Genomic DNA, 72,089 nt, shown 5'->3' with positions numbered 1-72,089 from the left:
CTTCTCCATGAAATTGTAGGTGTGTGAGCAGTGTGTCTGGTGTCAGAGTTGGAAGAAGGTGCTGGGAAATTTCTCTCCGGATCCTCTGCGGATCCTAAAGGACTTTTGCAGAAGTGCCATGGACAAAGCTAGTCCTCTTTCTGTTTTGCTGAATTGACTGCTCCCAGACTACATCTACAACGCGCACGCGCGGTGTGTGAGCAGTGTGTCTGGTGTCAGAGTCGGAAGAAGGTCCTGGGAAATTTCTCTCCGGATCCTCTCCGGAATCCTAAAGGACTTTTGCAGAAAGTCACCGCTAGTCCTCTTTTTGTTTTGCTGAATTGACTGCTCCCAGACTACATCTACACTGTACATGCACGGAGCGCTGCACCGTGTGTGAGCAGTGTGTCTGGTGTCAGAGTCGGAAAAATGTGCTGGGAATTTTCTCACTGGATCCTCTCAGGATCCTAAAGGACTTTTGCAGAAGTGCCGCGGACAACGCTAGTCCTCTATTTGTTTTGCTGAATTGACTGCTCCCAGACTACATCTATACCGCGCATGCGTGGAGCGCTGCTCTGTGTGTGAGCAGTGTCTGATGTCCGGTGTTCGGCGGGAGGCTAGGGCCTGTTCTTGACTTCGTTCTGTGCAGTAAGAGTTGCAGACCCTTACACTCTGTCATTGAATGACTGTCACGTGTGCCACACTAATGATTTAGTCATTTGGCTTTAGTCTTATTGGCAATACGGCAAAAATTAAATGGCCTTGGTTCAGGACATTGTAGGCCCCTGCTATGCTCACTAAGATTTTCCTCTGTTCGCAATCACACATCCACGCTGTTCGACTGTAACTGTGGGGCTTGACCCATTGAACAGTCATTGGTGGTGTTTTGAAACAAGCACTTCGGTGTCAGATAAAGAAAGTAGACTCTGACATTCTACGTTGCAGGTCATTCAGACACCTTTGCTTGACTAAACACGCACGTGACAAAATAAAATAAATAAAAAGGCAGTCTGTGCAACCTGTGTGGCGAACGTGGATTGGCAGCAACTGCGGGGTAGTCCCTTTGAGCTGCATTCCGTTTATCAGGTCCTTTATCTGTTACAAGAAGTAGTGTGTGTAACGTGTGTGGTGAACGCAAATTTGCAGCAACTACGGGGCTAGTCCCTTTGAGCTGCCTTCTGAAATTCAGGCGTTGTGGCTGTTATCACCTGCATTTCATCTTGCTTGCTGCTTAATTAACAAGTACCTATGGCATTTCGAGGATATTTACTCACAACAGATATGCCGAAGACTTTGAAAACCTCAAGCACCTCATTGGTCCTTAAATCCACTCCACGTCGTCACTCTTTGGCCTCTCTTCGAAAACGTAAACTTTCTGACAATTTGCTGACTACTGATGGAAAAAGTTATTCGGGACTTTTATAGACCGGCATCAGTGTGTACCACTTGACTGTCTTCTCTCAATGCTGACCAAGCAGCTTCGGCCCCAAGTGAGGTACTTGTTCCGCTGGGCCACATCTCCATCACGGACACACAATTATTGGCGGTGGAAGGACTGCCTATCACCTCTACAATGAATTGTGTGGACATGATTCCCTCGAAAATGGTGCTTGCCACTAAGGATGGTGTGGGCAAGCCAAATCTTTCCATTACTTCAGGAAATCATGTTTTGTCTCCACTTGTTGTTCCACTGAAAGATGTATGTGATCTAAAGTATCCTCCATTCGCATGTAACTCTAATGACCAGAGAGAGGAGGACACTAGTTTTAATGTGGAAAATATTTCTTTGATTGCTTCCTCGTCTTCAATATATTCAGTTAGGAACAGTCTCTATCAATATCCCAGTCTATTTGATGATTCTATTCATACTCTTCACACGTCTTTAGCTGGTTTGGTAGCAGATGGCCAATCTTCTCAGAGGTGTAGTGAGATTCCCAATAACAGTTTGCTGGTTTCACCTCAATTCAAACTATTAGGAATTACTTTAAACGCAATGAATACAACCATATCCACGTTATCTAAGCTGTTTGAAACTTTAGATCTGAAACTCATGGGCCAAACTAAGCAAATGGATCAATTAATGGTATTGATGAATGAAATGTTACCAGAAAAATTGTCTCTGAATGAATATGGTAAATGGGTGAAACAGGGTACACGCAGTGTTACTTCACAACTTCACGTCCCCAGTGAGGTGGATAGGTCACCCCTTATTACAGAGGCAGTTTTGCCCGCATTTACTCATGTGATTGAGTCGGATCGGACGCTCAATATGGACTCTGTCAATCTTTTAATTCTAATGACTTGGACAAGCAGCCTCATAGAATTCTCACTAGTCCCAATTCTCAGCTGACTAATACAGGAAAGTGTGTGCAACCTCCTAAACAGGCTCCACCATCGAAGGGTGAAGTTCTAAATATTGATGCTACTCTGATGGACGACCTTGTGCCAGCAAAGATTTCCTACAATCTTTTTCGAGCAAAAGAGGTAAAGCAAGGAGGCGAGCCATCTGGTATGCTCAAAAAAACTAAAAATCAAAAAGCTCTTCCATTGAGAGCTAGAGCAAACATAAAACAATTAATAAAACGTTTGGCGCCTCAAATGAAAACAGGGGGAAAAACAAGGGTGCAGAAATAAAAAAAAATCCCTCTTTCAATAACAAACATTGAGCAGAAAGGGGTTGAGAAGTCAAATGAGGTCAAAGATTACTCTCCGCTCAATGACCTAATAGATTCGATGTCTGCTATACAATTGACTCCTTCTGAGTCGAAATCCTCTCATTTGAATACAATTGATGTGCAGGGACATATTGGGGTGTTGAACGGGATGAATGCCAAGCTTCTATTCTGGCTGATATTCGAATGTAGATTGAGAACTCTATACAAAAATATCTTGATCTAAAGAAAAACATGTGTTGATTTAACAATAAGGCAGCCTCCATTAACAATGTTAATACCTGAGGTTGAGCCAAAGCCCCAGGCTCAGTTAATATGTGCACCTGTTGTATCAAGGGTGATTGACACAATTCGTCATGTTCAGGATTCCATATGTTTACAGGTGGCGTCCTACAACCAGGAAGTGGGCAAGCTTATTCCAAACACATTGATACCGGCTGCTCACTTGGTTGTACAGCAAGACAATTCACCACAGGGTTCCTTGACGGTTGAAGTTGATGCACGTCAGAATGACACGAGTAGTAAGGACCAGATGAATGGTAATAACTTTCGGGACCTTCTGAATGCAACAAAACCTTCTAATCTTAAGACCTACGTAGAAAAGCAAGTTGACGAACAAAATACTATGGTGCAGATTGAAGATCAAATTGCAAGAGCTGTTCGAAACTATTTTAGTCAGAACTCAACCATCCAGAAACCGTGGAGTGAACTTGTTGAGTCACCGTTACATACTGAAATGCAACAAGTGGGCCAGGGAAAAATATCCACAGCTTCTAACCCAAGCACTTGAGTTAAACAAAAAGAAACTGAGTTACAAAATGTGACTACTAGGCAATCAGATAAAATTGGCGCTGATCACAAGAAATGAACCAAACTTCATTGGTTAATACTTAAATGTCGCCCAGCTCCGTTTGTTTCTTATATTATGAACAGAACTAATCTACTTGCAATATTTGAGGATTTTAGTACACTCCAGGACATAACATCTGCAGACATTGAACAGGTCGAGTTTGTCCAACACGATATCTCCATCGCTAGAGTGTGGTTACACTCAAATCTAGTCAGAAATGTCTTATAGCAAGCACGGATGGACATTTTTGCTCTGGGCTTTGTTCTGGCAAGAGATCCCTTTGTCTTTGACTTTGAGGGGAATTTAACCTTCGAAAATAGTCTGAATAAGTCAGGGATGCCTCAATTACAAAAGAGTGCATTTGGTGAAGAAAACTCCACTAATAGCAAGCTACAAAATCCGACTCTGGAACAAGCAGCAATGCATAATCCTGACTTATAACCAACAAATGACAAAGCAAGGGTTCTAATTTCATAAATTAATTGGAACACCTGTGGTCATTCCCATTTACTTTGGAGTAGTGCAGGATTTCTAGCCTCACATGATATAATAATTTTACAAGAAACGTCGCTAGTAGAAAAACCTACCTCGGAAGGCCGTACTATTGTTTTCCAGGCTGCCAAAACTGCCTCTCGTGGTCGTCTTCTGGTCTGCTAGTAGCGATTAAGAATCATAAAAACTGGCTGTTGTATTGGTGGACCGCCCCAAATATTTTCCTTTTGTTGACAAAGCCCACTTGTCCTGTTGCGACTGTGGCAATTTTGAACATCTATCGCAAGCCAAAAGGGCTATCGGATGAGGCTTTTTTTAGCGACCTAGAATATTTGCTCAATGTCATTTCTGAATTTGTTGAAGTAAATAATATTATTGTAACGGGTGATTTGAATTTACAACTACTACCCATCAATATTCCTAAATACAATCTATCCTGTCTAAGATGGCACATACTTATGAAGGATCAGGGGCTCCTCATGTGCAATGGGTCTCTTGTGGGAGATATTCCTCAACAGATGACCTGGAAAAGAGGGAATATTGCTTCAATCATTGATTACACTTTTGTAGATGGCAGTATGTTTAATGCGAATATGAGTTTCAAGATAATACCACAAACGTATAGTGACCACAATATGTTGAACCTAATATGGTTGACTGAAGTTCAAGCAAGTGATGATCGATGTGAATCCTTCCCCCAAACCATGATGGTTAATAATGCAAGAACGCGCCTAATATGGAATCTCCGGTCTTTGACAGCATTTCACCAAAACGTGGAGAGTACCTGTCATGATGGCAAGGCCGCCTCTGGCGATTACACTTGCTTTTTACATAGTTATCAACAAAAATTACAGTCATCCACCAATGTACAATTCAAACCCCGGCATGAATACGATGCAATGGTTCAATCAAAAAAATCCATTCTGCGTAAAAACAAAAAGTTGGTAGCACTATCTAACTGTGGAAACAAAGACGAACAAATTCACGCTCTTTCTTGCCAGTATAAAAACTAGTTACGTTCACACCAAATCCAACTGCTTCAAACAGATGGCGAATCCATGTTGGTCAGCATTCTGCATAAAAACACCGCACAAATTTGGACTATGGTTAACTTTGCTAATATGTCACAAAAACCTCTCCAACTCAATGGTGTCAATGAGACAGAGTGGGTGGCACACTTTTCTAACATGTACCAAAAACCGATGGAGGTTAATTCATATACCACCCTTGATTACTCCAACTATGTGGGACTATCCATTGAGGAGGAAGATGTCTTAGTTAATATACTAAAACTTAACAACTCCCGAGCGCCTGGCCCGGATGGGCTAAGTAATTATGTCTTCAAACAACATCCAGTACTCTGGTCTAACATTTTATACACCATCTTTAACCAAATTATTTCTAGCCATCAATTACCGTCCTCTTAGCAATCTGCTGTAACAGTTCCAATTCCAAGAGGGGCGACAGGTCTGTGGCGAGTAATTATAGACCTATCTCCTTACTAGATGCACCTAGAAAATTGTTCTCAAAATTTATACTCAGGGACTTTAACAGGTGGACTTTAGAAGCCAGGCTAAGAGATCCTCTGCAAACAGGCTTTATGGCCGGTACAGGCACTGTTGTGAACCTCATGACACTCACATCAATAATCACACTCCATCAGTCCAGAAAGCAAGCCCTATATATGACCTTTGTGGATTAACGCGTGGCTTTAAATTCTATCTCGGGAGAATTACTGATTTTAGTTAATTCACCAGGGTTGCCCACCTTACTTAATTTCTCTAATTAAAGATCTGCATACGAACAACTCTATACAAGTAAGACTCTCGGTGGATGGTAGATTATCAACTCTGATATTAACCCCTAGAGGGGTGAGACAAGGGTGCACCTTGGCCTCTGCCATATTTAACTTATTTATTTCTGATGCGGGGAGTGCATTTATTAACATCTTAACTGATCCGCCCTAAATTGGCAAACAAACCAATACCCTTTCAAGTGTATGCCGGCGATGTGGTCTTAATGTCTAAGACTCCAAAAGGGATTCAGAGAGCCTTGGATGCTCTTGCAGATTATACCCAGGTGAATTACTTGTCTATTAATCTTGAGAAGACTAAGGTCATGCTGTTTAACTCATCTCGAAAACACGGCTATAAGTTTGGCGTCTGGACTCTCATAGGGAGCAGATTGCAAGTAGTCCAAACCTATACTTACTTAGGAGTGCAAATAGTAAGTTATCGAGGTGTGCTTCTGTATGGTCAACTGTTATCTCATAAAGTTACAATGGCCATACAACAGACCAAGATCATCCTACGCAAATATGGCAAGTTTACAGTTGCCCCTGCTTTGACCTATTATCACCAAAAAACAACACCAATATTGCTTTATGCAGCTGAAATCAGACCCATATTGATGAAAACATTTTGGTCCACTTTTGAGGACAAATATTGACGCGGTGTACTTAATCTTCCTACCTGTACTCCTCTTCCCTTCATACAAAATGAACTTGGGTTAATATCTCTATACATGAGATACGTCTGGCAAATGGTGGCACTTTTTAGAAAATGCCTTTTGGCGTATCAAACATGTTCTGTTCTGGGTATTCTGGCTGATCATGTCTTCACATCGACCAACGCCTTTATCACCAAATGGTGGTCTCAGGTGGTTCAGGCGTTGACATGGGTGGACGTTTCATTAACGATTCTTCTGCAAAACCCGACACAGGTCAAAACTAGATTGTTTGCCTTTGATTGGGCAAGCACTAGTGAAGATTGTTCAAAATATTGTGATTTTGATGCACATCTATTTTCTAGGAAAAAACATAGCATCCCAGAAACATATTTGATCAAAGCACCATCTGTAGCCCACATACATGACTTCTTGCGTTTGACGTTAAAACTTTGGCCTACCAGACAGATTGTGGTGCGGCAGAAGATTCTCAAGAAACCTATGAAGTTTTGTCGATTTTGCCAGCACAAAAGTATTGAAGAAAACTTGAGGCATCTTCTAACTGAATGTGTGGCACTGGTCAATCAATTTAGGGTTCACTTTGAGTCAATAGTGGAGCTGTATGGAGTTCGTACTTCAGAAATCCTGTGGAAAATGATTTATTTCGGTTATTCTATGGTCTTAAGACTAAGAGCCCTGGCCTTCTTACATGAGCTAAAATTCCATGAGATCAATGCTAACATGTTCCAGGATAACCACAGCGAATCTTGTGCTGATTCTTTTATATTCTTTTCTCTTCCAGTCTATTTTATTTGATAATGTTGATTCTATCTCTCTTTTGTTTTCCTGTTTTTTTTTTTTTTTTAATTTACGTTCAAGCGCAGTCTATTGATATTGGACAGGGCTGTTGATGTTTATGTTGATGTTGATTTGATTTTCACCGTGTTCAATTCAATTTATATGAAATTGGCTATTGGTTAATTTCTAAATGTGTAATATTATATATTTCATAAGTTTTATGTGTTTTAATTAATTATTTATATTTTAAAGTTGATTTATCAGCTATATCAATAAAATAAAAAAATAAAAAATAAATTGTAGGATCTCAGTTCACTAATGTCCACATTCCATTGATTTTGCCTTTGACTGAACATTTCTCCGTCCCCTAATCACTGCTAAGAAAGCTAAAAGAAGCACCATCCAAGCATTCTAATGCCATCATTTCATCAATCCAACTGCGGTAGTGGAAGGGATATCGCTAAACCTGGGCCGGTTCCGTGGCACCACAGGAAGTGACTTCATGCAATTTACGAGACTAGTATTGGGCATTGTACTAATTTATAAACATCTATAATCAAATGACGAGGTTGGAGCTTGTTAACAAACGGAACACCCACTTACAAAGACTAGCAAAATACTAATGGCATATTTGCCTTGAAATTATTAGCCGTAAACTTGGTTAAAGCAGAAGGTGTGCAAGCTACAATTGTGGCTATGCCTAAATGGAACATTCCTAGTATATACACCCTCCCAAAGACTCTGAAATCGCTTCTTCCTCTTCTGTTGTATTTACAAATCAGCACCAATCAGGAAATGCAAGATCACGTTTTGAAATGTATAGAAAGAAATCACCTAAAGGAATAAAGAGGGTGGGCGCAATAGAATAAAACCTAACCCCTGGCATTGCAAGGGTTTGTTTTCCTCTGTAATGGTGCATCCAGGATAAAAACTATGTAATAGACAATTCCATCACAATGCAAGTGGTTCTGATTAATTCTAATCTTTAACTTTATCACTTTTAGTGTCCAGAGTAGATCTGCCTAATTGTGGGAGTGCATGTCCAGACGAAGGTCCTTAGAGAATCAAACTGCACCTAACCGACATGGGCATGCCAGGCTGAAACATGTCTTTGGTTTTTGGAACACTTTGCAGAGGGCATATGATCTATCAGTTTGGTCTGGACTATTCCAGATAATTCCCATTCTGTAAAGAGACTAAAATCAATGCAATCAAAGCTGCCCATATCAACGCCAGTGATTATGATGAATTCAGTGCTCTCCATACATCTCTGTTTTGGTATCTATTCCAAATGAAATTTGAACATGAATCACCATTTCAAGGACAGCATTGCAACATTACTACACAATCAGCACTGTAGAATTACAGGGAGGGCCACAAGTTTATTGTGTTTACAATACTCCTCCATCACAGGGCACATTGTTGGCAAGGGCGCCATGTGGAATCATTGGTGGGCCTGGAAGAGATGTGACCTTGATCTTTGGTTCGCAGCATAAGGTCACATGATAAATAGCATTGACCCATCCAAAGCAAATGCGGACATACATGGGCAGTTGTCCTTCTTCCATTTTACTGTTAAGAATAGAGGACTTCTGTTGAAAGCTGAACAATCATTGGGGTTTGTGGCCCCCATATCAGTGCCAGCTTTAACTAAGCAGCTGGCAATGCCACTCAGTAACACGTTAGGTAAGCCAAAGGGCAGGAAAGGTCCCTTGGCGATGGACAGTTGGACAAGTGGACATGGTGCGGATTACATGACTGTCAACGCTCACTATGTGACCTTCCCATCTGTCAGTGCTGCGACCAGCAGTCAAGCACCACAACAAGCGAAGACTTTCCGTTGGCAAGCGGCATTCTGAATCCAGGGCTTTGAGAGAAAAGTCCAGAAAGATGCTGATCAGTCAGAGAAACAGCAGTATGTGATAGCCCAGCACTTTATACCAGGATCATTACACGCTGACTCTAATGTCACATCTGCGAAATGACGCATTTGCCCTGTTTACAAACATAATCTGTTAGGAACCACTTCCTGTCTGGGTGCAGCTGATAAATGCTGGCTCTGAACATCTCAATAGAAGACCCCCATGCCAACCGCTCCTAGGTTTCCCGCGCGTGGCCCCACCGTGATTTGAAGTTGACAGTTCAACAGGGTTGAATTTCAATGTAATTGGTGTTTGCAATGCCTACTTCTATGAGAAGTACACAAAGTTGCTAAATGTGTACACAATGAGATACACAAATACTTTGATGGTGTTATTGTCATCCGTTTAAAGTCAGATAATGTGAGAGTTTTGTGAAGTAGTTTGAACAAATGAATATACAGCATTTCCTATTGATTGCTTATTGGGAAAAAGAATATTCAAATAGATCATTATTTTGAAGTGGACCAAAAGAATACAAGAACACCGAGGGTCCAGTACCCAGCGGTTCTGGCCTTAGGTTTCTGGTTTCGGGGGTCCTTCTTTTTGGATGATGGCTCTTTTGGTACTCTACCTACATGAGGGCATTCTTTGAACAGGATCCCCTCATGACCTGTCCATTTCTGATTTCACATTTATGTCACAGTTTATAAGCAATGATGTTTTAGTCATGGAGTTTTACATGGGTGAATGTGAAGTGTGTTATAGCTGTTTGTTTGGGGATGCCTGCTTTCCGCTGAAGTTTGAGTATCGTGGGGTTTTATACATATCACTATGGGAGGAGTTTGTGATGTGTGCCAGGACTTTGCATATAAGTGGTTCCTGGTATAGTTATGCCTGTTTGTGACATACTCTGTACACCATGCTCTTGGTAATGGATTGTATGATGGAGCTCAGGTGCATGTCAATGATGATGTGCAGCCATATTGTATCTTTCGGGGATGTGTTTATCGAGACTCGTTGGTAAGGTTATTTCATTAATTGTGTTTGATCACCTTCTCTGCTTCCAACTATGTTTTTTAGTTCGGTAGTTTCAGTGTCTATCTAAGGTTGGTCTATTTGGCAACCTTTCATCGTGGTCACCGCATCCTAAGTGGTTGGTGCTGAGTATTTCGGGTGGTTCTCAAATTGCCTGGCCAGATTTTTTGGTTTGGTGGAAGTGAGGTGTTAGTTGTTTTCTTGAAAGGGAGTATTACTAGCTGTGTTGCTGCCTGTGTGAGTCTGTTGTATGGTGAGTGACAGTTTTGTGTCTCTGAGTGATAGTTGTGCCATGTACGTGTTCACAGTGTGTCATGTTGGTATGGCCCTTGTTTCAGGTTGTGGATCGACGTGTGGTGTTTCAGTTGGATATTGTGGTTGCCTTTCAGATGTTAGCACGTATTTTAAAATGCACCAGCTGGTTCTCGTGCCAGCCCAAGGAGGGAACCTGTTTTGTGCTCAGGTGTAGCAGGCTTGAGGTTCCCAGTGGCGTTCAGGAGGTGCTTGGTGTCATTGATGGTTTATGGGGGTAGTTTGTTGCCCAGGTAGGGGCTGGAATGCGCTCAGGTGTGGCAAGCTTGATACCCACTGGTGTCAGCAGTGGGTAGGATGTGATGTGTAGGTTACGATGGTTTTGGGATGTAGAGTCGCTGTGTGCATTTTTGGTTGGATGTAAATTACGCCTTAGTGGGACAACCAGACTGTTTGTTTAATCAGGCGATGGTGGTACTAGATGGTGTGTAGTGGTGGTCAGTTTGCTGTGTGTGGGGTGCTCCATTTGTGTGTTTAATGGTGTGATGGTTCTGGTGTGTATCTGGTGCTTGTTGTGGTTGAATGTTGGCAGGAAGAGGTGTTGTGTTCTTAGTGTATTTGGGTGCGTGCGTGTGTGTGTGTGTGTGTGTGTGAAGGTGTGTTGTGTCTTGCCTCCTGATTATTTGTGTGTGTGTGTCATGTCTGGAAGTGCAAGGAAACAAGGTATGTTTTATCTTGTCTCCCTGCCTTTCTGTGTGAGCTGATGACATGAGAGGATGCTTGGAGTGTGTGTGGACTGTTTGTATTTGATTGGATGTTTCACACAGGCAGTTGGAACTATGTAGCTTTGGTTGTGGGAGCCAGTGAACTCATCTCCCTATTATTAGTTCATATTCTTAATGGATGTTTGCCTGATGTCACCTGATTATCGAAGGTGCTTAATAAATCCACTTATGGGGCTTACCAGCTGCCTCCTAGGTTTCCTCCTTAAAATATTCTGTCTTTGCTGCTGTCCCAAAAGACTGGCTCAACAAAACAACTGTGTCCTTCAAGTCTTTCTTATTCAGGTTCATGTTCCAAGTTACCATACCATTACATGCAGCGGACCGCTTACATTTGCACTTAAATTCAAGCAGGTCCCTTCATACAATTTTAGTGATTTGCACTACAAAATGCAAAAGTCAGGATTAAAAAAGCAGCCAAAATCGCCTTCCCTTTGCACTTCGCAGTTCAAACTGATTACACGCCACCTTCTCTTGACGCATTGCAGGCAGTGTTTACAATGGATTCCCTCGTAGTATGGATTCCTGTGCAAGCCACCTGCTTTTTGCTAATGTAAAAAGCATGCGCATTGCGTAGGAATCAACAGCGTTTACGGCATGAAAATATCCAGACACCACACGCTCAGTGCATGGAGCCCCAAATGATTCCATGTACTGAGCACATAGTACACTGTCAACCAAAGCACTGAATTTATTAGTGCTTAGAATGGCACTATATTTAAGCAAACAGTAACATCCCCGGCTCGGAGAGGTCCCTGCACCCTCTGAATGGGAGCTGCACTGAAGGAGCAGCGCTGAAACAGACGTGCCAAAATGGCTGCGCCGAAACACAACGTTGCACTCATTACATGCCTTCCTACAATGGTTAAATGACTGTTAGGGTTTTGTATAGGCAGGCATGTTACACGCTGCACATGTAATTCTTTTGCATTCAAACACAGTGAACAAAAGATTAGTAAAATACTGCAGTAGGCAGGGACGCATAGAATAGATAGGGAGGCTGTGTAGGCGAAGGCAACTGGGTAAGGCTGGCAAGAGGAGAAATATGGGCAATTGTGCAATAATATGTTTGTCAGAGTGCTATTGGTCAGCGAGCAATTCAAGTACTTCTGATACACGTCGATTGTCACGAATACCCAAATGTTATTTGAGTTAATTAATTTATGTTCCTGTTCTCATAAAAAGGAAAGAAAAATACTTTATACAAAATGCAAGTCTGTTTTAAAAAAAAAAAAAATCGGTTTTATTGGTTTTAACACAAGCAGAAAAGAAAAAGAAACAGAAAGATAAAGTACACATTATATGGTACACCATTGGTAACATTCGGTTGCATAACAAAGGCGAAGCACATTATATCATAACGAAGTTTGGAACATATGTCTCAGTTCACATTTTGGGGTGTATTTACCTTAACTAAAGAACTTCACCCACCCTCGCCCCTCCCTTCCTTGTTCTAGCACACATTCATTGATCGTTATTGAAACGTGGGAACATCGAAAGCACAGTAGTCGTATCTCCTCTGTCTGGTCGTGCGGTGACCACTCATTCTGAGAACTCTTCCATTGTTGTTGATTGGATTTTGCATTTTCATCAGGACCCTTCAGGCTCCTCCGATTGGGATTCGTGATCCATTGTTAAGTGTTTACTTTTAAAGTCCATCCATAGGGCCTCACATTGGGCGGCCTTGCCGTGTAGAGAGGCAGTTATGGTTTCCATTAAGTAGATATTTGTGGCTAAGGCGATCCAGTCATTCTTTCTGGGCACCTCTGCAGATTTCCATTTGATCACCAATAGCGCCCTGGCCGCTAGTAGTAAGTGGGGGGTCAAGCCCTTCACTCTGGTCCAGTCATCTTCATCCCTTTCTAAGCCGAATAGTACTAAGTAGGGGGCAGCGTCTCTTTGGATGCCTTCTATTTCCTTGATCCACGCCAGGACCTCGCTCCGTAATACTTTAATGCGCGGACAGCCCCACCACATGCTTCAGTAACTGGCTATTTGACCACATTTCCTCCAGCATGTTGGGTTCATTGTTTGGGACATTTTGGATAGCCTAAGGGCTATCATATTGCCACCTGTACAGGAGTTTGATGGCATGAAGCTTGTATTGACAGGATTTAGACGTTTTGGAGGCCGCTCTACACATTGTATCCCTTTGATCGGGGTGTATTCCCTGCCCAAAGTCTTTTTACCATCTCAACCTCAGGGGTTCCGTGGATCCGTCTCCCGCCGCTATTAATTCCTGGTACATTACTGATATAAGACTTTTCATCTCGGCTTTAGAGTCTAAGATTTTCTCAAATGGGGTCAGGTCTCTGTTCAATTTGTCTTTACATTCTGCCTTCGTTAGGACTCCTTTCAGTTGGATGTACTGGAATGTGGATAGGGTGCCTATACCCAATGCTTCAGTCAATTCTGGTAGAGTGATGAATGAGTCTTTCTTCTGAAGCTGTCCTACTCTTTCCAAGCCAGCCTCATACCATGATTGGAACCTAACCACGCCGGGTATGTGGTTTTTTATGCCGGGCGACCATAAGTGACTGAGCGGGGACGGCCAGGTAGTGATTTTGCGCATTTCTCTGCCTGTACGCCATATACTCCATATGGTAGTCAGTATGGGGTGGCCTTTGATTTTCCGTAGTACCTTTTTGTGCGGAGTCCATAGCCATTTTGATACTGTGGCCGGGGACAGGTAGTGGTTGTCCATTTGGACCCATTGGAGGTTTTGATGATCTCTAAGGTGTGGGATTAAGACGCGCAACTGAGCAGCTTTGTAATAAGTTCTCAGGTCGGGGAGCCCAATGCCTCCCTTATCCTTGGGGAGCGTCAGTGTAGTATATGGGATTTTTGGGTTCTTCCCCTGCCATATGAATCTCATCATGATCTTTTTAGCTTCAATAAAGAACCCTTTTGGTATCTCAACTGGCAGCATTTGGAAGGGGTACAGGAAGCGGGGAAGGCACACCATCTTGACCGCATTAATTCGGCCAAGCCAGGAGATCGTGAGTTTGTACCATTTCTTAAGGTCAGTTGCGAATCGCTGGAGGAGTGGCGGGAAGTTGGCTTCAAATAGGTCATTCAGGGTTTTGGTAATCTGTATGCCCAGATACTGGAGTGCGAGGTGTTCCAGTTTAAGGCCTAGTGGAAGAAACTTGGCGTCATTCCCTTCTGCGGTTCCTTGAAGGGGGAACAGAATGGACTTTGTCTTATTTACTTGGAAGCCGCAGAATTGGCCGTATTCGTCCATTGTTCTCAGGGCGTGGGGGATGGACTCTGAGGGGTTGGTTATGTGGAGGAGTATGTCGTCTGCATAGAGTGCTACTTTGTATTCTTTCGGGCCTAGCGGGATCCCCTCTATCGCAGGGTCGGCTCTCATTTTTTGTGCCAACGGTTCTAACGAAAGTGCAAATAGGATTTCAGAGAGGGGGCATTCCTGTCTAGTCCCTCATTTCAATTCGAACCATCGGGAGTATTCCCCATTTACGAATATCGATGCCGTGCGGGATGTATATATCGCTTGTATTCCCTTTCTAGCTTTTGGGCCTATTCCAACCTTCTGCAAGACTGCTCCCAGAAATTCCCACTCCACTCTATCAAAGGCCTTTTCTGCATCGATTGACAACAGGACAGGGTCATTGGGGAGGTCGTGGGCCACGTGGATAAGGTGTAGTGTTTTGCGCATGGAGTCAGCTCCCTGTCTCCCGAGTATAAACCCGACTTGATCTGGATGGACCAGGCGGAGCATTAGCGTTTCCAATCTGGCTGCTAGTACCCTGGCGTAAATGTTGGCGTCAAGGTTAAGAAGGGAAATATGACTGTATGATCCACAATTTTTAGGATCCCTCCCCTTTTTGGGGATCACTGTTATCAATGCTTTTTTAAAGGAGTCTGGGGCCACACCTGTCTCTAATATTTCGTTAAATAATTCCGATAGGAAAGGCGTTAATTGCTTAGTATAGAAACCGGCAGTGTAGCTACCCTCTCCCGGGGATTTGCCCAGTGTCAACCTTTTAATTGCATCTTGGATCTCCTGTTCAGTGATTGGGGAGTCGAGGAGCTCAGTTTCTGCATTTGTTATTGTGGGCATAGTGATTGATGATAGGTAAGAGTTTATATCTAGCTGGTCAGGGGTTATTTCAGAGGTGTAAAGCTTCTCATAGAAATTAGCGAAGGATTCTGGGATGGTGTGGGGGATAAGGGGAGAGGGGGTGGAGTCCTCAATGATTTCGTTCACCTTGCGTTCTGCTCTTTGTTCCCTAAGTCTAGCGGCCAATAAGGCGTCGGCTTTATCTCCTTTTTCATAGAATTTCTGTTTTAGAAACTGCAATGTGCGTACCACTTGGTTGTGTTCTAAGAACCGTAGTTCTTCCCTTTTTCGCTGGGCTGTTTTCATTTTTCCAGGGTCTACATTAGGGTCTTTCCTCATCTCTCCCTCTAATTGACCTATTTCAGCCTGTAACCTTTGCTCTATGATCTTCCACTCCCTCTTCTTGGAGGACCCTTCTCGTATTAAAACACCTCTCCATGTGGCCTTCTCAGCCTCCCAGACCATTTGTTTGGAAACTTCCCCGTCATTATTCATTTTAAAGTATTCATCTATTTCGGTCTCCATGCTCATTTTGAAGACCGAGTCTTTCCAGATGGTCTCGTTACATCGCCACTTCCCTCCCATGACAGGTAGATCGGCCCAGGAGATATTTACTAGTACCATGTCGTGGTCCGACCAGGTTATCGGGATGATATCTGAGTGTTGTGTGGTGGTTGTGAGGTCGCTTGTGAGGTATATGTAGTCAATACGTGTAAATGTGTGGTGGGGGTTTGAATAGAAGGTGTATCCAGTTGCGCCAGGGTGCATAATTCTCCACACGTCCTTCATGTCATACAGGTCCATTATCTCAGCCAGTTCGGTGCGCCCTCCTTTATTTTGGTTTCTTGTTTCGGGGTTACCTGGTTTCCAATCCATATCCGGGTCAGCCCATTGGTTGAAGTCTCCCCCCAGGATGACGTGCCTTATGGCCTCCAACATTATTTTAGGGATCGTTTTCTCAAGGAATGCAGTCTGTCCAGTATTTGGTGCATATACTGTGGCAATAGTCACTTTAACTCTAGCTATTTTTCCCGTTATCAGGAGAGTATGGCCCGCCACGTCAGACCATGTCTTCTCCACTTCAAATTGGATTCCCTTCCTGAGTAGGATACCGACTCCTCCCTTCCTAAGCGGGCCTGAACCCCAAAACTCCAGGCCTCCACGCTTCCCCAGGATGCTCCGTTCCTCCCCTTTGGCAAACTTGGTCTCCTGAAGGAGGAGTATGTCAATATTGGATCTGCGAAATTACCTGAGCACCAATGACCTCTTGGTCGGCGAGTTCAGGCCTTTCACATTGATGGTCCCAACTCTGAGCGAGTCTCTCACTTTGAGTTCATCAGGTGATGCCATCGTTGGGTGTCTTTGGGGTATCGCTCACTTCTGGTGACCAGACAATTGTTCGATCTCTCAGTTCCACACTAACGTTGATATTGCGGATTAGTTCAGATGGTGCTGTTACTGTTCCCAAGTTTCTCTTCTCCCTTCCCCCTCTTTCTCCCCCATTCCTGAGTCCCCGGCATTCAAATGAACCCAGGAGCTGAAGATGTGCCATTTTCAGCACTTTGACGGCGTCCGGCTCGGACATGATGGAAGTGTTCAGTCCAGTATCGGACCACCAGTGGGAACCGTTGCCTCACAGTCCTGTTCAAGTTTACCATCATAACATATAGTTGAGCCCCCTTCACCTGTCCCTCCCTCCCCCCCAACTTCATATATTTCAACAGTAACATCAAAAAAGAAACAAAGGTATAACGATACCTGAGTTCTCCGGCCTTTTCTTCGGATATTTGTTTCCCCCCTTACTTCAGGGGGGGTTGCTGCTGCCGGGCGCTGCCGTCTCTGCAGCGATCGCGTTGATCTGTGCCAATAAGTGCCTCGCTCCGAACAGTTCATTCGTGGAGTTCAGTCCGTTGCTTCACCCAGTTCAAGAGATCCATCTTCATTTCCCGTCTTTGGGCGTGTTATTCGGGCGTCTGTATTTTCTTGATCCTTTTACTCTCTTTCTTCTAGGGCCCTGGAGTACCCATTGCATTACGGGATGGTCAGTCTCACTTCTTTTGCCTCCTCTAGGGGCTGTCCCAAGAATGTCTGCAATGCAATCCTTGATCTCTTCCTCGGACCGAAGGACAATTTTCATGTTGCCGTGTTCAAATGTGAGGGAGAAGGGATATCCCCACCTATATCTCGTGCCCCTCTCTTTGAGCCATTTCGTCAAGGGGCTGCAGAGGCGCCTTAACGCCAAAGTGAGCGACGACAGGTCTTGGAAGATGGTAATGTGGGCGCCGCCCATTGTGAGTGAGTCTCTGGACCTGGCCTTCATCAGGATCCTATTTCTGTCCTGATATCGGTGGAATTTTGCGAGAACAGAACGCGGGCCACTGGGAAGTCCGCCAGCCCTGTGGATCCGTTCGGTTTTGGGCTCGTCTATCTCTTCATCTGCCATTAAGATTTTTATGATGTCATGTATTGTGGCTTTAAGTGAGTCTTCGGTTTCTCCCTCGGACTACGGGATACCAAAAATCGGAGGCTATTCCTTCTTTCCCTGTTTTCCAAATCATCGATTTTCAGGCCTATCTCCTCTTCCCTCTTTTCAATGTTGCATAACCTCGTGTCCATTTGGGCTTCAAGGGTATCAATCGACGCCTGATTGTTCTCGACACCTTCCAGTCTCTCCTCAAAGTTGTCCATTCTCTCGGTAATCCTGTCGATCTTACCGCCCAAGTTGGCTCCCAGGGTCTTCATCTCAGACAATAATGCCGCAATGTCCCCCTTGGTGGCAGCAGCCTCCGCTCCAGTGACATCTGTTGCCATTGTTGTTTTGTGGTCGGGGGCCAGGGCAGGGTGGGGTGTAGGTGTATTTGGCAAGCCTGCTTTGTGCATGCATGAAATGGTTCTTGGGTTAGAGGAGGCACACGCCCCTGAGTCGGGGGCCCTACCCTCTGTGTGGCAGCGTAGGTTTGTGGCAGCAAGGCAGGCCCAAATATTCAGGTCTCCGTGGAGCTCTTGAAGGGGCTGAGGAGGTGTCTGGGGGATTCACTTGATAATCCACACTCCAGTGAATGCTGTCGGTTCAGGTCTGGTGGTTGGGGGCCTCTCGGGTCTGGGGATGCACCCTCCACTGGTCCTACTGGTCTTCACTTCATTCTCACTCTCCGCCTCTTTTGGTGGGCTTAATCACCTTTCTTCTCCCTCCTCCCCCTGGTATTGTCGTCCAACTAAGTGCCCAGTAGCGTGTTGTGGCGTATGGATATCTTGGGTGCCCTCCGGGAGGGGGGGCAAACACGTGCGTGCGTGGGGAGACTTTCCTCTTCCTTATGAAGCGATCGCGGGCATCAGTGTCCGTGCTGAGGGAAGCAGTGTGTACTCCGCGCGTATCACGCAGTGTGCAGTGGAGCTGGAGATGAGGGAAGGGAGAAGTTCTCAGGCGTAGGTACGCAATATTTATAAGTCGCGGGTGGCCGTACTGCAATATGTTTTAGCCGCGCTCCAAGCGCCATCTTGCAGGCAGAGAGAGAGGGGTGAACACCTACCCTTTCCGTGATGTGAGGCCTGCCCAAAGTCTCCGCCAGTGCGGCCTCCAGCACGAGGGATGACCCCGGCCAGGGAGGTCCGGCGCTCTTGGGGGGGCCGGGTCTCCATATGGGTTTCTCCAGCGGGGCGTGACAGCCAGCGAGGGTAGGCACCTCTGTCCAGCCGGAGTCGGGCCCGCGCAGGGACCGCGAAGGGAGCCGGCAGCCTTGTCGAATCCACGTGTGCCTCGCGGGGTTTCACTTTGATCCGGCTGTTGGTCACGTCGTAGTCGCGATGGGCCAACGTATCCGCTGCTTTCTCATGGAAGGCAGCTCCAAATTTCCCCAAATTTTTCACAGGGTGGGGGGGTGGTATTCACACGGCTCTCGGGTGGGTCAGGAAGTGGGGGCTCAGAACCACTTTTCAGACCTCGGGCGCGGGGCTCACACGATGAGCGCGCTCATCCGCACGCCCCCTGGTGGCCAATCTCGCAAGCAAGTCTGTTTTTAACTTTATTTTTTTCAATTATATTAAGAAAACAAATATTACAGAATACAATGACAGTCTTACATCCATTTGTATACACCAAAAAAACTGTCTTTTTTTTAAAAAAACGATCTAAATAACTGTGACTAATTCAATGTTTCCATTGTCTCCATTTGGTGTCTCTGTGCAACCTGAAGCATGGACATGTAGAAACATTTATTCATCTTTAAATTAAAATGTGATAGTTGTAAGGCTTAGTTTAAAAGGGATATTTTATATCCTTTTGGATCTTGGTGAGGCTCACTTCTGGCCGACAGCTTTTTGTTGACTACCTCTAAAGGGTGAGCTGGGATCAGTGTACATTGAGGGCCCAAAAAATAGAGTAGGCCTTTTGTAGTCACAAACCGAGATGTCTCAAGGCTTGGTTAAATTGGCCCCATGCTTAGGGCCCAAGTCCTTAGGAGATGACGGTCTCTCAATGTAGTACTGGATGCGGCTTGGATGGGTTTCTGTGCACTGACTCACACTGAATTATAACATTGTAAAATTATGTAAGGTCATTGATGTCTCTTTAACACCCACTTCCTCACCAACAATCATCAAGAATTTCTTATACCCGCCAACATTTCACATTTGATCTGCCCCCATCGAATGCAGCCAAACTGCAAATCAACCAGAACAAGGCTGGTACGCCAATGATCAGCCTCAAGACATGCAACCAATCCACTTATCACTGACGCCTCTTCACCAGCCTACGGCCATTTAATCTTGAAGACCTTATGTCTTACTGTCCACACATGCCAACGCAGTGTAATATCATAATATCACTGTCTCCCTTCAGTCACACATTTTGGAACATCATCTTTCAAGAACCCCCTGTTACTCTGCCCCACATCTCTTCGATATACCAAGGCTGCCTATTGAACTTAGCGATGGTCAGTATTCTTAATGGAAGTGTACAAAATGTGGAAGTATCTCCCCTGTCATCTACAGGATGACTACCTTTATACCGATCTGAAAAGAAACTTAAAGAGCCATCACTTCTGGTTTGTCTTCTGAATTGTATATACCATACCCAACCTGTATTTCTGCTTCCATCTTCACCCTCCAGATGGATTCTTAGACAGCCCACCATTTGTCTCGAAGGCTTTGAAGTGATTGAATTACAACCTGACACTAAATCAAGTTTTTTCAAAATGCTCCTAACACACACTGGGCCTCATTACACGGACAGCGGTAACCATGGCGCTATTGGCGCCATGGTTGCCGCCGGTATTTTACCGACTCCACCTTGGTGAATGGGGGGGCGGTAATTCCCCATTCACCAAGGCCCTTCCCCATTCCCATTAGGGCTCAATGGGAATGGGGAATGAGCAAATAACGGTACCGCTAATAGCGGTACCGTTATTTACCCTGAAGTCCCTCAGCGGGTCCCTTCCTTAACGTGTGGTCTGGCGACACGTTAAGGACGGGACCCGCTGAGGGACCTCGTAGTATGGCGCTAAGGGATTACCGGCATCGGTGCCCTTACCGGTGCCGGTAATCCCTTAGCGCCATCCGTGTAATGAGGCCCACAGACTGGGGGCCTCATTACGACCCTTGCAGTCCCGTAATGAAGGGTGCCGGTACGGGACCAGCACCCTTCATTACGGGAGCGCTGATTTTCCGGGTCCCGCGAAGGGAAGAGGGAGGTAATAACGGGCCATTTGTAATGTGCCCGTTATTACCTCCCTTCCCATTCCCATTGAGCCCTATGGGGGCTCAAATGGGAATGGGGAATGGTTTCTTCAAGGAGGAATTACCGGGTCCTCCAATGTTGGAATGACCTGGTTATTCCTCATTGAAGGAACACGGTAATGGAGCCCAGTTTGGAGGCAGCCATGGTGCTAGTAGCACCATGGCTACCGCCAAACTCGTAATGAGGCCCTGGGAGTGTGTTTGGTGGCATATTTAGAACACGGATAAGATTGTGTTGGGCATTGTAGTGCGTCATACCAAGGTGCTGATGCACATCAAATCTTAATCACAGAGGAACATGTGCTAACAAACATCTGCGATTAGCCAATGGGAAGCATTACAAGGGAGTCATTACGAGTTTGGAGGTAGCTATGGTGCTATTAGCACCATGGCTGTCTCCATGTCCGGGTTCTCTGAATGGGGACTTAACGGGTCATTCCAACCTTAGAGGACCCGGTAAGTCCCCATTCAAAAAACCCTTCCCCATTCCCATTCGAGCCGCCATACAGCTCAATGGGAATGGGAAGGGAGCTAATAATGGGCCGGTAAATTACAGGCCCGTTATTATCTCCCTGGTCCCTTAGTGGCTCCCGCTAAGGACGGCTGGTTTTACCGGGATCCGCTAAGGGACCTTGAATGCGGCGGTAAGGAGTTAACGGCACCAGCATCCTTACCGGTGCCGTTAACACCTTACTGCCGCACTCGTAATGAGGCCCAAAGGGTAAACAGGTACCAACTCACAGAGCCCAAGCAAGCTGCAGAGAGAAAATAATACTATACTGTGGCTATTCCTCTCCTTCATCACCCAGACTCATTTTCCTTCCCTCTCTACTCTCCCTCAATTTCACCATCTACACAATGTAGAAGCCCTATTGGGGTTCAAGTGCTACATACACAACCACAGGATTGTCGGAACTCCCAGGTAACAAACTATAGCAGGTGTACAAATCTGCAGAGTGCTAGAGGCAGACAGGAATACTTTTCTGTTTGTATTTGCAGGTAATGTGGGTATCCCTAAGTATTGCCATGTGTTGTAACATGAAAGTGCTCTGAAGAAAGAAAGAAGGGCTGAACGATTTGTAGGTTTGTAGTGCAGCAGCAGAAAAAGCGTCTGCAGAGCACAGGGAGTGTTTGAAGAGAAGATGGCCAATCACGACTCAGGGTGGAGATGCATAACTTTGCCACAAGATATGCAGGATGGCCTAAAACCACTGTCGTATGCAAAATGCAGTAGATCTTGAAAAGTGCATGAAAGTACATTGGTAGCAGTAAAAGAGAAATCAACATTGGGTTAATGTGCTCACATTTTCAGGGGGCAGATATTTATTGGACAGCAAAATGAAGCACCGGTTTCATGGGAGGCAACGATGAAGGTAGTAAGCTTGAGAATATGGCATTACCACCGTCCAAGTATTATAGAACAAGGGCCTGGACAGTGGTATGAAATATGAAGCAAGCAACTGAAAATATCCGGACTGAGATAAAAATGAAAAGTATATCTTTAAAGTTAAGTTTGAAGCAAGAGTAAAACAAATAGACTCTGCAGGTCACAAGGGTTTGCATCAATTCCAAAAGAAGAAAGGGGTGTAAGACATCCTTGATTAAGTGTGTAGGAAGAATACGAATAGAAATTTAGTTTTGGTAGGGTTAGGAGTTAAAAGGAAAGAGGACATCCAATCCTCAATTGCCATTGTGCCAGAGATACTGAGATTGCAACTCATATCTTTAGGATCAATAGTCTAAGACAGAGAGTTGTTTGGGAGAAATATCTCTGGACAGACAAGCACATTAGTAGCTCTACTACCTCCTCTATGAGGACCCGCATTCTTGCATGATGCAGCCAGGTTGTACAAATTGTCAATTCCCCCTTTGTGCTGTAGGGGTGGCATGGTATCACAAGTATGACACGGACACAATAAGAACAATTTGTAAAACCTTTATTACAGTTTCTGGGGTTGGGAAAACTCCTACTCTGCCCTATAACTAAGATAGGGGTAGTCTCAAACATCAAACAATAAACAAAACAGTCCAAGTAGAGTCTGTCAAATCAAAATGGCCTCTGCTAACAAAATTTTGTGTCTGCCCTATCTCTTGTACAAAAAGTGTATAAAGGAGAAATGTATACACAGGAAAAATCAGTGTTCAAATTAATAAAGGTGGCTGAATGAGCTCTCCTCACCACGTTAGACCCCACAGAGTAAGGCAGTCCATGTCGGCAGGATGACACACTCTGGTTTGGATTCTAAGTTCAATAAAGAGTTCGAAAACTTGGATCAAGGCCCGCCTGGCCTTCCACGTCAAAGTCTCTCTTTCAGCCCTTCAAATAATATTTCAACACAAAGTTCACGTAGGCCTCCCTGTCTGTCGGGCTCAGACCTCTTCAAACACAGTTCCCATGTATCCCCCTCTGTCGGGCTCAGACCTCTTCAGACACAGTTCACATGGGTCCCTCTGTCAGGCTCAGAGCTTTTCAAACACAAAGTTCACCTATGTCTGGGGCGTGGCTTAATGGCTGCGTGAGAGGACATTCCCTGGAGGAGCTCCAGCAGATCCGTCATTGATTCTTGTGAAAAACGATGGTATTTGGTCGATATGCACGACCACAGCACACCTGAAGAAGTATGAAGATTGGGGGTATGCACCGAGCGTAAAGACAGCCCGATTGACAGCAGGATGGAGAAACTGGAGCTGTTGGAAGAAACAAAGTGCCCGTGACTGGGGAGATCACAAGGTGGCCGAGGGTGGACAAAGGGCCATAAACTGACCGCAACACCGTAGTGGATCTGTCTGGCCAGCGCAGTACAACTCACGCCAGTAGCGGATGTCCAATATATAAGGCATACGGCTCGGGAGTTACCCGGAGGACTTAGGTGGAGGAGGGTCCCGCCGGACCAGAGAGCAAGACAGCAGCCCTTGACACAAAAAGGAGCGACAGAGGATTTTGGTCCGCGCAGCCTGTGTGCATGCGCAAGGCTGCGGAGGATCGCCCCCGAACGTGCGGCAGAGTGTGGCGTGGTTTACATTCAGACAGCAAATGACCGGTGCCCAATACAGCGACACTCTAACTTGAGGCCCTGGTAAGTACAGAGGCCCCCGCAGCCCCCGAGCCGGGGGGGTGTGGACGGAGCGGGTGGCGCCGCATTGTTGCAGCAGAGGCTGCTGCACCGGAGCCCAGTGGGAGCAGCAACGTGCCGGGCCAGGACCAGAGGCACCTGAGACCCGGTACACTAGAGCGCACGAAGCCCCGGAGGTAGTATTCCACCTGGCATCGAAGGGCTTAGCGGATAGAGGCTTCGCTCTGAACGTCGCACGCAGCATGTCCTCAATACAGGTACGTGCACCTAAAGTGAGAAGCTACAAAGGAGGGCACAGACCCAAATATTACGATGTCTGAGTCGACCGAGAGGTAGCTGCATATAACACTGGCTGAAGGGGAGATCCGAGCGCTGGGACTGGAGACATAATAAAGAGGCACTGGGGCTAGCAACACTGGGCACTAGACGCTGAAGCACACCTGAAAGTCCGGCTCTTATCAGGCGACACAGACGTCAATAACACGGTGTAAGTGCCCACACACAACAAGCTGGGAAGAACAGATGAGGCAACGGGCGTTGGGAAGGGGCCCCAGACCTGAGGAACTCACACTGCCTATGGTACAGAGCGGAGCAGCTCGGCCCACCTTTGGGCCTACAAGGTATACTTGGGGGCACGCCCGAAGTGGCCTGCACTGACGGGAAGTGTAGAGAAATCGCCACGAGCATCACCACCAGCTGAGCAGTCCAAGGGCCTAGTCTGGGCCCACAGCTGTTGCGCACAGTGCCAGCAGATGCGCCTGGGCACATGTAACCGGAAGAAACCGGACCAATGCTCACGTGAATCAACTAAGCCCGCATCAGCACGTGGGAGGACACAGCCCACCCCAAGAGTGTAACAGGCAGTCGGGGCATTACCCCGACACAGTCGAATCAGGCCCAAACACTGTGAACCGTTTAACATGTAGCAGGCTTGCTGAAGTAGGGTCGGGCGTGGGCCCACACCTGGCTGATACAGCACGATGTCTAACAAAACTGTAAGACTGAAGAACAAACAGCCCACGGTAGATGACTATGCCAAGTCATCGCCAGGGACAGAGGGGGCCAGGAGCAAAGATAAGACTGCCGCCGGGAGTGCAGAGGTGCCGGGCACAATCCAGGAGGTGCTCGTGCGATTGCGGACTTGAAAGTTGCCTGGGAAACCAAACTGGGACTGGCCATGAACAAACTTAAAGTGGCACTGGACCTTAAGGTTGAGGCGGTCAAAGAAGAGGTAAACCTCCTTAGACAAGATAATGACATTGGCAGAGCGTACCGGTGACCTGGAAAAGGAGATGGCCCCGAACACAGCGGATTGCGCCGCCCACAAGTCGGAACTTCATGCCCTGGTGCAGCGAGTGGGCAACTTAGAAAGCAGGGCAGAGGAAGCAGAAGGACGTGCCGACGGAACAACATCCACATCATAGGTTTGCCAGAGGGAACTGAAGGGCCCAACCCAACGGAATACGTAGAAATTATGTTACTGCAGGAAATAACTGGAGGGGTGCTGTCGCAGGGGTTTACTGTTGAGAGGGCGCACAGGGCCCTGATGAGGAAACCGCCGCCAGGGACACCCCCCAGGCCGTTTATTGTGAAGATCCTGAATTACCAGGATAGGGAAAGGATACTCGAATTCTTCCGGAAAAGCAGAACATTTGAAAAGGGGACAGCGAAGATAACCGCATACCCAGACTACACCTTGCTGGGGCAGCGCAACAGGATGAACTTTGGGGCGGTGAAAAGAAGACTTCGAGGAACAGGACACAAGTACATGCTGCTTTACCCGGCCAAATTGAAGGTGTTCCACAAGAACAGAACTTTGTTTTTCGAAATCCCGGAGGAGGCCATGGGGTGGCTGGACATGCAGAGCAGCCCCCAAGAATCGGGTATCCAGGCAGGAGGCGAAGAAGATAAGTAACATGCGGCGGTGGCACCCAGGGTGACATCGCGCAAGACATTAGGACTGGAATATAGACAGAGAAGGTGCGGCTTAGGACGCACATGCATGTAGGATCCGTTTGAACTACATAATCTTAGACACATATGCGGGAGCTCCTGCGAGCCAATCCTTGTACCCCCATAGCATTAGGCGTAGTTATGTCACCGGTAGTCCGTTGACATGCTGCTGGGTTCTTGTCCTTAGGGATTCCGCAGAGGGACCAAACATGGGTGGGCCTGAGATCCAGGGATGGAGCTGGGCATTTGTTGGGGCTGGGTGGGGAGGGGGGCGGGAGAGGGTTGTGTGCAGTGGGTTGTAGTTGGGGAAGGGAGGGTAGAGGAGGCTGTTGGGGTTGGGAGGGAAAAGAGCCAGACACAGTGTTATCAGGAGCGAAATGGGAAACTGAGAGGAGAGGCAGGATACCATGTCAATGGCGTCAGGTAATCTTAAGGTGGTGACCTGCAACGTGCGGGGTCTCAATAGTTACTTAAAATGAAATAAAGTGATGATGTATCTGAGGAGGATGAATACCTACATAGTTTTATTACAGGAAACTCACCTCACCAAAGAGAAACTGGAGGTAGTTAGGAGAAAATGGAAGGGAAGTATAATGGGAGCCACATACTCAGCGTATGCGAGAGGGGTCATTATATGGATGGCACCGTATGTGCCGTTTCAGCTGCTCAGGTTGACAATAAACCCGGAAGGCAGAATGGTGGTGGCGGAGGGGCTCCTGGAGAATCGAGAAGTGAACATTATAAACTCCTATGCCCCCAACCAGGACACAGCGGCTTACTTCAGGTCTTTATATAGTAAGATCGGCCCCTGCTAGGCGGAGTGATACTGTGGGGAGGTGATTTCAATTGCACCCTTAACCCCAAGCTGGACAGGTCAGATAGTAAACTGGACAAACCAGCCTCGGCAGCCAAAGCGCTGCAGGCACTATTGACAGACTTTAAACTGGAGGATGTATGGAGGCGGATGCACCCAACAGATAGACATTACTCACATTATGCAGCGCCGCATGACATGCACACTAGGCTGGATTATGTGTTTGCTGCCGCTGAGATAGCGGGAGCAATGGTCGTAGCGGAATATAAGGCCAGGGTGCTTTCGGACCATTCCCCTTTGGTCCTGGAGTGACGATACCACCCTCCTAAGGCGCGTATCCCGACGTGGAGGATCAGAGCTGAGGCCCTACAGGACTCAGGATTCCACGAGAGGACATAAGGGAGGCCATCATGGAATATTTCGACATTAATACTGGTAGCGTGCAATCAGTGGGAACAGTATGGGAGTCATTCAAAGTGGTGGTGCGAGGGGTAGCTATATCAAAATCCAGGGGGCTCCAAGGGGGTATAGAACGGGAGTTGCAGGAAATGGAAAGGGAGCTAGAGGATTAGATGCGCAAGGGTGGGACCACCCGGGAAGACGGGGCAAGGATAAGGGAGCTGCAGGGTGCTAGCGGAGAGCTCTGGGACAGGCTACGTAAGTTGAATTATAAGAAATACGTGGAAAGGCAGCATGCGGGTGGAGACAACCCGGGCAGACTGCTGGCATGGTTGTATAACCGGTGATTAAAGTAGTCAAAGGGGAAGAGGGCCAGACCCGAGACACACAAGAGGGGGTGAATGAAGAGTTCCTTAGATATTATAAACGCCTGTATGAGGATGCAGGCAGAAATATGGGTCAGGAAATTCTGTAAACGCTAGAATACATATATCTGCCCACTTTAGATGACTCAGAACGAGCAGACTTGGATGCCCCAATCACCACAGACAAACTGGAGACAGTGATCCAACACCTGCTGGCGCTGGGGTCGGATGGATTACCCAGCAAATTTTACAAGGCTTACAAACAAGAGCTACTCCAGCCGCTGCTGGCCATGTTCAATGAGGCCTATGAGAGGGGAGGGTTGCCAGAGTACCTGCGAGAAGCGGTGATCATCCCGCTCTTGAAACCGGGTAAGCCAGATGCAGACTGTGTGTCCTACAGGACCTTGTCGATGCTCAACCAAGATAGCAAAATACTTACTGCAGTGCTTGCCAACAGGCTCAAATGAGTAATTGGCAGGCTGATACACCCAGACCAAACAGGCTATGTCCCCGGCAGGCACATCACTGACAACCATAGAAGGTTACATCATGTTGTAGACCAAACAAAGAAAGACCCGGGTGCGTTGGCCATTGTGTCGTTAGACGCGGTCAAGGCCTTCGATTCGGTGAGGTGGCCATGGTTGATGGCGACCCTAAAAAGATACGGGATGGGGCTGGGGTATTTAAGATGGGTCGAGATGCTATACAGCGCCCCGATCACAAGGGTCAAAACCGGCGCCAAAATATCAGATAAATGGCGACTTAGTAGGGGGACCAGACAGGGATGTCCATGGTCGCCCATGTTATATATTCTTGCGTTGGGGCCATTGGCGGTTTTCCTTAGGCAACCATACGGCGAGGTCGGTATTAGTACGGCGGGAGGCACACACTTGATATCATTGTATGCCGATGACATGCTCCTCTACCTGCGCTTCTCGGAAGAAAACTTGCAATATGTCCTGGAGGGGATGGAGCGATACGCCACCCTCTCGGGCATATCGGTGAACCCCGGGAAGTCCTGCGTGTTCCCTCTAGGGAGATACAGGGGCATTCCGCCAGAGACACTGCCCATCTTGCAGATACCCTGGCAGACCAAGACGTTTCGATACCTAGGCATAAATGCGTACCACAGAATACAAGCTGAGCATGAACACAACACGGTGAAAGCAATTGAAGGTATCAAAAACAGCATGGTGTTTTGGTCCAGATTTTGCCTAGATTACTACACTTTTTTGTAAATATCCCGTACTTGATCCCCAAATGCTTTTTTGTCAGACTACATAGCTTGTGCAGGAGCTTCATATGGCACAATTCTAGGAACAGGGTGGCCCTCTGGAAATTACAAAATTCATGTGATAAGGGGGGTATACACTTGCCGAATTTCGAATTGTATTATATGGCGGGTCAGTTGTTATATGTGGCGAGGTGGTTGTCTGAAGATGAATCAGCGGAAGCCAGGCTCTTGCGGGATGACACGGCCCCCTTCTTCCTTAGAGAGATAGTGTGGCTACCTAAGACGAAAGTGGTGGGGATGGGGAGATTGCTGGTGCTGGGCTGGGAGGTCTGGCGTAGAGCATGGCGAACTGTGGGTATCCCGGACCCACTTTCTCAACAGGTCCCGTTGGTGGTGTTATGCGGGGGAGACTCCCAATTGATTAAAGGGGTCCGCAGATATTGGGAAACGGTGGGCCTAGCCACCCTGGGTGACATATGGCAGGAGGGAGAGGCATTAGAATTTCAGTGACTAATAGAGGAGACCAGGGTGCATAAAGGCCAACATATCACCTATTCCAGAATTATGAAAAGGGTGAGGGAGATGTGGCCCGAAACAGCACTTGCAGAACAATCTGAGGCCACCATAGACATGATGTATGATGTCTCGGGGGGCGGGCACGAAATATCTAGGATATATGAGTTACTGAGTACGAAGGCGGAAAAAGAATTGCTACAAATAAGGCATGGCTGGGAGGAGGAGGTGGGAGAACCCATGACAGATGGACAATGGGACAGGGCACAGAGGTACCATAAGAAGGTGTCCCGGAATGCGAGACTCCAGCAGATCCAACTATATGTCACCCACAGGGCATATTTGACCCCTGGCAGAATAGCTAAGTTCGGTGGCTCGACCGTGCAGAAATGTCCTAGGTGCGGGGAAGAGGAGGCTGGGTTACTGCACATGTTCTGGGCCTGTCCAGAAGTGAATAGATTTTGGATAGAACTGAAAACTAGATTGGCTAGCAGTGGGGTGGAGCTTGACGTTGGATCTGCCTGGGCATGCATGATTGGGAGCTTTCCCAGACCACGTAACCTAAAGCACATTATCAAGGTGAAGGACCTGGCATATATCTTGCCCAAGCGCAGAATTGCAATGTGCTGGAAAACGGCCCACCGGCCTAGACTGGAGAGGTGGTGGGAAAACCTCCTGAAATGGGCAGAGGCAAATACTGCGGCCTGGTATGAAGCAGTCACTAGAGGTGGGGAGGAAGAGGTGGGTCCCCTGATAGCCTGGAGGCAGATGGTGACTTCGATGATAAACCCCCACCAGGCCGAACACGAAGTAGTTGATTTAGATGAGATGGTAACAGAGGTACATGTTGGGGCTCAGGTGGATAACACAGATGCAACATGATGGGGCTCAGGTGGATAACACAGATGCAATGGCTCAAGTTAATGGGGGGGACAGTAGAGCACATTTTTTAATGTAATGTTTTCAACATTGATTATGAATGTCCTCGATGGTTGTAATGTTTGGAGTGTTGTTTGTTAAAAAAGTTCACCTATGTCCCCCTCTGTCCTGCACAGACCTGTTCAGCACAAAGTTCAACAAAACTTGCAGAGGGGCTCCCTTGCCCAAGCTTATTTCACTTCAGGTCTCCCTCAGTGGCGCTCAGACCACTTTCGGGTGTCGAAGACTTTCGAATGTGCATGGCTTTCTTTACAGACCTCGACAGGACCACTTTGACTAAAAGTTCAAATTCAACTTCCATTCTCCCTTTCTCTAGGAAGTAATTCTGCTTACTTTGCTTCTGCACTTCATTCGCTTTATTGTCACAAACAATGCACCTTTCAGAGCAACATTTGAGTGGTCAGCTTCCTTTCACTGGAACACTCCATTACTCAGTATAGCTGATTCGCCAGCTGGTTTTTTACTTCAAAGTTCATTCACAGGTCTGCCTTTCCTCACACTTCATCCACACGCGTTCAGCCTTCACTTGCGATTAAATGTTGAAGCTTCAAACTTTCTTTAACACACACCGGTCTCTCAGGTCACTTGCCAACTTACCGACTGTGTGCGTTTCTTTCTTGGTTTTACAATTTCCACTTAATGAATCAGGGTTAGTGCCACAGGCATGGCATCCCCTCCCCAACTCTGTCGTTCACCCGGGAGGGTCGCTGGCATTCTTGAAACTCAATGCAGTCTTCACTTGCGGGATCTGGCCTTCTCAACGTGTCTTTCACGGCCTGTCAGATGAAACAGCATCCAATAGGGAACTCTTGGGGTTTTTGACCTGCTGCTTTCGTTTCTTGGTCTGTCGCTCTGCTCCAGTAGGTTTTCCATCACCCCAGAAGTCCTGCTCGTACTCGTCTTCCCACTTGCTCAGAGTGTTTCTTTAGGGTTTGCCTTTTATCCGTGTGAGGAGAGCTAATTGGTATTAGGTGTATGCACTTGAAATCAAGTGCCTGACTTTGCCTTACCCGATTAACTGGACATGTCCAGTATGCTGTATGAGAGTTAGTCTTGCTCTTCTCAGTCACCCTCTTCATCGGCCCAGTGTTTGTGTAAAAAGGGGGGGGTGTTGGGACTCAAAGAATCCTACAAAATAGGATGGGGTCGATGAACAAAAAAGGGGGCAATACCTTACCCCCACTTCTCGTAGACCCCCTCATCCAGGTGATCCTCCCACACTGGTCCATCCCCAGGGTCTGTATCCAAAGGCGATGGCCGTGCCCTGGCCACCTGAGAAAGAAAACCCTGGGGACTAGTGGGTGAGACAACCTATGGTTTCTCACATACCCTTCCCTTATGCGATATAGCCGCATCTGTTTCACAGGGAAACCAGGAAAGGAAATCATTGTTACCCTGGTCTTTACCTTTTCAGTGTTCCACAGTGAAACAGTAGGGTTGCAGGTCTAAGAAACAGTGTTGTGTATTACCTTGAATTTGCGCCTACAATTATCAAGAAATAGTATTGATTATTTGGTTAGTATTGTGGTAATAAGGCATAGACACAATAAAGTTAAGAATTCTTGTTTATTTAAATGAAGTTGTTGCCTACATCGTTCAGATATATTGGTAGCTTCACAATCTATATCTGTCTTGTAGTACTTAACCCTTATTGGGTTTTTATTCTCATGAGTCCATATATGTAGGTCTTGATATCCTTATTGAGTTTTTTGATTGCAATTCAAATATATTGTTGATTTCACAATAGATGACTAATTGTAGTACTCTTATGAATCAGGGTCCTATTGATTTCCTCATTACAATTTGGTCCTTTAGGTGTCTTGAAAGTCAATTGTAATTTTACTGCTGTGTATTTCCTCTGATTGTTGTTTTGCCTCTTCTGTATATTGCCTCTGATTTATTATTTTGCCTCATCCTCTGTGTATTGACAGAAATTGCAGGAGCCACATTTAACATGTCCTTGAAGTTTGGCTTGATTGCAGAGTTGTTGGAGAGCAGGTTCATTGTTGCGATATTGAAAATGAGAAGGACAAAGAATATTTTTAAGATTCGGCGCTCTCCGGAAGGTAAGGTTTGGTTGATCTGTAAGGTGCTCACTAAGGTCTTCATCTGCCTTGAGAATATTCCAGTGTTTTGACAAGATCTTTCTGAGTTTCTGTGATTCACTGTTGTAGGTAGTTATGAATCTTGGAAGGTTAGTTTTAGATTCTTGGATATTCGTTTTGTTTTGGAGGAGTTCTGTTCTGGGTCTCAAAAGTGTTTTAAGACAGGCCTTTTTGAGTAGTTTTGCATTGTAACCTCTTGTTTTGAATTTTGATTCTGACATAGACATGTGTTTGGTAAATACCATTTCTGTTGTACAGTTGCATTTGATTCTTAGATATTCTCCAAAGGGAATATTGTTGATAATGTGCTGGGGGTGATTGCTGTGGGCATGTAAGATGCTGTTGGTTTAACATAAAGTGTTGTTTGAATAGTATTGTCTTCTACATAGAGTTTGAGATCCAGGAATTGTATTTTGGTTGTACTTTCTTGCATGGTAAGTTTGAGGTTGTAATTGTTGTTATGTAGACGATGGTGGTATTCTTCTAGTTGGGCTTTTGACCCAATCCAGATTACCAAAATGTCATCAATATAGCGCCCCCAGTACACCACACAGTTTTGCTTGTAGAAGAGCGGATGTTTCCATGCATGATAAAGTTCATAGTGGCCCATGTAGATGTTCGCATATGTTGGCGCAAATTTGGCTCCCATTGCTATACCCTGGGTTTGTCTATAGATTTGATTATTGAATGTGAATATGTTGTTGTTTAGGGTGAAATTGAGTATTTCTATTAACATGAGGTTATGTTGTAAAAATGAAATGGATCTTGTTTTGAGGAAGTGGTGAGTGGTTTCCATTCCTTTGGTATGTAATATACTGGTGTAGAGGGATGTTATATCGAAGGTAACAAGATGAAAATTTGGTTCCCAATTTACAGACGATAGTTGCTGTATCACATGCTTTGTGTCTTGAATAAACGATGCCATACTTTTTGCAGGTTGAAGATGATTATCAATGAATTCCGAAATTGGTTCCGTGAGGGAACCTATGCCATTAATGATTGGTCTTGTCGGTGCAATTGTTTGAATGGCTTATGAATTTTGGGTATGAAGTAAATAGTAGCCATAATCGGTGTTGGTGTATTCATGAAAGCATTTTCATCTTCTGTCAGGAGGTCTGCTTCCAACCATTGGTTATTCAGGGTTTGCCATTCTTTGACTAGGTCGGGTATTGGATTATGATTGAGAAGTGTATAGCATTTTGTGTCAGATAGGCGGATAGAGACCATTTTGAGGTAATCCTCAGTTTTGATTAAAACAATTTTGCCACCTTTATCCGCTTGTTTTAGAATTATTCCATCATTCTTTTTGAGTTCTTTGATTGCTTTTGTTTCTTTGTGGGAAAGATTTGAGATGTATTTAGGTGTTATAGATCCTTCAAAGTACATTTTGCGCAAGTCATTGGTGACTAGTTGGTTGAAAATATCAATGGCATTGTCTGCTCCAAAGAACGGATTAAATTTCGATTTTGGTTTCAATTTAGTTGGTATTGAGAGATCAAGAGGAATATCCATGTCTTGGGCGAACAATGGTATAGTGTGTTGATCTTGGGTATCTTCTAAATTCATGAAATCAATGGTACTTTCTACTAGTTGTCCTGAAAGTTGAGATGGTGTTGTTTTATTTGTTTTGGCTGGTTTCAAAGATTTATTCTTGAAGTATTTTTTCAACTTTAAAGTTTGACAGAATTTGTAGAGATCCAAGTTAACTTTGAAGAAATCTAATGAATTGGAAGGACACAAGGAGAGACCTTTATTGACAGCCGAAGTTAATTCTTTGGATAATATTGTGTTGGTGAGATTAACTACTAGGTTCTCCTGGATTTTGAGTTCTTAGAACGGGTGAACACTCCTTGTGTGTTGCTTTCTGCTCTGGAGGCTGCCGCTCCCTCTCTTTCCTCTTCTTGTTGGCTTCCATTTTTCGAGGTACTTGGTTGGTTTGATGATTGGGGAAAGAGTGGTTTGAAAATTGAATAAGTTCTGGCGAGTCGATATCTCTGGTATTCCTCTAAAAAAGGAAAAGGATCCTCTTCTCTGATGGGATCCGAAGTGGATGATGTTGTTTTGTCAGTTTCACTCTCGCTCTCTGTCTCAGCTTCAGAAGAAGTGGGCGTGTATTGTTTGGCTGGTTTGGTTTTAGATGGTGGTTTAGCTGGTGGTTTGGTTGGTTGTTTTGCCTGGGGTTTTTGGAATGAGTAGACCCTCTTGAATTTATAGTCCATCTTGTCCCTGTAAAATTTTAGTTGCTTTTTGATTTTTAGTTCAGTTGTGAAGGCTGTAAGGAAGTTATCCAAGATTTGATCATTTTTAAAGGTTGCTTCTGGTGAGTTAAGGTCTTCTATTTGTTTTTTGATTTTGTCTATTTCCTTTAGAGTAATTTGATGGTCTTTTTGCCATGTTTGATGATTCTGTATATCATTTCCTTAGAGGTGTTAACTAGCAAGGTTTCCCATTCTTTAAGTTCTTCAATATCCTCCTCTTAAAAGGAGGGAAATATGCAGATCCGTAAACCTCTTGGTATCCGATTGACTTGTAGATATTTTTCCAGGGTTGCAATTTCCCACCATCTGGATATTTCTTTTTTGGAAAGTTGTTCTAATTGTTCAAATAAGATTTTTAATGAGGTTCCATTGGATGGTTTGTTTTGATCTCTTTTAGTTGGATTACTAGAAAATAACTGTTCAGCTTCTTCCATTTTTTTCTTTGAATTCTTCTGACATGGTTATTGCAATTGTTATTGGCTTGGCTCTGCTGAGATTGCTGCTTGAGAGAAAATTAATAGGATATAGAAGTGCAACCTGTTGTTATGATCAATCAATCTGAACTTGTCTTCAAAATACAACAGCCTTTGTATATTGGAACAAAAATAACATAGAATCTCCTACCTGGAATATGGATGGACGGTCGGATCCTAGCCGGCTTGAAGATCAAGCATGAAGTGTGCCTGCAAATTGGTTTCCCAGCTGAATAGAGAAATTCCCCTGAAAACCCCTCCGGAGCCCAGCTCAAATGCTTGGCAGCCGGAGGAATCACAGGGAAACCCTCACGGGGGAGAAAACTCTGCGAAGTGCTGCTGGGGAGCGTTGACTCCACGAGACGGGCAGGAAGGAACTGAAGATCCGTCTCTACGCTCTGGTGTTATTTATGCTGATCCGATGCTGAATGAAATATGTATAGAGAAACACAGGGTTCAGTATAGGAGTGAAGAGTGAACTAAACAAGGAACAAAGATAAGAAAGGTTTAGAATTACCACAATAGGTGTAAGTCAGAAACGACTAGTTGTTGGAAGTAAGATCCATGCGTTCTCAAGACTGTTGTGAAAATACAGAAATGATAAGAATGGGAACAATATTTAAGCAAGATATGTTTTCGAAGGAACCAAGACCGGCCACTTACGTGACAGTATTCAGCTGTTTGATGTAAATAAACGGCTCGAAGGTAGGAGCTGCCTGGCCGTACGTGAGGAGCCGCACTGTAACGGTAAACACAATGCGTTCAATATATAAAAACGCCGTGACCTGTCGGACTAAGATCGTGATAAACAGGTCTAGAAGGAAAACCGACCTGGATGGATAGCACGAAACAATGCCGAGTGCAGACGCGTACAAGGGAGGCGTGGCTTGGTACTTTCGTGCTCAAGAATCTCATTCTGTTCGAATGCCGAACTCTGTGTGCAGATGAAAAACCAAGAATGAGAAGCAGAAGTGGGTAAGAGGCAACAATTTAGAATGTAAAAATAAGGTAGGTAGAAGGGCAGTGATAGCTATACTCACAAAGCGTTTGTATACTCCTAAGAGAGTAGCAACGCGTCGGTCTCCAGGAATTCTCGGCTGATATACAGGAGAGGAAGTGACCTCAGCATCCTGCGTTGCTCGATGGGAAGAAACAACTAGACTGTTGCTAGCGCTAGGTTCACAACCCGGCGCGGCCATGATGGAATAAGCGTAAGGTGGGTGATTCATCTTTCAGATCATCACAGTATGCCCCCTCTTAGGTCCAGACCCTCCCGGCTTGTCCGGGTGTCTGTGGTGGAATCGTTTTACAAGTCGAGGTGCATGTATAGCGGTTTCAGGCTCCCAGGTTCGATCTGCAGGTGAATACCCCTTCCAGTCTATCAAATACTGTAGACGACCATGGTGGATATGGGAGTCACATATATCCTTTACCTCGAACTCAGGACCAGATGCAACCATAATTGGAGGGGGGCGAGTAGTTACAGTTGGATGGAATGAATTGCGATTGTCCGGTTTCAATTGAGATACATGAAACACTGGGTGGATGCGTGACCAGGTGTTTGGAAGAACAAGTCTGAAAGCTGCACTACCGATGGGAGCAGCTACTCGAAAAGGGCCGAAATACCTAGGAGAGAGTTTGGATGGCACCAGATGCCTAGGGAGAAATCGCGAAGACAACCACACCCAGTCTCCCGATTTGATAATAGGTGCTGGGGTACGAGAGCGGTCAGCGAACCTCTTCATTCTGTCCTGGGTCTGCAACAAGGTGTTCTTGGCCGTATGATGGCCTTGTCAGATCTGTTCCATTAAATGGTCTACATCGGGAAATCTGTTTTCTGATCTTTTCATTGTGGGAAAAGATGAAGGGTTGAATCCGTAGGTGCAATGAAAAGGAGAAGTGTGGATGGCTGAATGATAGGAATTATTGTAGGCGTACTCTGCCATTGGGAGTCGATCCCTCCAGTTATCCTGTGATGCAGATATATCATTTCTGAGGTATCCTTCCAAAGTCTGGTTAAGTCGTTCAGTCTGCCCGTTGGATTGGGGGTGATAACCCGAACTGAGTGCCCGGGAAATCCCGAGGTGTCGACAGATATGTTTCCAGTATTGGGAGGTATATTGTGTTCCTCGATCAGATATTATTGTTTCGGGTAAGCCATGTAAAGAGAAGATGTGACTGATAAAAATACGAGCCATCTGGGCCGCAGAAGGGATTCCAGTGAGAGGGATAAAGTGGGCCATTTTTGTAAATGAATCTATAACCACCATAATAGCTGAACACCCCTTTGAAGATGGAAGATCCACGATGAAATCGGTTGAGATTATCTGCCAAGGACGGGAAGGTACAGGCATCTTGACCAATAACCCCAACGGGGAATTTCGGAGTAATTTGTTTTGCAAACAGACAGGACAAGACCCTATGTATTCTTTAATGTCCTTCTGTAGTGTGGGCCACCAAAACCAACGGGAAACCATCTCCTGTGTGGAAGCGGTCCCACGGTGTCCTGCCACTTTGGATTTATGGCACATATCCAACACCTCTTTTTGAAGAGATGTTGTAGGGATGAAAGCCCGGTGTCCATAAAAGTAACATCCATCTTCTTGGACCAACGCTTGTTGTGTCAATCTTGGAGATCCAGATTTTCCCATTGATTTTGACTGAGATCGCAGACGTGTCAAAAAATCAGGAACGGTATGTAACCCCAAAGCAATCTTGGGAAATATAGGTTCTGATCTGAAGGAGTCATTGGGAAGTTGTTCCTTATGGGATAAAGCATCAGCGATTAAGTTCTCTTTCCCTGGAATGAAGGAAAAAATGATCCTGAATGGTGAGAAAAAATGGGCCCATCTGGCTTGACGACTGTTACAAGTCTGGGCGTACTGTAAAATTCGAAGATTGTGGTGGTCAGTTTGAACTTCAACTGCATATTTAGCTCCAAGTAATAAATGTCGCCACTCTTCAAAAGCCCGTTTGATGGCTAGCAATTCTTTTTCTAACACCGTGTAATTTAATTCAGCAGGTGCCAATGTTTTGGACAAATATGCCACGGGATGTTCTTGATTGTAATTATCAGATTGAAGTAGAACTGCTCCTAGAGCATATTGAGAAGCATCAGTCGCCACGATAAACTGACGATTTTGGTCAGGTGTTAGTAAAACAGGAGCAGATGTAAACATATCCTTAAGTCTTCTAAATGCTTGGTCAGTAGCATCAGGCCAGGAAAAAGAAACACCTTTCTTCAAAAGGTTTGTCAGTAGTTTGGTCAGGCTGGAAAACCCAGGAATAAATCTCCGGTAAAAATAGGCAAAGCCAATAAACCATTGAATGTCTTTACCTGAGACAGGAGTGGGCCAGTCCTGTACTGCAGAAACCTTCTCAGGGTCCATTGCTATACCCTTAGCGGATAGAACGTATTCTAGGTAAGTGACCTGAGGTTGATGAAAGGAGCACTTTTCCAACTTAAAGTAAAGGTGATTTTGATGAAGGCGCTGAAGAACCTCTTCCACATGCCTTACATGATCCTGTAACGTGTAAGAGAAGACCAAAATATCGTCCAAGTATACTATAACGTTATGTAGAAGCAGATCGGTGAAAAGATGGTCCATGAAACGTTGGAATATAGCTGGGGCGTTTGAGAGTCCAAAAGGCATTACCCGGTATTGGTAGTGACCAAATGGTGTCCGGAATGCTGTCTTCCATTCGTCCCCTGATTTGATCCTTATCAAATGATATGCTCCTTTAAGATCCAATTTTGTGCATACATTTGCCCCCTTAACTGCTTCCAAAATGTCCGGTATCAAGGGCATTGGATATTTATCCGGTATAGTGATCTTATTAAGACCCCGGAAATCTATGCAAGGACGAAGTTCAGTTGTGTTTCTTTTAGATACAAAAAACAGAGAGGCGGCTGCAGGTGAAGTGGACTCAGTGATTAAACCATTCATGAGATTAACCCTAAAATATTCTCGTAACACCTCTTTTTCATTATCTGATAATATATACATTCGACCAAAGGGTAGAGGTTGGTCGGGTATTAGCTCGATAGCACAATCATCCCGCCTATGGGGTGGTAGCTGGGAGTACTCAGAAGTGGAAAACACTTCTTGGTATTGGTGATAAATTTTGGGAAGACCTGTGATCTGACTGAGCGTAGTTACATTCTGAGGATTAGGAGAAGGTGAATTTGCATCTAACAGAACTTTCTGCTGATCTTTTATACAATGGTTTAGACAAAATTCAGATCCTAGAAAGAAGGACCCTGCTGTCCAGTTTATGAAAGGGTTATGTTTCCTGAGCCATGGTAGACCTAAAATGATAGGGTAATGGGCTGCCCGGATAATGTCTAGAGTTATAGTTTCTTGGTGAGAAGAAATAGACATCAGCAGAGGACCGGTATGGTCCGTAATGGGTCTTGATATCAAAGGACTTCCATCCACGCTTTCCACGGGGATGGACTCTGTCTTGCAAGATCGTGGAATACCATGGGAAGCTGCCCAGTGATTATCAACAAAGTTCCCGGCGGCACCACAGTCAATCAGGACCGGGATATCGTGTAAGATTCGATCCCCAAAGGATAGAGATACCTTTAGTACCACCATGGTAGTATCCGAGAGACTGGCACAGGTAGATGAATGGAATATTTGTGAGGAACCTTGTTCTGTCTTAGGATCCCGGACCGTGGTTCCCCTTATGGCCGGGGTTTGGCATTTCCCGATCTCCTTGGTGGTGTAATTGGGCATTCCTGTATGGTGTGGTTATTGGCACCGCAATACATACACAAACCAAGAGATCTTCTTCGATTCCGTTCTTCTGGAGACAGAGGACCCCTGGCCGTAGCACCTAATTGCATATGTTCCTCGGCTGATGGAGCCTGTGGAGAGGTAGGGAGGCTAGAAGAAAAACGAGGGATTCGTCCTTTTCTCCTTTCAGTCATTCGTTCCTTCATCCGATAATCGATCTGAAGTACCAGTGCGATGAATTCCGTCAACGTAGTAGGGCATGGGACTCTGGACACTTCATCTTTTAAATCTTCAGACAGCCCTCTCCTAAAGATTGTTACCTGGGCATCATCTGCCCAAGTGGTTTCGCTGGCCATCTGTTTAAACTTGGTTATATAAGCCAAAATGTGTAGATTACCCTGCTTTAAATCAAGTAAGTGTTCCTGAGATGCCACTCGAATTTCTTGTCGGCCAAACATTGTACGGATGCTATTGCAAAAGGCTGTGTGCGAATCCAATATAGGATTATTGTTGGTGATCAGGGGCGTAGCCCAGGCTAGTGCTGGTCCGGTCATCTGGGAAACCATGTAACCTACACAGTCCCGATCAGTATGGAAAAAGGTACTCTTGAAGGCGAATTGTACGGTACAAGAGTCTAAAAATTCCTTAACCTTATGAGGATTCCCATCGAATTGATCTCCAGGAAGAGGACCTGGTGGGACCTCTGAACAATGAGGAATACGGGAGGTAGCAGCATGCTGTGCTACTTGTTGTGCCACTTGATGAGCTACCTGTTGTGCTGTCTGTTGTTGGTTTTGTCTTAGGGCAGCATTCTCCTGCTGGAGTTGCTGAACCTCGGTGGTCAAAGATTGGACTGCAGCGATCAGCTGTTGCATCTGCTGTTGCTGTTGTGGATCCATTTTATGAGATTCTTAAGTTTTTGTTCCAATAGAGAAAGGCAGTATGCTTTTTCTTTTTTAGGCGTTGCTAACTGTCATGATCAATCAATCTGAACTTGTCTTCAAAATACAACAGCCTTCGTATATTGGAACAAAAATAACGTAGAATCTCCTACCTGGAATATGGATGGACGGTAGGATCCTAGCCGGCTTGAAGATCAAGCATGAAGTGTGCCTGCAAATTGGTTTCCCAGCTGAATAGAGAAATTCCCCTGAAAACCCCTCCGGAGCCCAGCTCAAATGCTTGGCAGCCGGAGGAATCACAGGGAAACCCTCACAGGGGAGAAAACCCTGCGAAGTGCTGCTGGGGAGCGTTGACTCCACGAGACAGGCAGGAAGGAACTGAAGATCCGTCTCTACGCTCTGGTGTTATTTATGCTGATCCGATGCTGAATGAAATATGTATAGAGAAACACAGGGTTCAGTATAGGAGTGAAGAGTGAACTAAACAAGGAACAAAGATAAGAAAGGTTTAGAATTACCACAATAGGTGTAAGTCAGAAATGAATAGTTGTTGGAAGGAAGATCCATGCGTCCTCAAGACTGTTGTGAAAAAACAGAAATGATAAGAATGGGAACAATATTTAAGCAAGATATGTTTTCGAAGGAACCAAGACCGGCCACTTACGTGACAGTATTCAGCTGTTTGATGTAAATAAACGGCTCGAAGGTAGGAGCTGCCTGACCGTACGTGAGGAGCCGCACTGTAACGGTAAACACAATGCGTTCAATATATAAAAACGCTGTGACCTGTCAGACTAAGATCGTAATAAACAGGTCTAGAAGGAAAACCGACCTGGATGGATAGCACGAAACAATGCCGAGTGCAGACGCGTACAAGGGAGGCGTGGCTTGTTACTTTCATGCTCAAGAATCTCGTTCTGTTCGAATGCCGAACTCTGTGTGCAGATGAAAAACCAAGAATGAGAAGCAGAAGTGGGTAAGAGGCAACAATTTAGAATGTAAAAATAAGGTAGGTAGAAGGGCAGTGATAGCTATACTCACGAAGCGTTTGTATACTCCTAAGAGAGTGGCAACGCGTCGGTCTCCGGGAATTCTCGGCTGATATACAGGAGAGGAAGTGACCTCAGCATCCTGCGTTGCTCGATGGGAAGAAACAACTAGACTGTTGCTAGCGCTAAATTCACAACCCGGCGCGGCCATGATGGAATAAGCGTAAGGTGGGTGATTCGTCTTTACGATCATCACACCTGTTGACAATCTCAAAGCGAGCTCATAGGTGAAAGCCTGTTTGTATAGTGAAATAACTGTGGCTGCATGGTAATACTGCATTGAGGTTGCCCAGTGCTGAAAGATAAGAGGCAGTGTTGAGTGTATTACCTTGAATTTGCCCCTACAGTTATCAAGAAATAGTATTGATTATTTGGTTAGTATTGTGGTAATAAGACAGAGACACAATAAAGTTAAGAATTCTTGTTTATTCAAATGAAGTTGTTGCCTACATCGTTCAGATATAGTGTTAGCTTCACAATCTATATCTGTCTTGTAGTACTTAAATTCTTATGAGTCCATTCGTGTAGGTTCTTAGATATCCTTATTGGGTTTTCATTCTCATGAGTCCATATATGTAGGTCTTGATATCCTTATGGAGTTTTTTGATTGCAATTCAAATATATTGTTGATTTCACAATAGATGACTAATTGTAGTACTCTTATGAATCAGGGTCCTATTGATTTCCTCATTACAATTTGGTCCTTTAGGTGTCTTGAAAGTCAATTGTAATGTTACTGCTGTGTATTTCCTCTGATTGTTGTTTTGCCTCTTCTGTATATTGCCTCTGATTTATTATTTTGCCTCATCCTCTGTGTATTGACAGAAATTGCAGGAGCCACATTTAAAATGTCCTTGAAGTTTGGCTTGATTGCAGAGTTGTTGGAGACCAGGTTCCTTGTTGCGATATTGAAAATGAGAAGGACAAAGAATATTTTTAAGATTCGGCGCTCTCCGGAAGGTAAGGTTTGGTTGATCTGTAAGGTGCTCACTAAGGTCTTCGTCTGCCTTGAGAATATTCCAGTGTTTTGACAAGATCTTTCTGAGTTTCTGTGATTCACTGTTGTAGGTAGTTATGAATATTGGAAGGCTAGTTTTAGATTCTTGGATATTCGTTTTGTTTTGGAGGAGTTCTGTTCTGGGTGTCAAAAGTGTTTTAAGACGGGCCTTTCTGAGTAGTTTTGCATTGTAACCTCTTGTTTTGAACTTTGATTCTGACATAGACATGTGTTTGGTAAATTCCATTTCTGTTGTAGAGTTGCGTTTGATTCTTAGATATTCTCCAAAGGGAATATTGTTGATAATGTGCTGGGGGTGATTGCTGTGTGCATGTAAGATGCTGTTGCCTGCTGTTGGTTTAACATAAAGTGTTGTTTGAATAGTATTGTCTTCTACATAGAGTTCGAGATCCAGGAATTGTATTTTGGTTGTACTTTCTTGCATGGTAAGTTTGAGTTTGTAATTGTTGTTATTTAGATGATGGTAGTATTCTTCTAGTTGGTCTAAGAACCATTGCATGACTTGAGGGTTAGTGTCCTGTTGTTGACTTATCCGTACTAAAGTTGAGTGTTCAGTGATAAGTGTGAATTTTCTCTCTAGAAGGTAGTACCTTAGATGGACAATTGCCCATTTCATGGCAAGGACCTCTAATTCCAATACGGTGTAGTTCTTCTCACGTGGCAAGTGTTTACGACTAGTGAATAAGATGGAGTGTTCTAATCCATTGCATATTTGTGATAAAACAGTTCCTAACCCTGTGAGAGAGGCATCAGTTTGTAACACAAATTCTTTTGAAAAGTCTATTACTTTTAGGACTGGGTTCTGAAACAAGGTTTGTTTTAGGTTGTTGTAACATTCATTGTCCCCATGGTTCCAATGAATCTTCTGGGGTTCAGAATTTCTTAGCTTGTCTGCCAATCTTGCTGTTCTAGCTGAAAAATCTTGGATAAACCATTGGTAAAAACCAAACAATCATAGGGATGCCCTGAGGTTGCTCTTGGTCTTGGTGTGGGGGCATCTAAGACGGCTTTTACATTTTCACGCTGGGGCTGGAAACTGCCATTCCCTACAAAGAAGCCCAGGTATTTTACGGCCAATAGAGCCATCTTACATTTGGATGGATTAGCAGTTAAGCCGGCCTCTCTGAGGATTCTCATAATAGTAGAAAGATGAAAAAGATGGTGTTCCCAAGTTTTACTATAAATGACTATGTCATCGATATAGGCCCCACAGAAATCGGAGTAGGGCTGTAATATCCTCTCCATAAATCGTTGGAAAGTGGCTGGAGCCCAATGCAGCCCAAAAGGGAGGACTTTGAATTGGAATAGTCCCATTGGCGTCAAGAAAGCTGTCTTTTCCTTATTAGGTCCATGTAATGGGACCCGCCAATGTGTAATTTCCAAGTTTATCTATTAACTCATCGATGCATAGCATAGGATAGGCATCGAAGGCAGAGATGGCATTAACCTGCCTGAGGTCTATGCAACACCTCCAAGAATGATTGGGTTAAGTTACCAACACAATAGCGGAGGACCATGGACTCAAAGAGGCCTCAATAATATTGGCCTTCAGCATTTTTTTAACTTCCTCAACCACTATTTGTTTTCGTGCTTCAGGGAGTATATATGGTTTCAAATGGACCATTTTTCCCTTTGGAGTTCTGATATAATGACAAGTACCACACACTCTCCCTGGCTTCTCACAGAATACATTGGGGAATGCCATAATATGGTTCTTAAAATCTTCTTGTTTCTGTTTAGATAGTTCTTGGGGAACAAGTTCAGAGTTGTCTATCTCCTCGGATACCAAACAAAACAATATAGAGGAGGTGGCGGCGTAAGGATTTTCTTTTCACTGCTTTAGATTTTACGTGGTAGAGGTGGATCTTTTTCTTTCTATCAGGTTGGGCTATTTTATAGGTACAAAGTTCATGTTTGGTCTAGCACCTCATAGGACCCATGCCACTTTGAGACAAGTTTATTTTCAGCAGTAAGTAAGAGGACTAATACCTTCTGTCCTACTAAAAAAGATCTTAAATTCACCTTCTTGTCATAGGAGGACTTCTTTTGGGCTTGACCTTTCTCCATGTGAGTGTGGACTAGACTCCAGGCGAGTCTCATGTGCTCTCTCAATCAGGTAACTGTCTGTGAGAGGGGAATGGGTGTCTCTTCTCTCTCTTCCCAGGTCTCCCGGAGCATGTCTAAGACATCTCTTGGTTCTCTACTGCAGAGTAAGTCAAAAAGGGAAAATCCGTTGGCTGCCTGAGGGGTCTTTCTTACTGCAAATAGGGCCCATGGGATCATGCTGTCTCAGTCCTTCCTATCCTCATCTACAAATTTCCTCAAAATCAATATAAGCATTTTGGTAAATCTCTCTACCCATCCGTTTGTCTTAGGGTGGTAAACTGAGGTTATTAAGGTGGCAATGTGTAGTAATTCCTTGACTTCACCCATACGCTTACTCATGAAATTGGATCCCTACCCGTCCACATTTCCTTGGGGAAACCAACCCTAGAAAAGAATGGAAGTAGGTGTTTTAAAATGTGCTGGGATGTGTTGTTCCAAATGGGGAATGCTTCTGGGTACAGGGTAGCGTAATCAACGATTACGAGAACATATTTACTACCCATTCTGGAGGTTTCCAATAGTCCAATGATATCCATCCTGATTCGGGAGAAAGGGACTTCTATTATCAGTAATGGGTTTAGAGGAGCAGGTAAGGCAATATGTGAGCTGGTTTTCTGGAATATTTCACATGTCTAAATTAAATTCTTTATGTCAGCATGGATACATGGCCAGTAGAATTTGCCACTGATCTGAGCTTGAGTTTTCAACTGTCCTAATTGTCCCCCTATCAAATGAGAGTTTGCAATCTCTACACATCTTGCAATGGGTTTTGGGTATTACTAACTGAGTTTTACTTCGGTCTTCTCTGGAGATTTCCCTTCTATAAAGCAAGTCCTGTTTCATAAAGAAGAAGGGACTCCCCTTTTCTTATCTTTTTCCCTCAGGACTTACTTGTAAGAAAGCCTCTGCAAGTGCTGGATCATTTCGCTGGGCGAAGGCTAGATCGGGAAGGATGGTTGGTTCTTCTTCCCTTTTGCCTCAGGGAAACATGTCTTGTCGGCTTCTTCAAAGCCTACGCTACCTCTATCAGTTTCCTCTGGTTCATTTTCTTCCTTAAAACGGGGAAGTAGAGCCTTCCCAAGAATTCCCTGTGCAATTTTCTCCCCAAAGTGTATTTCAAACAGGGTTTCGCTATGGTTCTCTAAGAGAAGCTTTATGTCTCCCCGAAAGTCTGGATCTATAATGCCTGCTAGGACATCTAGGCCATACTTCCAGGCCTGGCCAGATTTTGGGGCCAATCTTATGTGCCAAACCACAGGGGGTATTAGGACTAAGTCTGTGGGAATCATCACTCTTTTTCCGGGAGGGATAGTGGCTTCTCGGCGGCTGAAAATAACAAAGGCTATAGATTCTTTTGTGGTGGTAGAGGGATCTGAGGCTCTGTGATTCCGTTTCGGGAATTTTAGGGTCCTTCAATTTGTCACAATTGGGTCATATCCCACTCTGACACCATATGTTGGGGAGGCATGGTATCACAAGTATGACACAGACACAATAGGTACAATTTGTAAAGCATTTTGTTTCTGGGTTTGGGAAAACTCCTACTCTGTCCTATAACTAAGATGGGAGTAGTCTCAACCACCAAACGATAAACAAAACAGTCCTAGTAGAGTCTGTCAAATCAAAATGCCCTATGTTAACAAAACCTAATGCTTGCCTTATCCCTTGGGCAAAACGTGTATAAAGGAGAAATGTATGCAAAGGAAAAATCAGTGTTCAAATTAATAAAGGTGGCTGAATCAGCTCTCCTCCCGACGTTAGACCCCACAAAGTAAGGCGGTCCCTGTAGGTAGGATGACACACTCTGGCTTGGATTCTTAGTTCAATAAGCAGTTCCAAAATGTAGATCGATTTCCGCCTGGCCTTCTACTTTAAAGCTTCTCTTTCAGACCTTCAAATAATATTTCAACAATAGTTCAAGTAGGCCCCCCCCTCTGTCAGGCTCAGACCTCTTCAAACACAGTTCACATGGGTCCCCCTCTGTTGGGCTCAGTTTTTTTCAAACACAAAGTTCACAAAGGTCCTCCTATGTCAGGCTCAGACCTCTTCAACATAAATTTCAACAAAACTTGCAAAGGGGCTCCCTACCCCAAGCTTATTTCACTTCGGGCCTCCCTAAGCCAGGCTCAGACCACTTTGGGTATCGAAGACTTTCGAATGTGCGTGGCTTTCTTTACAGACCTCCGAAGGACCACTTCGACTACAAGTTAAAATTCAATTTCCATTCTCCCTTTCTCTAGGAAGTAATTCTGCTTACTTTGCTTTTGCACTTCATTCACTTTATCATCACAAACAATGCACCTTTCACAGAGACCTTCGAGTGGGCAACTTCCTTTCATCGGACCAATTCGTTACTCAGTATCACTAATTCCACAGATGTTTTTTTTTCATAGTTCATTCACAGGTCTGCCTTTCCTTGCGTCTCATCCACATGTGTGCAGCCTTCACTTGCAATTAAATGTTGCCACTTCGATGTCCACGTTATGAGTCAAGGTTAGTACCACACGCTGGCCTCGCCTCCCCAACTCCGCCATTCACACGGGAGGGTCGCTGCCATCCTTGAAACACAATGCATTCTTCACTTGCAGCATTTGGCCTTCTCCACATGTCTTTCACGGCCTGTCAGAGGCAACAACCTCCAATAGGGAAATCTTGGGGTTTTCGACCCAATGTTCTCATCCCTTGGTCCGTCGTTCTGCTCCAGTAGGTTTGCTTTCGCCGTGGAAGTCCTGCTGATACTCGTGTTCCGCCTTGCTCAGAGTGTGTCTTTAGGGTTTGCCTTTTATCTGTGTGAAGAGAGCTAATTTTTATCAGGTGTATACACTTGAAGTCAAGTGCCTGACTTTGCCTGACCCGATTAACGGGCCATGCCCAGTACGATGTATGAGAATTAGTCTTGTTCCCCTCAGTCACCCTCTTCCTCTGCCCAGTTTTTTTGTAAAAAGGGGCGGGGTTGGGACCTCGGAGAATCCTACAAAATAGGATATGGTAGATGAACAAAAAAGGGGGGAATACCGCATCTCACTATGTGCTGCCTCACCATCACTCCCTGAAGACCCCTCGCCCAGGTGATCCTCCTGCACTGCTCCACCCCCAGGGTCTGGATCCAAAGGCGATGGCCGTGCCCTGGCCACCTGAGAGAGAGAGATCTAGCGGGTGAGACACCCTCTGGTCTCTCACAGTGCACACCCTTATATCTTACCTCATCTTCTTTACATTCTAACTGTGTGTAGGCCCCACTCTTCTTACTATGTCGAAATTAAAATTAAAATTAAAAATAGCTATATCACACTGAGTTGTGCAGGACTTTGTTATTCAAGATGAACTGGCACAGGCAATGTTATAGTAGGACCTGTGTTTCAAGAGAGGCAGTAAAACGCCAGTAAAAAGCCAATCAGGTTTCTGGTGCCAACATTGCCTGTCTGCACTATACCAGTGTATGTGCTTATTTTGGTCAATGCCTTAATAGCTCTAGTGATGGTATCATTCATATTCCCAGTGTCTTTGTAAAACTGAATTTTGTGCACAGATCCTGAGAATCTGGGACCTTACCCCTGGGATATTGCCCTTCTCAATGAAACACTTCTCCCCACCACTGAACAGGTAAAAGCAACAGCTTTTTTTGAGATTAATGCTCACCTTAAGCTCCCATCCCCCACCTGTTCAAACCATACTGGCTGTCAAGAGCTACCGTATTTGGGGCATCCATCCACAGTACTTTGCATTGCATTACATTGCGTGACAGCTTTCCAGAATATGAATGCACTTCAAACAGTAATAATTCAGGCATTTGCATGATATACCTTCTGCTGATTTGGAAATAGTTACACTTCAAACCAAAGGAGAGATACATAGTGCCACAATACCTGCTAGTTCAAGTCTGAATTTATCAAAACTGATCTGTTAACTACACTGATCCCACACTACAGACCAAACAGATGAACAAGGAGAAAGTCTCCCCAAATGGCAAGGCCAAAAGAAAGAACCAATTCCTATTCTCTCATACTTTGACACAATACTTCATCCCCGGGGTACAGCTGAGGAGGCGGTAACAGGTTTTCTATATCAATGTATCCACCTGCTTCTTCTGTTCCTTTCGAGCCACTCTGCCTTGTCTTCACCTTAGAGATACATTTCCAAGAATGAGGCCCTCACTACGAGATTGCCGGTAGGCTGCCGGTAGTAATGGCGGGATACCGGCAACCTCGGCTAGCCATTTCCAGTGCACAATTTCCTGGTAATACCGGGATATTTCAGGCGGTGGTGCAACGGTAAGTTCCTATTCCTGTGGAGTCCGAAAGGACTCCCCGGGAATGGGACACTGAAACACTGACACTGTTGTTAACGGTTCTGGTGCTTCAGTGATTTATTTGCTAGTAGGGGCCTGAACTACCAACAGGTCAGGCCTTCTAGTAGTTCACAGTGCCGACTGGGAAACACAGAGTTAGCCACTGCAGTACATTGTTACCGGCACCTTATTTCCAGACCGGCTCACTTATAATGAAGGCCGTTGTCGTAGCCATCAAATAGTCATGCATTTCTTGACCGAGTACATTAGCTGAATTCTCAGCATCAGTTCAGGCCAGAGTGGGAGGAGCAATTGGGGCAATCATTCTGCATCCTGCCACCAGCTCTTGAGGTGTCAGGTGGCCGTCAGAGGCTGGCTGGTTGCGGAAGGCAAACAGAGCCAGAGGAAGGCAATGCAGCCAACTCTTATGCAGAGTGTCTTTTATTTTTGCAATGCATTCCTTCAAGAGGCCGTTGGGGCACTAAAAAGTCTGTTAGCTTGCAGGTGGTAGGCAGATGGGAATTTGTGTCTTATTCCCAATAGGGACGTTATGTGCTCAAAGACTCTGTTTACAAAATGGGGTCCATTATCGCACCATAGCAATTTGCACATGCACCATCTCGGAAACACCTCTCATATGAGGAATTTTACAGCTAATATGACATCTGGATGTGTGCATGGACCTGCATGGACCTGCTTTAATCCAGCAGGAAAAAGAGCATATGATTACTATCATATATTTGTAGCCATTGCAATTATCTACAAAATCGATATGCAAATGGTGAAATGGTCCAAAAGAGCGGCTTATTGCTCCTCTCACTGTTCTTAGTGTAGGACCAGAAGTAAACATCTGGCATGTTATACAGTTTATAATACAATTAGTCACATGTTCATTAAGGTTCGGGACCAACCAGTCATCCTAAATGGTTGCAGCAAGACATTCTTTGGTGATGTGTGCTGGGTAATGGAACTGCTCCAGTGCTACTGTGAGCAGATCAACGGGCATGATGGGTTCTCCTGTGCTATCTTGGCACCATATTAGTTCAGAGGGGATAATGAACACCCACTCTTTAGCCATACATCCTGCTCTCCGTTCAGGGCACAACCCTGCAACTCCACAATCTGGGTTAAGGGCAGAGTGTTAAAACCTTCTGTCATCAGTATGCTATGTGTGCATGTATAATTTGTTTGGATATGTTTAATATCTCAGGAAGGTTTGACGCCCTTTTGGCTTTTGTGTCTGCGGCTTTGTTGCAGCAACAAATCATGTGTGTTCCTCTTGTGTGCACTGCACACTTGACCACTGCTATCGCTGATGGACTTTCAAGAGCTTCCAATAGACTTTCTAACAGTGGCGCATGCTGTACTGATGTGCCACCTGCGATCTGTATGTCCCGCCTTTTCCAATGTGACAATCATCACGTGACGGAGTCAGAGTACACTGTCACCGCCTCATCTTCAGGCTCCTTAAAATCATGGCCACCAACTCTGCTACCTGCTCTAAAAAATGTTATGGCAATCTTGCACTTTTCAAAGCCTCATACTTCCTATCGCCTATTGCCTTCACCACTGCTGCACCACTATTTCTCACTCAACTGCTCTAATCTATCGTCGATGACCCTTCAATGAAAACAATCACGCCCCCTCCTAGGACTTTTCATTTGACAAGGGGTACGTCATCATTAAAATCAGTATAGGTTCCACAATCATGTACATAATCCTGTCTTCCACTGGTTCCACAATGAAACTTGCTGGGTTCACTGTGTGACACTTAACAATTTTAATTGATGGATTTGAGATTATGACCTTCTATCTTGATGCTCTCTGGGTGTCAATGTGTGTTTAGGCTTCTCAGGTATGGCAAAGAGAACATCTTCCACATATGAGGATTGTCTGGGAAAACTCCTCCTGATCCCCAGAGCCTATCACACGTGGAGTTCCTCAGGGAGCCTGCTTATCCCTGGCTCTCTTCAATATCTTCTGTTGTCCTTTATGTGATCTACTGGAATCTACCGGGCTATACTTTACAAACTATGCTGATGAAACTCAGACCACAGAAACGATCCCGACTTTGTCGGGTCTGTCTATGACAGAATTCGAAAATGGATGACTGGAAATGTAATGCGCCTCAATAGTGAGAAGACTGAGCTTCGTATCTTTGGCTCACCTCAAGCAAGGGAAAAACTTGGCCCTGCCTATGCCAACTTTGACATTGAGCAGCATCTTATAAAAACAGTTAATAAAGTGAAGACACAAGGCGTTGTAATTGAGGTATCACTCAATATTGATGCTCAAGTTACCAATGTCACAAAGAACTTACAATATTACTTAAGGCTATTGCGTTTGATTGTCATGATTTCTGCCCCTCATGTCCCCAGCCCTCCAAAATGTCAGGCTGGAGCCAGGCCACGATCACCTACATGGCCTTCAAGGGCCTCTCCATCCCTCCAACGACCCACTTGGAGTCAGACTTGGAGCTTGTGGCACCAAACTCACTCACTCCCATAGGATAACATTGGGGATTGGACTTGTAGTGAATTGATGGGGACAAGATGGATGCCCGCACATATTTCGGTTCCCAGAACTGCATGTGCGGTCTAGTCATTTGGGTGTGGTTCAGCCCAGAGACACCTGGGATACCCAGAGACTATTTAAGCCACACCCAGGCTGAGAAACATGCTTTGCGTTTTCTGCACCTGCAGCGTGACACTCACCGCGTTCGGATCGGTCTCCAGTAGTCCTGCACCTTTCTTCTGCGCTCAGCTCCTGCAAGAACAAAAACACCGTTGGGAACAGCCTTACCTTGCGGCACTTCAGCCCATCATTCATCGCTCCTTCTGTTCTGCGGGCATCTTCGGCGTTGTCATTCCCATCCCGGCACGCCGCTTCCTAAGGAAAAAGGAAAAGAATAGAAAAATGGCATTAGTAAGCATTCTGCAAATCTTCGCTTGTTTTTAAATACTGTACGAGCTTCAAACGCTTACCTGAATCCCAGCCGCTCTGGGGGAACTCTGTCTCCGGAACTTCTGATCCATCTGCAAGAGGGAAAAGACACTCCAGGTTAGCGTGGAAACATCTATAGGCGCTGCATACCGCGCTTACCCACCGCATTTGTTCTTCATAACCGGCATACACACTGAAAATATCGCGGCACCTAAAAGACACAGAAAAAGAACTCAGTTGAATGCAAATACGAAAGGGGTGCATCGCGCATCGCACTCTCACTCACCTTCAGCGCTACTCATCTCAGCAGCACGCCGCCATCCCCGGACGCCGGCCATCATCTAAGGAAGGAAAGGAACGAAGTTAGAGAACTGTTCAAAAGACTCATTATACTTACCTGTCGGACTCTTGCCAGTTAAGTAACTAGGCAGCCACGAGCCTGCATCAATCAACGCGCCCCTGAGCTGAAAGCAGGACGGAGAGCACACTATCCAAGAAAACAAGTTGAGCTGTGGATCAAAGGGAAGGGTTGGACACCGGGGAAGAAGGGGTTCAAGCACACAGAGACAATAGGGAGTTAAACTCTACCAATCCTGTGTTTCAGGCCCAGTCTCCAGTCGAATAGCCTCCAGGGAAGGGTTCGAGGTTGTAAGATTTCAGAACAGGCTGAGTGACGTCCCTGTGGATACCAGGTGAACGTTACATTGATTAAGCCCTATATTTCAGACAACAATTGCATCACATTGGTCAGAGCCCTAAATCTGCCAAGATTACAATATTGTAATACCTTGCTCAGGGGGAGCAAGTAAATATTTTCTAAAAAAGCTGCAGATCTTACAAAATTACGCTGTCAGAGTTGTGAATAGAGTTTCTAAGTTTGAGCATATGGCATCCTTCTGAAGAAAACTGCACTGGCATCCAGTGGAAGCCACGAGAGAGTTCAAAATCAACACCTTGTCCCATAAGTGTTTGTTCTGTGAAGCTCCTGTTTAATTAAAAACATGCATCAATGTCCAGAATTCCACTAGGATCACAAGATTCAAAAATTCCAAGAGATTGATATGTCCTAGATTTAAGCGAGCTAAAGGGAAAGAGAGGTCCTACCCAGTGAGGGCTGCCATAGCTTGGAACAATTTGCCAGTAGACCTGCACTGTGAAGAAAATCCCTCTGCTTTTAAAAAGGCGCTAAAAACATTCTTATTCTCTTAAATTACTAATGCAGAATTCCTTCTTCTTCCATCAATCTTTTGATCTGTCCTCCGCACACCCTGATGCCTGTGGGCTGCGGCACATAAGAAACAAATAACATAACATTACATAACATAACATAACATAACATAACATAACACGACATATAATGTTACTGAACAGCCCATTGTAATAGTCGCTGACTTCTCCATAATGAAGGCTACTGCAGCATAGATAATGGCCTCTCCTTACTGAGTCTATGATCCAGCTGTAATTTGCCAGTGGTTTGTGTCCCAATGATATTCTCTGTGTGAGGACAGCCGTCATCACAACACCATTTGAATGGGAGAACGAGAACAGTCCTTTATTATGAGCTTGGATCCCTAAAACGGGAGCTGTGATGACTGCTCTTTTCAATTAATCAAATGCATTTATCATCTCACTTGTCCATGCGGGCCCCCCCACTCTTTCCGAGCTTCTTTCAGTTTGTCTAAAAGTGGCCTAACAAACGTACCATAGTCAAAGATCCATGTCCTGAAATAATTGCAGCGTCCCAAAAACTGCTGCATCTCCTTTACCGTATTCGGTCTACTTGCCATGCAGATTGTCTCTGCTCCTTCAGGTGTCACTTTCCTCCCTTCTTGTGATATTATCTGGCCTATGGATTTCTCATCCAAAGCTGTCAATAATTTCACTGAATCTTTCCTGTACTCCTCCTGTGTTGTGCTGCAAACTAATAAGGCATTCATATACTGAATGACTTTCCTGTCAGTTTGGACATTTCTCAGGCCATTTGCAGCACTCGATTGAAGACATTGGGGGACTCACAGTACCCCTGTGGTAAACGGGAATGTTGTAATTGGATTCCACGGATAAGTAAATGCATTCAAACATTGCGAATCTTCATGCAAGGGAATGGAGAAAAAGGCATTTTTAAAATCAATCACTGTGATAAACTGGGCTGGTGATGATATGTTGCACAATAGGGTTGCCAGATTCGGCAGTAGTGGAAACTATGCCTCAACAATATTATTCAGAGGGCGTAAATCTTGTATAAATCTCCAACACCCCCTTGTACATTCTTTATGGGGCACACTGCTGCATGGTGATTTTGAAGGCCCTAATATGCCCTGCAGCATCAAGACAGCAATGGTTTCATAAATGCCCTTGTCAGGTTCCTTTGAAATGGGAAACTGTTTTACTCATAGTAAAATGGCATTTTTCTTCAGTTTTATTTGTAATGCTCTTACTCATTTTAATAGTCCAATTTCATATGGACCGCTGGTCCACAATGAACTCGACAACTTTGCCAAATCTTCCTGCATGAATAATGGCACTTTCCCTATCTATTACTTGGGGAACCTCTATGTGCTCAATTTGCAAAAATATATGAGGCATACATCAAAAATCACGCTGTTATATGAGTCGTGATCTTCAAATAAGCTTTCATCAGTCAAGTCAGTTTGTCTGTGTGTTGAGTGAAGCGCAACTACAGTGAGCCAGGTCACTCCTGCACCATTAACTCAATGCAAAATTACTCTGTATTCTCTCACTATTGCTGCTTTAAATTAAATTGTGATAATCTGCCCTTCCTCCACATCCATGTGTATCTCTAGTCTAATCATAAATTCTGCAGATAATCTCAACAATTTATGTTGTATTTGTGGAAACCATGCCAATAATATCCATACTACATAACGGAATACCTCTGAGTTTAGTGCCAGCCCTCTATTTGCTTTCTGACTGTGGAATGCTCCAATGAACTCAAACATATTCACGTAATGCCTGTCTGGTGTAAACCAAATGATTCCCTCTTCAGCAAAAGAAATCATCATGTTTAATTTACTCAACAAGTCCATTCCTAATGTGTTTACTATTGTCCTTCGAGAGTATAACAGTGGCATAGCCATCTCACGCTTTCCTATGGTTATGAGCAGTTTGTCTGTAAAAGGAACTGTTGTAATAGCCCCAGATAATCCTTGTGCATCCATTGTTATTCCTGACATTTGAACCTCCCCCTCTCTAACACAGGATCTCAAGGCCCTTGTATCTACCAAGAAGGAACAAGTCTTGTCATCTATAGTCTCCCCGACCCTCAGTTCCTCTTTGGGGACTGGGGTAATTGACAGAACTGGACACATCAGGTCTCCCTGTGGGCTGTCCTATTGTGGATACATGTTCATTCCCCTTACTATAAAAGGAGTTCCTCCCACTACTGCCACCTCTCCTGCTTTGGGTGCTGCTGGTGCCTCCAGCAATATGTTTGCATCCCATTGTACTACCGCATTCTGGGCTATTTGTGGTTGCACTTGTGTTTGCAGTATCTGAGATTGCACTGCTTGTTGGGGTTGCTCTGTTGTTTGCATTTATATTATTTGTTGTGCTTGCAGCATTTGCGGCACTTGTGCTTTCTGATACTTTGTGTAATCTTCAGGATTATAATCTGGTGGTGCAGCACTATACTGTGGTGGATATATTGACCCCCCTCTTGGATCGAATTGTTACTGGGTTTGTTGCATGTCTCCTCTACGTCGACAAACGTGTGAAATGTGTCCTAGTTTCTTGCATGTCCAACACTAAATTGGAGGTCATCTGAATTGTGGTTGCCCCCATTGAACCCTCCTGCCCGGGGTGCTTGAAATCCAAACCTTTTACCTCTAGGTGCAAGCCCTCTTCTCCAGCGCTAATAATTATGGTCCCCCTTCCTGCAATGTTTCTATTAAACCCTGGCTGCACCTGTTGTGTCTCCTGCCCATTGTGATTCTCTCCATTATTTGTTAATGCATCTCCTTCTATTGTACATTTTGACAGCTTCTTTTGGACATATTCCACTATTTCTATTTTTCTTTTTCAAATTTCGTTCTGCCCTTCTCTTGTTTTAGTCTACTATGATGGACAATAGTCAGTTGTATCTCATGCCATAGTTTTTCCTCAATCCGCACCATTTTCTTTAATCGTCTCTGTACCTCTTCGAGGAAACCCTGACATAAAATGTGATATAAAATGGTTATGTTTTTGTCTCATGCTTCCCTCATCTCTAAATGCCTTTTTTTTCGAATGCCTTGTATATAGTCTGCTGGGGCTTAGTCTGATCCCATTTTCCTCATCATTATTGCACTCATATCTGAAGTGTCAGGGAATTGTATCATAAATCCCCTCCACGCATCTGCTCAACTGTTGTTAAAAGGGCATACTCATGTTGAGTGTTTTGTGCTGTCATCCCAGGATACCCTGCTTGTTTCTAAATGTCTGATTGTTTCGGCAAATTTAGCAGCAAACAAGCTTTTCATGTCTCCCACAAATAATGTCATGCCAGCTGTCTCTATTTCTAGCTCATGAATCCACTTCCATGTATCTGCTGTAAGCAATGGTAACTTGTAAAGTAAATTATATATGTTTGTCTGTGGCCAAGGTATATACTGTGCTAGTCCCCATCCTTTCTGTAATAAAGGAAATTGTGTCACCCTGGTTTTACGTAAGGGTGCAGCTGCACCCTTTGTCTTCTTTGGCATCTCTGTCATGCTTACTTTCTTTCTATTCAGTAAATCTCATAGTCTATTTACATACAGAGTGTTCTTTTCTGCCCCCTCGAGCTCATCTCTGGGAGCCACGGATATCTAATAGGTTCTAGCCTTATCGCTGTTTCTCCCAAACTTGACCAAGTTACCCCTACCCCTACACCCGTTCACATAGACGGGCCCATGTGGCTTCCTCTTCCCTGCTCTCCTAGACATCTTCGACCTCCGTCATTGTGTCTTCTTCCCCTTCATGTATCTATCTATCCTCAAAATCTAGTCTTCTAAGGGGATCTGTCCCATATGCTCCACTCATTACCGCTCCCAGCACATTCCTATGTTCTTTACGTTCCCCAGCTTCCACTTACGCTGATATTGGGCCTCATTACGACCCGTGCGGTAACCATGGCGCTAGTAGCGCCATGGTTGCCACCGGTATTTTACCGGTTCCGCCATGGTGAATGGCGGAATTACCGCCCCATTCCAAGGTTGGCGGGCGGTAATTCCCCATTCACCATTGGCCCTTCCCCATTCCTATTTTTGCCCCATGGGGCTCAATGGAAATGGGGAAGGCGGTAGTTACGGTACCGCAAATTGCGGTACCGTAATTACCTCCAAGGTCCCTTTGCGGGTCCAATCCTGAACGGCTGGTAAAACCAGCCATTAAGGTAGGGACCCGCAAAGGGACCTCGTAATTAGGCGGTAAGGGGTTAACAGCGCCGCCACCTTTTACGGTGTCGTTAACCCCTTATCGCCTGTGTCGTAATGAGGCCCATTGCCCCTTTTTCTTCATAAAACATTTTCTTTCCCCTTATCTAACAATGGGCCTCATTACGACCCGTGCGGTAACCATGGCGCTAGTGGCGCCATTGTTGCCACCGGTATTTTACCGATTCCGCCATGGTGAATGGCGGAATTACCGCCCCATTCCAAGGTTGGCGGGCGGTAATTCCCCATTCACCATTGGCCCTTCCCCATTCCCATTTTTGCCCCCATTGGGCTCAATGGAAATGGGGAAGGTGGTAGTTACGGTACTGCAAATTGCGGTACCATAATTACCTCCAAGGTCCCTTTGCGGGTCCAATCCTTAACGGCTGGCAAAACCAGCGGTTAAGGTAGGGACCCGCAAAAGGACCTCGTAATTAGGCGGTAAGGGGTTAACGGCGCTGCCACCTTTTACGGCACCATTAACCGCTTACCGCCTGGGTCATAATAAGGCCCAAAGTGTGTCTACTTACGATGTCATAAACTTCCTTACGACGTCTCTCTAAACTTCTCTCGTTTCACTTTCTTCATTCTGCCTTCTATGTCCTTCCTTTTGTTCCCCTCTCTTCTGTCTCTTTTCCCTTTCCTGGTCATCCTCTCATCTTCTTTCTTTTTCCTTCTCCTTTGTTTATCTTTCTTGTTCTTTCTCCTCCTCCATCCTCTTCTCTATCTCTGACTCCTGTCCATTGCTATCTCCCCTTGTCTTCTCTTTATTTTCATCAAGTTTCAATAAAATTTGCTTTCCTATCCATTTGCCTGACACAATCGCTGTCTCATCTCCCTCGTCCTGTGCACTTCTCGCCCATCGACGCTCCTCATCTGCTTCTATTAACTTTGCTTGCACACTGTGCCACGCATCACATCCCCTCTGTAATAACGCTGACCTCTGCCTGCTCACTTTCTCACCTCTCAAACTGTCCTTGTCACTATACGCTGGTTGCGCATACAAGAGGTTGAAATACACTGCAGCTGCCTTTAATGGGTATAATCCCCCCATCTTTAATATTTTCCACAGTTCTAATATACTTAACCTATTCTGTAATTGTTTTCGCTTATGGGTGGCAGCACCGATTTAGAATGAATGTCATCTTGTGGCCATGGCATAAACATTTTGCCACCCATATTCAAATCTACTCAACATGGTACTTGAGAATTTTGGTTTTGTATCTGTGAAGTGTCTTGCATAAATGAACAATAGGGGTGTCCGCCATGCTCACAATATAACACAGCTTACCAATGATCAATGTATGCTGCTTCAACCCTCGCTCACCTTTGTTCCTCTCCCCACAATAGCTTCCCCAATGTTACCATGCCCATGTCTCTCTCTGAGACCAACTGATCAATAACCCACAATCCTTCTTTTGAGCAGCATCACAAACGACCTCTGGACCCCTTTACCTGGTCCATAGCACCAATTCACTTCTCCTACCAATTCAAATAAAAACAACCTCTACAATTCTAAATAACCCCACAACATAAAATATGTCTGTCTTTCCATATAAACAGGGAATTCCTCTCTTTATCTTTGCCCCATAAAGAGGCTCACCATGTGATCTTCCTCCACCCTTGTAAAAGGTATACAATCTATTAGTATTTGTACTTCTAATATATCACCAACACAAATAAACGATGAGCCGCCAGATTTAACGTGCACCATTGATACTCACATCCATGGATCCTCTGAGAGTTTCTGGCCTTGAGTCTCCTCTAGCTGCCTGCTCCCCTCCACACCAACTGGGGAGGCCTGTGAGGACCGGGAAAGGCTCTTCCATCAGCAGGGTACCTGCCCACTCTTCTTCTCAGATGTGCCTTTATCTCCGCCCTCCACAGATCCACAGATCTCCCTTGCTGTCTGAGGGAATACGGCATGGAACCCTCAAATTTCCAGAAGGTTCTAGAGAACGATCCTCTGCAACCATATGTGGTGCCAAGGATCACACAATCAATCAGGAAAAACACTCAATGATGGAGGACTCAGGTGCACTTTAAAACCCAGTTTTATTCAGACAACGACTCTAAGCTGGGACAACATACAAGTATTTCCGCTTGTATATCTTATATTCCAGAGGATTACAAGCTAGTTTTGAAACACAATTACGTCAGAAATTATATCACGTTACATTGTCAATTTACAAAACCTATGGGGGATTGCGGCTGGTTGGTAAGTCATAGCTATATATCGAACATTTCGGGTTTGTTCACTTAATTGATGGATACCTATCTGATGGTTTTACCTGGGCCCATCCTACCTACAGATACAACATCTAACACATCACTATAGGGTCAATTGATTGGTTGGGGCTACCCATCATGGTCGGTGTAGCATGGGGATTTCCTATCGGTTGGCATTTAGCCTACCAACCTTGGACATTTTGACAGGGCATCAAGATACGAGTGAGACACAAGTGGGGGAAGAGACTTCTCTATTCTTCCAAATAAAGAATACCCCTAATCAACCGTTCAAGGCGATGAGGACTTTCCTTATTCTTTGAACTTGGCCTTGTGTGCCGTCTGATGTCTGTGTGCATGCTGAGGGAGTTCTGCACATGTTCTATATGCATTTGGCTCAAAATGAATAGGTAGTGTTTTCATATCTGAGTCAGGTGTTAGGATACAGTGTTTGAAAATGAATTTCCTTCTATTTACTAAGGTTTTAGCTAATTCTAATGTCCAATGTTTTCTTTGTGGCCAGTCATGACTCTGGTAAGGTACTTTCTATGTAGGCTTTTGTCATGCTGATCTTGTGCACCTGGACATCAAGGGTTGTTCTTGTCCTCTTAATAAACTTGACTAACTTGGGAGCTTACCATGGTTTGGCCTGAGAGGTGTTATCTGGTGACTGTGTTCCGCTCATCCACAACCCCCTTCCTAGCTCCTGTCCTTGGCTCTTGCTGTGAGTTACTGTCTGAGCTCTGCACAAATATGTGTTTCTGTGGATTCAGCCTTTTGAATTTTCTGAGGCCTTGAGGTCTGTGCTCATTCTGACACATGCTGCGGCTTCCATCTTTGGGAAGATGGCTGCCCAATTACACTCTTGCATCCATGTTAGCAAGCTATATTCACGTGTTATTCATGTTGCATTCACGTTTTACATTGATCATGTTAATGTTCTTCATGTCTATGGATGCTATATTAGTATTGTTCCTGTCTAAGGGCCTCATCAGGGGTTGGGCGGAACAACAAAAATGTGGTGGTAACTCTATTACTGCCACATCACCTCTCTGCCCAATCCGAGCATGGGCAGAAAGTTGGAGGTTTACCACCAGCTTTTTGCTAGACGTAAAACACTCTACTTTCTGCACATTTGCAGAGCTATTTCCACAATGCTATTTGCGCTGGTGGTAATAGCGCCATACTGCCCCATAGAGTCCTATGGACTCTTAATAAAATGTGGAGTAACAGCCTTGGCACAACTCAGATCCAGAGCTAATAGCGCCGGACCAAGCTACAGTAACGCTATATGCATTGGCATTATCCTGGTGGGTTTACCGCTGGGATACCGTGAAGGCTCTGATGAGGCCTTAAATGAATATATCACCTATTGTACATGTTCTTCATGTAGAGTGCATGTATTCTTCATGTCGAATGCACACACTTCTGCTATGCATACTTTGTGCGTCCATGTATAGTCATCTAGTTACTCTCTATCTCTGTATGTATGTAGTAAGAACTGTCACTCTGCTAGTCAACTCATCTCTCTTATTCATAACAGTACCTTTATGGTTTTAGTTGCTTTCATCTTCTACCCCTATCTCTTGGGGGATAAGGCAGTCTCAGTTCATAATGTTTCTCACCTAGACGATAATGGCAAAGGGCTAGGATTGGAATCGGTACTTGCATATTCATCTGAGTATGGGCAGTGGGCATTACCTGTGTATTCATCTGCCCCATTATATAGCCAAGGAGACATCTGTACAGTGGAGGAAGACATCCATCATCTTGTTTCACTATGCCTCTCTCTCACCTTCCTGTCCCCTCCACTTCCTTTAACACAAAGCAATTTGGGTGTGATGTCAGAAGGACAATGTCCACTCATTTCAAAAACAGGGATTGGACCTCTAATTCAGTAATTAGCTCAGTCCAATCACCTGTGGAATTTTGCCTTTCAAAAGGGTTATCCCACCACTACTACAACCCTGGGAGAAGATTTCGCTGGACCCTGCTCAGAGATCAGTCCTTTTAAATTCCTCTGATTGTGCAGTGAAAGCAGGTTTTCCATGGCAGAGTCGTGCTAAATCTTTGCCAGCCACCCTGTTCCCTAGGACCAAACCTGGCTGCACTTTCCCTGAAGGTGTGTGCCAGCCTTCTCCAAGTTTGGGATCCTGAGAAAAGGGCTAACCTTCGCCCTTGAGACCCTGGAGTGGTACTCATAGCTCTCAAAAGCCTGAACAGCCAAGACCCCTGTGCTTTCAATGCCGAGCCGCTGCATGACTCAATGCACTGGGCCATCTGAAGAACGTAATTGCCTCTACTCACACCAGTGAAGTACCTTGCATTGCTCGAGTCACCAGTCGAAGCACCAGGTTCTTCATCGCCACTCCTGCAAGGCAATCAACCCAACCCTGGTGTCCCCTAAACAGTGTCATCCAAGCCTCTGCATCAAATTAACTTGCCTGCACATCCTGGTACCCATTCGATCACCATCCAACCTCGACCGCAGACTCAACCTAGAGACTGCCTGATCCACACAACTTGGGCAGAAGCTCCGGAAACACGGCTACCATCTGTCTGACCCATACTCAAGGCCAGCTTGCCACTGGCTCATCGCAGCGGTCGCATCCTCAAACTGAAGTGAATGCCATGAATGACACTGAGAAGCATAGTTCAATGCCATCAAGCCAGCAAGACATTTACAAAGGTATCATTGACTGGTGTCTGCCTCTCTGGTCTATCTTTGGGCCCTTCAGACTGGATAGCACATTTTAATCACTTTTGCAAGCTCAGGAAATATCCCTTTTAAACATTGTGGCCTTTTTGTTGCCTTTTCTCCCCGTGTTTCTTTGCATAGAGTGATGCATCTTTTCTAACTTTGCATATTCTGTGTTCTTTCTACATGGGGTTTACAGTGTTTTCTAGTTAGTTATTATTGTGCATGGTGTGTTTGATTAAAGTATATATGTTTATAGAACCTTGAAAGGACATTTTGGACTGTTATACTTCACTGTTTGGGTTCCTCCTGAACAACATTCACAACCCTCTTGAGAGTATAGCTTCCCCTTGGCCCACGTTGCCACAAAAGGCGAACACAGTTTATCTCTTGACTGTGCCTTTGTTATCTTTATGATTGTGTTGGCTCTTGGTTTGTAGAAGTGTGAGTTCCTAGTGGGCACTTCAGCCTCTACTCATCCTTGTACTCCTGCAGGGCACAAGTAAATTCATCACACATATAATAATATATTAGAGGCAGATAGAGAGAATGCAACAATTGTAAACACTATCTAAAGGATTCCAAGAATGTGCAAAACATTTTAGCAATAGTTACCGGATTCATACATTTCAAGGGAAATAGTTACAAAGTTAAAGTCCTTTGGAAGAAATGCAAATGAAGACTTTAAATATCAAATAAAAATCACAGGTAAGTAACACAAATACCAAACTTGGTCCAGAGCTCATTGAACCCCCACGGGATCTGGGCAAAATGAGCAGGTAAGTACCTCAGAGTCAATTTTAAGAGAGTTCTAGATAAGTTCACAGTTCCATTAGAATGAATGGTAGAGAGCTAAAGGGCGATCCACTTTAGTGAGAATGCAGCTCTTTCTGACAGGTGTGGTTTGCAGTATTCAGTTCTGAAGGACTTTAACCCTGGGCAGAAACCCAGGAAAGAAACACGGGCTCTACCTCCAAGTCAACTGTGAAAACATGTTACGGGAGACTTTTGGGACAAGGGAAAACCCGAGAAAATGGCTCCCAGAAGCAGGGTGATCAAAGAACATAGCAGCATGGCAGCAAAAGGTCCAATGATAAAGAGAACAGTTGGTGGCATGCTGGAATGTCCCATACTGAATATATGGCTGACAGTTGAGACTATAACCACCTTATTGACACCTGCAGTGAACTGCAGCCAATAGAAAGAATCTGGTATTAAACTTACGGCAGCAGTGAACAACATTGAAATGGTTCTGGCATATAGGGCTTGACCCCACAGATTCTGGAGACTGCAGGAGACTTCAGAGGGCTCAAGACTGGAACCCCAGAGGCGGAAAACCCAAACTGGGTACCTAGCGAGCATGGCAAGGAAGGGTTAAAAATGACAAAACAACAGGGAATGCAACATATATCTCCTCCAGCAGACCTGCTTCCTGCTTGTTGCGGAATAGGAAACGAAGGGAGTGCAACAGTGGCAGGACAACACCTGAATGCCCTTGCACAAAGGAGCTGGAAGGTGAGGGTCAGATGACCAACCACATTGGTTAGTCAGTAGGCCTGCCACAAATAGCCAACCTCAGATGAAGTTAGAGGGATAGTCCAGGGACCTATACTCACCTAAACCAGTCAGGACCACTATGAAGTCTGCCATTGTGGACTCACAAAGAGCCCACTTGACCGTAGTGCCCATTTTAAGCCCGTCTTCATGGTCATCTAGTAAAACGAAGATCTGAACCACAAAATGGGATTTTAAAAAAGCACCTTTGTACCCCAATGGCTATCAAAAAGTTACATTAGGCCACCAAGGCGGTAAAATAGCTTGCACCCCTGGTGAAGCCAAAGCTAAAGTATAGCTGCCACCAACCTGCTTCCTAAAACCTGTGATGGGTGATAAAATCTCCCTGGGGCAAACATGGGGAGCCTGACAGACATCCCTAGGACTGGACGTCCTAGAGGTGATCCACCATCATATACCTTATATAAGGTAACAAGGGATGTAAAGTTGAAGGGCCACAAAAGGTGCCCTTAGAATCCCCAAAATAGGAATTCTGACGTAACAACTCCCAATATAAGTCAATGGGAAACAAAAAACAACCCTCTTCCTGGTGCAAAACTGACCCTGACGTAGCCCCAAATATGTTGGATAGTATGGCAGCATAGAGGACCAGCGATGAGGCAGGGAAACTGTTTCTGCCATGCAGGAGGGAGAGATCTCTGGACTGACAATGGCTCTGAAATCTGTCAGGGGAGGAAGGGTTTAGTTTTAGTTGCTGCTGGGAAAGCTCGTCCCAGAATGTTTGCGTTTTCTCAGCAATACATGTCTTGAATGAATGATAGGCAACTATCAAGTTTGAATACAAATGATTGTGGTAGGGTGTAAATGTGAAATCACATGTAGGTTAATTTCTGACATCCAAAAATTGACTTGGGCCTACATGGAAGGGGGCTCCAGTTTCAGTCATCTGCTTCTAACATACAGGCCTGCGTTATGGAAGGCAGTTTCTCAGTGTGTGCATGTCATGCGTATGGGTTGTGTGGCTTCAGCATGTTTATGGACATTGATATTGAAACTGGCAAGTAATTCCCCAGGGAGAAATGAAGGTAAATGGGGGTAGAATAGATGCTTGTGGGCACCACAGGTGACTGGGCAGCAGTGTGATATGTTGTAACCCATCTATACATTTTCTGCTATACGTATGCGAGGATTCAGGTGAACCAGTGCAGGACTGTCCCAAATGCTGTAATCCCCAGGGGACCCTTTTCTAGAATTGCTGCTTCACCTATAAAAGGCATCCCATTACTATAGTTCCATAACATTTCCCTTCCTATATTTATGAATCCTTTGAGGAAATATACACCTGTATCATGAGCATTCGTCACATATGCTGGGAATTAGACCCCAGGAAATGACACGGTACATCTCATTACCAAATACAGTGTTCACATTATATGTAGATTGTGCTTTGCATTGTATACTCGGTGGTTGCCCAGAGATATCTCCTGCACTATACTTCTCTTGTATCACAAGACATAGGGCCTCATTACACGGATGGCGGTAAGGGTTTACCGGTACCGGTATTTTACCGGTACCGGTAAATCCTTACCGCCTTACTACGAGGTCCCTTTGCGGGTTGGGGAATTTAATGCCTGCTTTTTGCAGGCGTTAAAAACCAACCCGCAAAGGGACCAGGGAGCTAATTACGGTACTGCAATTTGCGGTACCGTAATTAGCGCCTTCCCCATTCCCATAGAGCCCTATGGGGCAAAAATGGGAATGGGGAAGGGCAATGGTGAAAGGGGGAAATACCGCCCCGCCAACCTTGGAATAGGGCGGTAATTCCCCTTTCCACCAAGGCGGTGCCGGTATTTTACCGGCATGAACAATGGCGCCAATAGCGCCATGGTTCACCGCCATCCGTGTAATGAGGCCCATATACTCCACTTACTCCATGACTTCACACTACCCTCCTTGCCCTAACATGCTCCCTGATGACATACCTAGAGGCTAGTCATTGCACGACTACTCATAGATCCCCAGAGCCATTGCGACGCAGATGAGTCATTTTACCTAGGGATTACCCAACGCAGTTCCAGCAGGTCATTCTCATTGTCAATTTACGAGCTCAACAGAGTCCTAGCAGTGTAGTTGCTCATCGGCACTTCACATTGTACCCCGAGTTACTAAAGTTTAAACTTGGTTGCTGGTCCCACCTACATGGGCTGTTAAAGTTTAAACTTGGTTGCTGGTCCCACCTACATGGGGCTGTTGAATATATTTCAAGTACCTTTGCTGAGCCTCCCCATCTGTACCACATCAAAATGCAGACCCACAACCACCCTCCTCTCTTAAAAATCCTTTTGATAGCCAAAGTATTGCATGGCTCTGGTGAGTCACTGTGGCCTGCTGGCCATGCAAGCGTCCTTCACATGAAGCAGGGGCAGAAGAGAGCAGATAAGTGCAAGGTTGCCCCACATGGAAAAGACAGCAGTACAAGCGCCCCCCATATCCTACAGGCACACAGCAAATCCCTACACACCCCAGCCTTGGGGGAAGGCCCCCTGACCCAGAGCTCTGCCTGTGCACTGCTCAGTGACCACAACAGGCAAACACTCCAAAAACAGACATTCCTTTCTCTGAATATCACAGTTCAGCAGCGGTGGACTGACTTATAGGGAACTCTGGAGATTTCCTAATAGGCCTCTACACCCTAGGCCTCTATTGTGTGGTAACCTATTTGATTTCCAAATGTTTTCATAGGAAAAGGGTTGGGCTTGTTGAAAATGTGTAACATGGGGTCACTTTGAAAATTATTTCCAGGGCATTCTCTGGTACCCAGTCCACTCCTGAACACAGTCCAACCCCTGGGACAAAGGGAACCAGAGCACAGCAGAAATGTTTTCAGATGATGCATTGGGAGCTACCCCAGAGGCACGTGGGCTCTCACCAGGAATGCAGAGCAGCCATATTGTGAAAATGACATACACATTCCCATATGACATCATGCGGGAGTACCACATACCACCAACATCCACCAGAATCACAAGTATGTACACCCAACTCTATAGAAGCCAGTGAACCCTATCTCCTGAAATGTATCCATATACTTGCATCCCTGCATTCCCCTGATGGCGCAGTCGGAGTAACTCCAATGTGTGTAGCTGTAGTTCTAAAAAGCAAGTGCCCCGATTGCTTAGTGCTTCCTCCGGCCCTGCTCGACCATCAGGAAGTATAGTGAGGGCCCAGTGGCATCATTAGGGGGGTAACGGGGTGGCTTCCGCGGCTATTCTCTCCTGGTCCCAGGCTGCCAAGTATGTCAAACAGCTTTGAATCATTCATCTTGCACAAGCCCTTGCAGATGAGAGGGGGCGGGGTGCTGTTCTGATCATCTTGATCACCACCAATTCCAGCATCTGCTTTATTAGCTTTGAGTCACATTCTGCGTCATCTTTGAAATAGATGCAAGCTCCGAACTCATGGGTGAAGTACTTTTCCCACCATAAACCACATTCTAAAAACTGTGGCAGCTTTATGGTTTTTTGCAAAGAAATCCTGACTCAACTGAGTTAATCGGCCAGTGATTATTAAGCTGTTTCGAGTACCTTTATCGTCAATTGTAAAGCACAGGAAACTATGAGTCCTGAGTTCTCAAGATGCTGCAGATAAGCTGCATGTTGTGACTGATGCGCCTGGTGCAGTGTTTGTAGTGTATTCTACAAGTCTGGCCTGACCTGGGCAGGAGAATCATCTTCTGAACTTTTCCAGTGTTTTCTCCCCACCCAGATGGCCATGTTGGTAGTGAATTGAAAACAGCACTGAACAGAGGTACTTTCATGGCGGCACTACCCTGTGAAGTACTTGATCCTACATTTGGCTTTCCTTGTAAAGGACCCCACCTGTCACCACCATAGTCTTCCACTCCTTCATCAGGAAAAGTGTCTCACTGTTTATAATTGTGCTTGTTGGGGCATTCACCCGGCCACTTTGGTGGTCAGTTCTTCAGCAGTTATATGCGATTTCTCTGACCCAAATTTCAGAGTAGTACATTTCAAAACGACCATAATACCAAAAAACAGTTTATTTTGTTTGTATTTAATTTGTGGGGTTCCCCCCAGCTCCCTGTATGTCTACCCTTATAACGCCATCCCAACACCATCCCGACACACTTTAACACCTTACCCAACTACCCCATATGTATTTAATATTTTCAGTGTTTTTCAGTATTATGTACTTTGGTGGCATGTACCTCTCCGTTTTGTTTTTTAGTAAAATTACGGGGTACCTTCTTCAGCAATACCGGGGCTGCAGGTAGTGCTGCTCTCTTCTCAGGTCACTTTTGGCATCTCCCGTGTCTACAGAATCATGCTGCTGCAGTACACAGAAATAACCACTTCACGGTCTCTTCTAGTCAACAGTTCACACTAGATCTCTACCCGTGTATACCTGAGGCAGACACTTGAGCCCAGTTGGTCCCACCTTAGCAAGAGTGAGGCCTTCTGGATTGTGTATCAGCCTCACTGTTGACCCGCTGTGGCCGATATTGCAGTGGGATATCGTTCACTGAAACTGCAGCCTGCCACGTATACCCCAGGGCACACAGTTTGGCTGATGTATGGACCTAGGTTAATGGTTGTCTGGACAGCGAATTTAGCACCATGGAAGTAATCACAGAATTGCTGGATATCCCCCGCGTCAACATCAGAAACTCTAATTTGTGTCTTGGATAGTTCTTCTTGTATGCAGAAAGTAAGAACATATTTGAGTACCCTTAAGGTCTGATCCCATGACCAGTGGAAGAATGTGATGAGTTGGGGTTGGGGGGTATACTGAAATGCCAATGCCAATGCCAGTGCAAACAACATTCCTCCTACAGAACACACATTTTTTGAGAGATACTGTGAGGTGGGTTTTCAGATGATCTAATACAGTCAAATGTTCCTCATCATGTTCTTCCAGAATTCAGCTAGACGCTTCCAATTAGTTAATATTAACAACAGTTCTTTCCATCATTTGGGAGAATTTGGCACGTGCAGCTGATATTCCTTGAGGCGTGGCATTCAAGTGAATGCACTGAAACCAAAAGGACACATGGCGACTGTCATTTCTGTGTCTCATGGATCCATGAGCATCTGGCAGTCCCAACTACTCAGGTCCAGTAGAATGAACACTTGCATCCTTCCAGGCAGTCTAGTGCCTCATCCACTTTAGGTGTAGTGTGTTATAAGGGACAGTGTGACTGTTCAGCACCTGGTAGTCAATGAACATGCAGATGGTGATGCTTTATTTATGGATGACAATTATGTACAATGCTGATAGACTTCTGGACTCTTGTACGGTCACGGTTCAAACTAAGTCTTATTGATTGCATAGCACATGGGGCGAAGTGGTGACATCGCTCGTGGAATGGGGTATTGATAGTCTCTTAGTGTGGTTTTCACCTGAATAGTCTTTTCCAAGATCCCAGTCACAGGTAGAGAACATGTTAGCTCTCTGTCAGATAAAGGGAAAACCTAACGTTTTAACTTATGCCAGTCGAATGAAGGGCTCTGCTGCTGGGTGATAGATGTGTGTGCCATTGTGGCAGTGAGGTGAAACTGTGCAGCCTTGATTGCTCCTGCCGTCATGATGTCAAGGTCGGTAATTAACCCGAATGTGCTTCAGTCTTTTGCTTGTTTCATCTACAAAGGTCCTCTGAACAAGCACACCTCCAAGCAGAGAATCACTGTCGGGTGCGTCCATTGTTAGTCATCTTTTCTGGTGGCTTTCTGGTATTCATACTCATACTGGAACTATGTGGGTGCTCCTGGTCAGAAGGTTGTTTAGTCTGCAATTGGATTTGGTAAACACCTCAACAGTTACAGCAGGTTGACCTTTGGCTTTAAGTTATTTTCTCAAGTAGTCTTGCTGGCATAACAGATGCATGGTGTGTTGTGGTGGATTGGAGTCCATTCACCTACCCACAGAGTTGGCCAAGGCAGAACACATGGGTGCCTTTGTGCCTAGGAACAGTATGTGTCGTTCGGGGATTCTGTAGTGTAGATTAGAGCAAGAGTGATGAGGTATGTTTGCACTCCTGCTAGATCCTGTAACAGTCAAGTATGGATGTGCATGTAGCCTCTTTACTAAAACTAATGTTTTACCATAGTGAAAAGATGTACCCCAGTCAGTAGCTCCGAAGATCAGTCTGTAAAATGAGTCTGGTAGCATGGTCTGTAGACCAAGGTAACCTGCAAACCACTGTTGGTAAGGTTTTGGGCTGGCATACTCCCAGACTCACATGTACAGATTACCGGGTGCTCCAGTAGTCAAGCATGTATTTCACTAGTTTATAATGGCACACTATCTGCAACATCTGCCCTGCAGGTCTGGACAATGGGTTGGCAGTCTATCCTCGTAGTATAAAGTGTCTGCTTGTAGTCGGTGGCATTGGCCTGGATTTAGATGTTGCCAATGATCAAAATGCTGTCGGTGAGTGGCTTTTAAGTGACTTTCGGGGTTTTGGAGACGACACTGGTTGCTGAGATTTGGTTTGATGTTGATGGGGAGCCTACTGCAAAGGAGATTCCGAGACTCTAGCATTTCCTGGCATCACTCTTTCTTCTGGGGCCAAAACCGCAAACTGCTCTGTGGCATTTAAGAAGTCTACTTCATTCTGACACACTCCCACTGTATGTCCTCTCTCTCTGTAACAGTGTCAGAATTTCCAGGGTGGTCGCAGTCATGAAAATCTGAAGGATACTCTGTGTCATGAAGTTCTTGTGCACAGCGAATTTGCTGTCTCTCTCTGGGCAGTGGAGCTGACCAGCTTCCTCTGGTACCTCCAGCAGCACTCCCCAGCCCAAACACATTCAGTTCTTACTGTAGATCACTGACCTGCTTATTTAATGTCTCCTAAGAGTCCAGGGGTGGTTTTCCACCCAGCTGAATAGCACTTGCCAGGTGTTCCTTTTTGTTGTTATTATTATTATTAGAAGTATTAGTAGTATTAGTATCAGTATTATTGTATTTATGGAGCGTAGTGTAAACCTAGATTTGGGATGCAACAAAGAGCTTTACAAGTCATTGGGGGAAGAAACTAGTGAGGGAATTAGAGATACAAAGGAGGGGGACTTAATAATGCAGGAGTGAGAGGGTGGGCAATTTGGTAGCAAGTTATCTACGTACAACCCAGGGAGGAAAAAGGTGGGAGCAGATAACCCAGTCTCAGGTTAGGTGGGAGGGGAGGGTGTGTGAACTTAGATGTTAGGGAGGAGCCATTCCTTCATGGGGACAGTCTTGTGCTCCTTCCTGAAAAGTAGAAGCAATGGGGCGAGTCTGGTGTTGATATGGAGGCTTCATAGTATGGAGGCATAGACAGCGGAGGCCTGTCTTCTGGTTCTTTCCTTCCTGCCAATCAAGGTTCAAGTATGCACATATACAAAAAAAGGTTGGAGGTACCCCTCTCTAGAATGAACATGGCATGATAACCTGTTAGCTGTTTTCCCCACTTTGAGAGTCCGCAGCCAACACTTTTTGCTCACTGTACTTTTCTCAAAGGAGGAATATCAATTCGCATATCAGTCTTTGTCCCGCCCACAAGGGCAGTCTAGCACCGAAATGCCAGGCAAACCTCCTTTAAACAAGAGTACCAACAAGAAACCCAAGACAGATGTTTCAGCCTTGTTGGGCCTCATCAGTGAGGTGGAGCTGTGCCTCTCAGAGCACAGTGAGCAAGGGGTCCACATCTGGGTTCCCCCAGGTAACTTAGGGTGACCAAGCGAAAGTTCTTTGCAAAAATGCAAAAAGGGTAGTAGGCACCCCTCTCTAGAAAGAGCATGGCATGATAACCTATTCTGTGGTTTTTTCCTACTTTGACAGTCCACAGCCATCGCTTTTTGCTCACTGTACTTTTCACAAAGGAGGAATATCCATTTGCATATCGGTCTTTGTCCCGCCCACAAGGGTAGTCCAGCACCAAAATGCCAAGCAATCCTCCTTTGAACAAGAGTACAAACAACTACCCCAGACACGTGTTTCAGCTTTGCTGGGCCTCATTAGTGAGGCGGAGCTGTACCTGTCTGAGCACAGTGAGCAACGGGTCCACGTCTGGGTTCCCCCA

The sequence above is a fragment of the Ambystoma mexicanum genome, chromosome 1p (assembly GCF_040938575.1).
Source record: "Ambystoma mexicanum isolate Mex_15411 chromosome 1p, UKY_AmexF1_1, whole genome shotgun sequence".
Classification (NCBI taxonomy): Eukaryota; Metazoa; Chordata; class Amphibia; order Caudata; family Ambystomatidae; genus Ambystoma; species Ambystoma mexicanum.
This window is presented reverse-complemented; position numbering follows the sequence as displayed.